Source organism: Streptopelia decaocto (genome assembly GCF_964273445.1).
Source record: "Streptopelia decaocto genome assembly, chromosome: 2".
NCBI lineage: Eukaryota > Metazoa > Chordata > Aves > Columbiformes > Columbidae > Streptopelia > Streptopelia decaocto.
Window position 1 is genome coordinate 89,323,560 of NC_138655.1, and position 72,089 is coordinate 89,395,648.

The 72,089-nt window shown below is 42.9% G+C and overlaps 1 protein-coding gene across 1 annotated transcript; it reads right to left on the reverse strand.

Moving 5' to 3' along the window:
• Positions 1-19,063: 19,063 nt before the first annotated feature.
• PXDC1 (PX domain containing 1) lies at positions 19,064-45,516 on the reverse strand. Its single transcript, XM_082043924.1, has 5 exons — positions 44,866-45,516; positions 31,651-31,742; positions 31,249-31,366; positions 27,687-27,798; positions 19,064-20,723 (listed from the first exon to the last, which is right to left on the reverse strand). Exons 1-5 carry the CDS (start codon positions 45,119-45,121, stop codon positions 20,606-20,608), a joined length of 696 nt encoding a protein of 231 aa, XP_081900050.1. The 5' UTR covers positions 45,122-45,516; the 3' UTR covers positions 19,064-20,605.
• Between the last annotated feature and the right edge of the window lie 26,573 nt (positions 45,517-72,089).

The following is a 72,089-nucleotide window of genomic DNA, read 5'->3' on the forward strand; positions in this document are numbered from 1 at the left end:
ATCTTTTTTTAGTCCCATTCAGTTTTGGCACCACATAAGTGTGCATTTGAAATAATTAAGAGCTAAGCAGAGAAGTAAAGGACAGAGCTATCAGAAACCACTAAGGTCATCAAAACCAGCCCCTGCAATCACAAGCTCTCAGGACACAGATACTGAACTTAAAACATCACCCCCACTTGCTTCCTGTGTGCCACAGTCCACAGACCTTCCTCTCGAGTCCTAGAACCTCACCCCATGTGAAAACAGAGTTTTTCTTTTTAAACTGTATTCTCCATCTTCCTCTCCCAGCTAGAAGTATTTGCTATGCCCAAAGCGCATCTAAACAACCTTGGAGAAGGTGAAGAAAGTCTTTTTGGGAATGGTCCTAAACCAGACAGTTTTCTTTTACACAAAAACTGAAGGGACACAGGAGGACTCAAGTCTTGTACTGCCTTACTAACACAAATGTGGTGGCCCACCACATCTTACTTGCAGGCGGTGATCCATTTGTATACTTGACCATGTGCTTCTGCCAGGATGAGGAGCTTTGGGGCAGGCAAGGGTGTGGGACTGTTATTAGCACTACAGCAGGAAAAGGCAGGACTCAAGTAAGAGCCCTGGCTATTCTCACAGCGTGGGCACAGAAACAAAGCTGGGGATTGGCCCAGGTTGCCCAGAGAGATGGTAGATGTCTCATCCCTGGACACATTGAGGCTACACATGAGGAAGAAATTTTTTACATTGAGGGTGGTAAAACACTGGTACAGATTGCCCGGAGAGGCGGTAGATCCCCCATCCCTGGACACATTCCAGGCCAGGCTGGACGGGGCTCTGAGCAACCTGATCTAATTAAAGATGTCCCTGCTCATGGCAGGAGGTTGGACCAGATGACCTTTGAATGTCCCTTCCAACCCAAACTACTCTATGATTCTATGCCAAGCTGAGATGGGAAATACAGCCACAGAATAAGTGGATATTCACAGCAAGGAAACAATGGCAGCATTTATTCTATATTTATTTAGTTAGCTACTGTCCTGAAAAGCAATGTGTCGTATTTTGGAAGTTGTTTCAGAAATCAGGTTTGGAATTTCTCACTCTCACAAGTGACCAAAGAGTGACCATTTATAAAAGCAGCTTTGTATTTTTTCCTCCCAGGCAGTCACAGTAGGCTCAAAGTCCTCCAGTCTAAGAAACAGAGGTTGTAATATAGTTATTTAGTAGGTTTTAATAAAAGGCTCTGTCTAGCATGAATGTGGAAGGCATTAATATTTATGCCCAACTGAAAGAGGGCTTCTTGTCAGTTAGTGACATTCATCTACTGAAGACCAAAACCTAATCTCTCTAGTCACTACTGCTCATCTTTCTTTTCTTTAAATTTAACTGCCTTTCTTGCTGTGACCTATTTTCTAGAGACCATATACTCAGCTAATGCTGGTAGATCAAATCAGAACTGTAGCTATGCTTCCTTTGAACAGAGATACATCCTTTGCATTCAAAATAAGACACTTTTTATTGTGTGTTTTTTTTTTTTTTTACTTACATTTATTTCTAAATGGAAACACTAGATATGATGGGATGCCTAGCTTAATCTGAGAATCAGTCATCATTATTACCACAAGTATTTCTATATTACAGCAACAAAAGCTCATTATTTTCTCAAAACAGGCTGTGATACCTTTACAAGTAACTCAGTTGTTATCTCTTGTCCACAATACCCAATAAAAAGCAGACAAGGACAGCTCTGCTGATCTGATTTTTTAATGTATTTGATCCCTGCTCTGCCTCTGTGGGTTTGCTTGTTGCTTCTGAAGCCTGCTAGACACTCATCAAATATACTGACTTAAATTATAAACCTGAACCCAGTGGGAGGAAATACCCTTGTGATTCTTCCTACAATTAGTAGTAGCTCAGCACAAGACACGCTCAGCTCTGCTTCAGCACCTGATTGCAGCTCAAAATCTTTATATCCTTTAAGGTATTGTAGAAGAGTATTTACCTTCATCGCCCAACAGCTGCCTGTGGGCTGTGCAATATATATTCCTCTCTCAGTACATACCCTGGGATGATCAGGAGTTCGTTTCACCAGGCAACCACAGCAGAGCACTTTGAGGTGAGGACCATATGCTGGGCTCCCCCTCACTGCAGGACAGCAGCTAAACTCTTACGTGGGAACTGCAGGAGCTCAGCAGATGCCAAACCATCCTGCACAGGGACAAGGTGCTACCTACCAGAGCAGTGACTTACAGAGGAGGCAGCCTGATCTGCAGAAACTGCAGGAACCTGAAAGCCCCTTGCACCTGGGTAAAGCAAGAGGATATCCACTTGCAGTGGTCCAGCAGGAGCTAAGAGGTCTAGTCCCACAGAAGCTAGCTTCTCCTGAGCAACATGATCTTGACTCTCAGGTATGACTTAGACCCTTTAGCTTGGAGCCAGTGAAATGAAAATGAGCTCTAAGCAACACTGTGTTGACATCTCTTACCTTGCAGAACACATGCATTCTTCCCAGCTTGAGCCATGACACAGAGGCTGTGCATTGAAAAGGGAGATACAGGACAGGTTCTTGCAGGTGAACAGGGACAAGTTTTGTTCTGGCAAAGTCAAACCTTCATACCTCTGGCAGTTGAGCTGCATTATTAGCCATATCCTACATCATTGAGAGCACTGATCCTTAATGGCTTTAACAGAACAGGTTTTCTCATTATTTAAGAGCTGCTCCTTGAGCCCGTGTCTGACCTGTGCCTTTACAAGGCTCATCTCCACTATCTCTCTCTGAAGACTGCACTTTACCGACTTCTGCACACAGAACTCTCAATCCCTAAATATTTGTAGTTATTTTAAAAATTCCTCTTTCCCCTTCTGGCCCAAAATAGCACTGTTGATAGTCTGTGAACCGCATACAGTAGAAGACAGAGTCGTTATATAGACAAAGAAGTCAGAGCAAAACTAGCTACTTCAAAAAGTTCCATTAAAATCACATCTAAAACCTCTTCCCACATTTATGGGCATCTTCCCACTTGCTTCACTAAGAGCAGGATCAAGACCTTGGCTTTCATCCAAGAACCCCGACACCGAAAACTACTCAGAACTTTTTATCTGCTGCAACTGGAAAAAGGCTGAATCAACCCTGCAAAGATTTGCAGCCAAGTTTCGGGGGAGAAAGGCGAGCACATTGATGGAAAAAGAACAGTCAAGCATTCATGTTCTCATTCTAGCGGTTCTTTATTTTTAAGTTCTACGATTTATTTTATACACCTAGATCCTTTTTCATATTTGTTTTTGGAACTGTGTTTTTTGAAGTCTTTCAATTAGGAAAAAAAGAAACCGTGGGCTTTGAGTCTTGATTGGGATAAATTTCACCTTCCATACATATATATATAAATTTGAAAAAGTAAATCTGTAAAATGGAAATGTAAATAATTTTTTGAAATTAACTTTGTTTCTCTGCAGAGGAAAAAATAAGATCTTTTGTACTAGGACAGCTTGAAAAGACGTAGTTCCTTCTTCTTTGTACAAATCAGGATTCATATGTTCTAATGCAACATTATGGTCCAAATCACAACTGCACGTGTTCTAGTACTAATTTTCCATGGATTTCCTGCTACTCAATATTGGATGCATCTTTTTTCCATAAAACAAAAATGGGGAGCTTTTTCCTCTTTCCACATAATTTCCAGTGCAGAGCAGATCACAGTTTGACAGCCTTGAAGAATTCGATGCAATAGGTTTACCACAGTGCTGCAGACATCCATTGCATTCTTGATCTTCTAATTCTTCAGTGACCATCTTTCAAACAAACTATAAGGATTCTCGTATTCAAGAAGTAGTGGCACAGAGGACTAAGGTTGAGAGGGAATGACAAATTAAGAAATTTAAAAAAAAAAAAAAACAAGTCTATCCTTACAATGTTCTTCAGTTTTGCCTTTAGACAACCAGAAGACCTTCTAAAAATGCAGTCCTGTGCCACAGGGAATCTGGAGTTTCTGAATGAGAAACTCAAGTACTGCAGGTTAATTTGGGTGGATGCTCCTGAAAGGAGAGAGATTTGATTCCAGAATAGTGACTCAATTTTCAAGTGCCATACTTCTCCAGAATAGACTCATCTGTGTTTTGGGAAAGGCAACAAGCCAGAAGAAAGGAGTGAGATGAAAGAAACACCATCATGTTACCCCAGTGATAACCAAATTCACTATAGCAGAGTAACATGCTTAAACTCATCAACAACTGCAGTGCAGCCAGGCCTGTGTCCCAGTTTACAAAAGTAGCCACTGCTACTGCTGTTTCTGTGACATTTCAGTCTGATGGAATGCTTCCGTCTCTAAGCTGCTTTTGGAAAAGCAGACGTGAGCTCCTCAGTCACTAAGGTGTTACTGAAAATTCTACCCTGCTAGTATTAATTAAGAGGAGAATAACACTCATCAGAGATCCCAATTAGCAGAAGATTGGGCCAAGAGTTGTGTATCATAAATGTGTGATCTTTAATGAGTACGTGACAGCTGTTAGTCTTCTAATTTAACAAGCAAATGGCAGAGGTTCCTCTCACAACAGAGTAGGGTGGTAAAGAGGAACCAACCACAAATACTGCTTGGACCTAAACTGTCCTTTGGAGAAGCATTTCCAGATCACTAGCTGACCTGCTTCCTACCCACCCCATCACAAATTCCTAGAGATACACCTTGATTTTTGCGGGGCTAGCACACTCCCACATCTTTCCAGTGCTGCTATATGTCTCTTAAAAACAAAAGCAATCTGTAAGAAGTTATTTTCTTGAAGTAAAAGGGATAAAACCCCACAGAGTGAGCCAAATGCTAGTTGACAGGGGCACACATAAAATTACTACTGCATATCACAGAGCAGTCCCAATTCTCTGCAAATTTGGTTTGACCAGAGCTGTGCACTGTGGCTGCCAGCAGTGTAAGAAGTGACCACTGTAGACATCTCTGTCAGTTTACTAAGAACACCAATATATATCTGTCAAAAATTCTCTCCATCAAAGGACCACTGCCTTGTCAGGAGAGCCTCACGGCTGGCAGGTGGCTGTTGTGGTGGCCAAGCAGCAGCAGTGAGCTGTGTCTGGTCACATACACTGCCGAAAACTATCCCTCACAGCAAGTAGTTCCTTAACTCTTCAGCACTGGCAGCATTACAGAAGCAATCTGTTAAATATGAATATCCTATGGTATTAAACTACCACCTGCTATAAATAGCAAGGCATTCATTTAAATAATTCTATCGAAATATGGAAGCCTGATAATATTTTGCTTTGGGATTTGAATATTTACTGCCATTTGCAATATTCCACTGTTCAGTAAGCTCCCCTAAATGGTTAGCCACTTCTTCCATCAAAAACTCATTTTATTTTTCTGGAGTACTGAACAGCTGTACTGTAGAAGTTGCAAACAAAAAGACATCTGCAACTTGGGCTTTATAGGAAAAGCATGTTTTGAAAATGGGTTGGCTTTTTGGATGTTTTTATCCAAAAGGCTAATTTTTAACTGTAGTAAAAAGAAGGATTTATATCAATCAATGAAAAGAAAACAAATTAACATAAATCCTTTGATAGTCTTGCCTGGAACATCAGTTAGTCCCCTGAGTGCTTTTATATCTCTAAAGTGGAGAGATAGGAGTTTGATGGGTGGACTGTTCAGTGGATGAGGGATTAGCTGGATGGTCTCACCTGGATGGGTAGTGGTCAAAGGCTCAATGTCTGGACTGACACTGGTAACAAGTGGTGTCCCTCAGGGGTCTGTACTGGGACCAGTACTGTTTAATATCTTCGTCAATGACACCGACAGTGGGATCGAGTGCACCCTCAGCAAGTTTGCAGATGATATCAAGCTGACAGTGCAGTTGACACACCTGAGGGACAGGATGCCATCCAGAGGGACCTGGACAAGCTCAAGAAGTGGGCCCATGCAAACCTCCTGAGGTTCAACAAGGCCAAGTGCAAGGTCCTGCACCTGGGTCAGGGCAGCCCTCGGTATCAAGAGAGGCCAGGGGATGAAGGGATTGAGAGCAGCCCTACCAAGAAGGACTTCAGGGATTGGTGGATGAGAGACTCGATGCAAGCCAGCAATGTGTGCTTGTAGCCCAGAAGGTCAATCATTTCTTGGGTGGCATCAAAAGGAGCTTGGCCAGCTGCCCCTCTACTCCACCCTGGTGAGACCCCACTTGAAGTACTGAGTTCAGCTCTGGAGCCCTCAGTACAGGAAAGACATCGACCTGCTGGAGAGGGGACAGAGAAGGCTACCAAGATGATCAGAGGGCTGGAACACCTCTCCTATGAGGACAGGCTGAGAGAGTTGGGGTTGTTCAGCCTGGAGAAGAGAAGACTTCAGGGAGACCTTACTGAAGACTTTCAGCACTTAAAAGGGGCCAGTAAGAAAGATGAGGACAGACTTTTTAACAGGGCCTGTTGCAACAGGACAAGAGGTAATGGTTTTAAACTAAAGGAGGGGAGATTGAGGCTAGACATGAGAAAGAATTTTTTTTTACAATGAGGGTGATAAAACACTGGCCCAGGTTGCCCAGAGAGGTGGTAGATGCCCTATCCCTGGAGACATTCCAGACCAGGCTGGACGGGGCTCTGAGCAACCTGATCTAGTTGAAGATGTCCCTGCTCATTTCAGGGGGGTTGGACTAGATGACCTTTGAAGGTCCCTTCCAACACAAACTATTCTATAATTAGCATCCACAATATGCGGCTATACTCACCTTGGGAATTTTATTGATGCTTGCTCAAATAAACAGTTCTGCATTGAAGTTGTAAAGAACTACAGTTAAAACTGTGGAGAAGGAACATAAGTCACCAAGTTTAATTTCCACTGTAGGATTTGCCTTCATTTATTTTTCTTTCCCCTTTCTCTTCACTATAGTCAGGACTTGCAAGGGAGTGTTAAACGAAGTTACCTGATTAGCAATTAACACTCCAGTTTAAAAGCTTTTTGTGAAGGGTGGCTTAGTTATCACCTAGGTCATCACTCCAGGTTACGGAAGTGTGCAGAGGTTTTAATGCTAGCCTTTTCAGAAAGATCTGCTGATTCACCCTCTGCTTCTGTAGTGAAGGTTCCCTCAAATTCTATAGCAAAAGCAATGAGTTCTTGAGCGACAATCATGGGACCAAGGCTTGCTTCAGATTTACAGCAGCCACTTATCGTGTGAAAACACAGTTTCTTCATAAGATTTTTGTGCATAGTAACAAGCGCATTTAAAACATGCCCTGTATTCCTGAACATGTCACTTGTTCTCTTCCTGGATTCAACAAACCACATGCTGTACAAAGCTGGTCAGACAGCGTCAAGTACTGGCTAGCACTACCATGCAGCGTAAAAGCAAAGAGAAAACCACTACATCCCTCCCAGAACCCTGGACTTTAAACCTCTGTTTCGCTCTTTCCTCCAAATTAAATGAAGGAACAACCTTGAATAAGAGGGGAAAATACACTTTTCTTTCTTACACAACAGAATTGCACAACTTGGTTTAGTAGCATATTTTGCAACATAGCCTGTTTCCTGCCCTTTAATACTCAAGAGACTACAGAAATCAGAGTGCTTTCAGCAATCTACAAAGACCTAATGGTAAAGAAGATCACTACATTTCAGAGCAAGACATCAGGGTTAAGAATAACATCCATTTTTCCAATTTCACATTGGCTTTCACCTAGGGTAGAATGGCCATTATGGATACAAAGCACATTTCTCCTGTCCTGGATGCACTGCTTTGTGTATTTGCTCACTGCAGATTTCTCACTCTAAGAGCAGCTGTATCCTCGTAACCATGGAAACTGCTCCTGGCAAATTCCCTCAAAACACAAAAGCAAAACGATGGAAAGGAACAGACATTTCAATAAGCTCACACACAGAAAGACAGCATCTTATCTTTATCAAACCATTCCCAATGGCTTCACAAATATGCAGGACAGGGGAAACCCAGTTTCTTGATGCTGGAGGGTCAGTTGTCGGGCTGCTGCCCACCTTCCTCACTGGACAATAAAACAGAGGACTTTGTCTAAGGCTGTTCTTTAGCATCACAGTTGTACTCTGTGAAGACCTGCACGCACGCAGTGTCAAAGCTTTTCTGAACATTTGGTGGATCAAAGGACTCAACGCTAAATTTTCGTGGCAGTCTATGACAACTCTGCATCATGCCTAGGACAAACGTACTTTGAACTAATAAACAAAAAGGTAACTTATATTTTTGTCTTCAAAAGTAAAAAATAAAGGTATACTCCTGGGTAAAATAATAACAACAAAGGAAGAGTCATATCTGAGCAGACCTTTGTTCACCTCATTCAGTTTTCTGCCTCTAATAGTGTCTGTAAATGAAGAAGAGTAAGTACCACTTGGGAGGCCCTTTCACCCTAGTACTCTCCCCACCTCCAACTCTCCTCAGCTTCAGGGGACCCCCTGAGCCTGTTGTGATTTGTCTAGATAGGAAACCTCAAAGAAGCTCTACTCCAAACACTTTTCCAGGCTCCTTTCCAAAACATATCAGCCTCTTGCATCTACACCATCCTTTGGCAGGCAGTATCACAGGCCTCATTGACTCCACACGAACCACCACCTCCTATTTGCATTAGGGCCACTTCCTTCCTGAGTCACTTGATGCCCCCTTGTTCTCGTGCCAGAAAAAATAACAAACAATCAGTCTCTATTCACCTCTTCCATGTCACTCATGATTTTGTTGATCTCTATTTTATCATCTATCATTTTCAAAGAACAGAAAGTTCAGCCTGCTTAACTGTTCCTTGAACAGACCGCCTCATACCTTTGCTTGCACACATTGCCTTTGTTCAGACTTTCTTCTGCTTTAATACATCTTGAGATGAGAGGACCAGAACTGCGTGGAGAGGGTGAATGCCTTTGAGTCATACAGTGGCTTTTTTATCTCTATTCTCTTCCCAGAAAGTAATAACATTTGATCATTTTTCCATCTGCTTCTGAGCTCTAAGCTGTTGGTTTCATGCAGCTATCTAGTATAAACCCACAGTCTCACTCTTAAATGACAGTAATGAAGTCAGAGATCATCCTATTATATGTGAGGCCAGTATTACTTTTATCGAGGAGTTACATTTACCTGCACTGAATTTCATCTGCTATCTTACCATCCATCTCTCAAATTCAGCAGATCCTTCTTCAGTTTAACCTTGAGCTCCTTCAGAACATTTGGCTGATTAGCACCAGCCCTGGCAATCAGTTAGTTTTAATTTTATTTCATTTTATTTATCTGTACCTCAACCTGTTCCATAATTACCTCAAATTTTAGGCTGATCGCTCCTAAAAAGAATGGCATAGGGAATCCCCCCAGCTTCTTCTATAGCAAGCATTACATTCTCTGTGGTAGTCTCATTCATATAGCCCCACCAACTATGTGGTGAACTTTTTGTTCCTTGTGTTAGGTCCTGCAGCTTCTCCTCCCCCTCCCAGGGCCTTGACAGCCACTGCTCAATGCCAGCTCTGATACAGTGCAGCTGTGTGACCTTGGACATTACTGCTGGGAACAGCGCTGGGAGAAGTCTTGCTGGGGGTCTCTGCTCTTTCCACGGCACTTAAGCTCAAGCCCTTGGCCTTGGTCCCTGCCTGAGCTATGCTGTAGGTGGCCCTGTGCCCACCCTTGCCCCTCACCAACCCAGACCCTGACTTAATGACTTGGCTTCCCAGCCTTGGATCTGCTCGTCACTACAGACTTGTTTGGCAAGCAGGACTCATGGCTGCCCCAGGTCACCATCACTCAACCCTCTCTGCTCTCTCTGCCTGGGCACTGTGGGATGGGATCCAATGTGAGGACACTGTCCTGCCTACTTTGCTTCACCTTCACTCCCAGCTGCCCTTCCCCTGTGGAGCAGCCTCGCTGCTGCCTGGCAGACAGGCTGGGAGGAGGAGCGGCTCTTTACTTCACCAGTCCTCAGGTTTGGATTCATATTGCATTATCATAATATACTTCAGACTCTTGAAGACTAACCCTGAGGAACAGCTTTGAAGAGAAAGATGTGGAGAGAAGGAGAAACGGGGTCTCAAGTTTATCCTGCCGTTAGCAGAGGAGGCTTTGCAGCTGCATACTTCATTGACATGCCCTGTGCACAACCTTGATCTGGTTGCTTAACTGCTCTGTGTTAACTTCTCTTGCTCTAAAAAGGGATTAAACTTTCTCCTGAGAACAAAAGGACACTCCTTCCTCCCTCCCTGTAACAAATGTCAACAACAGCAGCTCTGACTGGAGCTGGAAAGACTTGGAACTTTGCCACTAACTTGAGGAAGTTCAACAAGAGGCTTCATTTGCAGAGCAGGGACAAGAAGAACTGCAGAGAAGACCTTGGTCCTCCTCTATGTGCAGCATAGCACACAAAGCTGGGCATCAGATATCATTCCTAAGCCTTGTTAAAATACAATTAGAAACTCACGGAGAACAGCTTTTCATACTGAAGCACCAGGAATAATCTTTATTAGAGAGTATCCTGCATTAAATGGCTTGTGTCAATGTAGCAGCCTCAGCTAGCAGGCTTTCCTTTTCAAAATCTGTATTTTTGCAAGAACTTCACTATGTCAAGCTACAAAGGAGATGACCCATAGTCTTCCTCCCACTGCATTTTAGAAAAAACACTCCTGCAATAGTAGTTATAAATATGATCTTCAAAAGGACTGCTAATGCAGTTTTGATAACTCTGTGCTGAGGTACACAGAAAGTTAGAAAGAAAACTGAGCTTAGGTTGTACAGTCATATTTCAGCAAGCTGTAAATATGAACTTCTGCAAGGGGAGGCAGAAGCACAGGGAGGACCTCAGAAGGGCAGGAGGTCAGAACACCGGGTTTTATTGGCACCAAACCCACCTGTGATTTTAAAGCACCCACATTTTTTCATGATCATATCTAAGAAAACTAAGGTAGTTTTACAAAGTTCTACATTTTAATTAATACGTTTTTTCCCTTCTCCCTTTCTCTTTTCTTATACCTTTTGTAGTCGTAAAGTGAGAAGAAAAAAAAAAAAGGAGAAAGAAGAAAAACAGGGATACAAATATGGGTGGGCAAAATGAAAAATTGGAATATGTCTTATAATAAAATTGTTCAGGGTGAAAATTGCTTAAAAAAGCCTTGCCATAATGATATAGAAATACATAAAAAAACAGGCCTAGAGGTTAAATCAATATTTGTTGGTTGGTTTTTTGTTTGCTTATTTTGTTTTAAACCAATAGATATAGCTGGTAAAGTTTTTAGGAACACAGTAAAGATTCTGAAGGAAGTGTGTACTGAAACACTTTACCTTCCCCACCCCCCATTCATATCAGTTGCTCTGAATAAAACATAACTCCCTAAAAATTTTGCTTCTCAAAAGAAGTTTCCATACCTAAACTCTTATCTATTTATGCTTCGCTCATCTGCCCAAAACGTTTATCTTAAATCAGATTCCAGCATCATCTGCAAGATTAAGCAACACTAGCATTAACATGGTAAAATGAAAACAAGCATAGGAATTCCCTCACTTTCAATGTTTAACATTAGTCACGCATTTGAGTATTCCTACTGGGCTTATGAACAGGGAATTCCATCCAGCATCTACCTCAAAAAGGTTATTGATATTATAATTGCAATGGATCACGAGACACTCCTCAGCTCTGCAGATCAGATGATATAAGGACTTGGAATCCTGGTCCAAAATGCTCCCAGAAAGGGCTTGATATTTACTACATGAAGTCAGGCAACAGATCACAGTCAAAGGAAAGAGCCCTAAAGAATGAGTACTGCACATTGCATGTCACATCCTTTCTCCCAGGCCATTACCATTCAAAAGGTTTAAATTGTTGCACTGAACCTAAACAGAGAGAACAACAGGCCTCACCTTAAATATGCAAGGTGGCGCATCTACACTGGGTGACTGAGGAGCAAATACTGCTACAAGCCTTGCACTGACTCTAATTTAGAGGTGGCTTATCTGGGAATAGCTTGGTTATCTGAATACCATACAGGAGTGTGCAGAACAGAGACATCCAAGTCCTGATCTAAGCAGAAATTCAATTTTGCCACTTTTTGGAGTGTGTTAACAGCCAGGTGAGAAGTTGTCTGCTCCCACCTGGGAAAATTATTCTCATGCTCTAGAGAGCTCATTGTAGGTTTTAATTGTTCAGAGCAACACTTCTTCCAAATGTGTGCCCCATACGTCTTCCTTAACCAAGAATTCAACATTCATAGATGCTATGGGTGTCTGTGTTTCCAGGCTGTAACCGTAGCCTCTGTGGCAGTTGTAAGCAGTATGGAGCTATTTTTAGCCCAGCAGCCTGAGGTCCCATTTGATGTGTTTTATATTGGAGGCTGCTTCACCAACTGGAATGATAACAGTCGCATACACAGGGAGCATATTTTCCCTCTTCAGGCTAATTAAATGTGTCAGGGGAGGTTCGCCAGTGAGAGCATTTAACTATAAAATACAAAAGATATCCATCTTCCTTCACAGCTGTTAATGAATCACCATTTAGGTGCCTAATAAACCTGCACGTAAATTCTAATTGCATTCTGATTCCCTTATTAACCTGAAGCACTCCACTGGTGACAAACCTATTCTTCTAGGAGGCACTGCAGCGCCTGACACTCCCTGGTTAGGCTAAAACCCTGAATCTGGATCTGCAATCTCAAAGCTGCCTAAAGAGGTAATTCCATCTTTTCTATTTGTTATTGGCCCCGCAACTGCTCTGCAAATCTCTCCTGACTCTCTGAGCTTTATAGCTCTCTGTCCTGTTGCTTACTTCGTAAAAATCCTGTCTGACACTGTAGCTCTATGGAAATAATGTCTGTTTCCTATGTAAATGCTTCAGACAGCTTAAACCAAAGCCCAGTAAGTTCATTATATATTGCTGTAGTACCTGTTACTACACTCCTCAACTGGCATTCTTGCTCCTGTTTAGCTAACATCTGCTGACACCCATTAGCAGACAGCTTTTGCTCCCCTCAGTCATGTATCTAATTAGCCATCCCCCCCAGCTGGCTTGCCTCCTTCATCATTTCTCAGGTTGTTAAGCACAAAGGAGACAAATTTAATCTTCTTGCAGCCTAGAAACTCCAATTGTGTGCATTTCAGTACAGATTGGTTAAATATCCCTATTGTCTCCTTGACTTGAGGAGTGGGACTCCCAGCCTCCTTAACCCGTTCACAACCAAACCCCAGGGCATTTTGATATTTTCCCATGTGCACTTCAGAAGTGATTAAACAGAAAGGAGATCAAAATTCTTCTTTCTGAAAAGTGTATTGCTTGCACATTCAACATGACCAGCACCAACAGTGATTGTGCAGACTGCATAATGATGTCCCACCTATCAAAGCCCTGACATTTACGGACCACTTCCCATGGGACACATCCACTCTTCCTCCTCCAACAATCGCATTTGCCACCTAGGGTCATGGGCTATATAACCAACATGGATTCAAATTTGTGATTACTATAATGCCAGCTTGTTTGCTGGATTAGGTATTTTCTCACTCTACAGAGAACAGGTGCCAATAAGCCATTTCAGCTGAACTGCTGATTGATCAAGTTTCTACCAATACCAGCTGGAATCAGAAGAGAAGCTTCCAATCATCAAAGCCTGTAAATTGATTATTTTTAGAAGTTACACTTAAACACATTTTGTCATTTTATTCTAGAACCTACAGCATCATTAATTCATCATAAATATCAATGGCACCTCAGTGTTTTGCAGCAACTGAGCCATCAATCACTTGTGTTCTCCAGAACAAGCCAACAACTATACTATTAATTTATGCATTGCACAAAGAACATATTCCCAAACATGTAGTCTATTTAGATATCTCTGGGAAGCACTTCCCCATAACAGCATAGTTCATGGTTCTGCCAGGCAAGTCATGTAAAGATGAGGTTTATAAGGAGCAAAATGGGGGAACTCACTGTGAGTGAAGCAGGGTGGTGACAGCAACATCTCCCATCAGTTATTCAGCAAGCATCAGGCAATGTATACACCAGGTCAGAGGGCCCAGGAAATCCCCACAACAACTCAGGAGCAAAACTAAGGGCAGCCACTCTTGTAGCCCATCTTAGCAAAGGACTAAAGCCCCCCAGGCTGAACTGAAGTACAGACCCAGGATGTGGGTGAGGTCCCAGGTGAGGGTGGTCAGGGCAATCAAAGCTTGTTAGTGCCCTCATACCCACAGCCACGTGTATTTTTAGTCCTAAATACAGAAATGAAGCATGCAGTGTAAGATGCATGGGTGAGTAATTGAAATAGAAGTCAAATTGTTAAGCCCTTTACATGAGCTGTGCAGTCCTTTAAAGGAATAATCCCAGTAAGTTTTGTTGCTGCAAAATGTCTGTTTACAGAAAGATCACGACACTTTTTGCAAGGGCTCCAAATCAGACACAGACATCCTCTCCTTTCAACAAAACAACCAGGGCTCATATCGTTCCTTGCAGGATAATGGGTGATGCACACCATGATTCAGCACCCAGATACCACCAGTACAAGAGCACACAAGGGCACCCTCACTGTGACAAAGATGACTTATTGCAGCTTCAAGACTGAAACTTTCTGTCCCTGGAGATCTCCTCTGTTTGCACTACAATCCTTCCCTTATTTCTCCATCCCTTTCCTTCTAAGCCATCCCTGTGCCTCCTGCCCCCCCATTCCACACACACCCACTACTTGTTTTTCTATCTGAAGGTCACTTCAAGGCAGCTGAATGCAGCATGTGACAATCACTGCACTCAACCACTGAAGCCAGCTCCCATGAGACAAAAGGAAAGTTGGCAATATTTGAGAAGTTTCTGTTTTGAAAAGAATGTATATTCATTCAGAAATCATGGATTTTGTTCAACTTAAGTTTAATAGCTACAAGGGAAAATAATGGACAATGGTTGTTTTGCTGGTGGTGGTGCTGATGGTCATTTTTCATCTTACATAACAAAGTTGGCTTCTGGTACATGTAATTATTTCTACCTCTAGCCTGCCCAGTACAAGGCGATATGGCTAAACGAGAGGTTGTGATTACTTGCAGATGGTTTCCAAATTAAACCACAGTGCTAAAATGAAGCTAACATACTTATGGAAATTACTAAAGCTGCTTGGGACTCCCCAGAATGCTGGAGGCATTTTAACGTTATGACACAGAGCTTTGTGGAGAAGACCAGTGCCTCTGAGGAGCTGAGAGCCCCCCTTGATATTCCAGCGGAGCCAAAGGAGGCTCAGTGGCTCAGAGACCTTATAAACACACATATTTAACTGTGGCCAAGTACTGATTTTTGCCAGGTTGTGTCAGAAATAGCTGTACCAAAGGGACATGCAAGGTCTTACATGGAGCTCCAACACATACTATAAAAGATTTTAGAGAAGAATCCTCTATTTTCTGAAGTTCATGTGAAAAAAACACACACAGAGCTGATGTTGGGATGCTTTTAATCAAGATTCAGTGTTCACATTTGAGTGTTTTCCTTGCCAGTATATCAGCTGTCATTTCTACCTAAAAGTTTCTGAAGAGTGTTTAGTAGAATTTGAGGACTAGAAGATGGGTATTGAAGGCATCTCCACAGCCTGGGTGGGAGCTGGGGTCTAATCTAGTCCTATCTTGCAGTGGTGGGCCCTTGTGCAGCTGAAAGCTGATCTGGAACTAGTCAGTTCTTCAGTTCAGATATGCAGGTGGCCTCATCATCCAGAAGAAAATGAATTTTACTGCTACACAAGGCTTGACAAGGCATCTTTAGAGAACAAGGAGCTTTCCTCTAAATCCTTACCTGAGCAGGTTCTCTTAATAGCAGCCTTTCAAGTGAAGAACGACAATCAAAACCTCTGTAGCAACTTCAATCCTACGGTGCAAGACATCTCCCTGATAGATGTCCTCCTAGGACAAAACCTAAGCACTGCAAAATCTTGTCTCAGCCATCTCTTGGTGCCTCATCTCCCCTTGTGTGATGTGAAAGTTCAAGCTGTTCACTCTCTCACCAGATCCTGGTGGAGTTATACATATTGATTTTAAGAAACTAAGACATAATAAGAGGGATTTGAAAACCCCAAGAAAGTCTGAATTCATACAATTCAACTGTAAATCCAACCAAGCAATTTCCACATCTTCATTGCTGTTACGGACCTTTGAGTGAATGCAAATTCTCCGCTTATTAAATCTAGATATATTATGTATAATATTACTTTGTTATTTTTCCCTTACCTAAATCCCCCAATGTATGTATTACTGACAATGTTAATTATAATGAGAATGGCTTTAGAGCAAGAAGAAATTACTTGACAACACTGAAAATGGGAATGCTCTGTGTGCTATAAAACTTGGGAACTGCACTTCAGGGTGTGAATATTTCCATAAGAAAGCAATTACATTGATGAAAGCTGACTGGTAAAATAGCCTGAATAGTTTTTGTATGTGTGGGGAAGGGAGTTCAGAGATGGCTGACTGGAACAGGGATGGACATGATTATAGGAAGCAATTACAAAACATCCATGTATTTTTTTAGAGACTTTGATGTTGAGCTACAGATTATTGCTGCTATAAAGAATGGCCTTAGAATCCAAGGCTCTGCTTTTTGAAAGTATTCACTATAACAAAAAAATAACAAAAAGACTGCTGGACAAGACATAGCATAGCATGGTATCCTTCCTCTTCCCTCTTTCAATATGCTGGCAATGTTATAATGCCAGCATACTTCATGACTTGACAAATACAAACCTAATTATTTTGCCATCATGATTCCTCTCAAGAGACACATACCTACTGCTCCCGCACTAGATACCAGTGTACTTCAATTCTATTCTGCTCATGCAGCTAATAGAAAGGACTGGCACACACACTCCCCATGCAACGAGCTAAAGGGAGAAGCCAAAGTTACAGAGAAAATAAAGGCCAGCTTTATAACTACTCCACTTACATAAGAAGTGGCTTTGCATTGCAGAGAGGGGTTTGGGGGTAAAATCCTGTGCCACTCATTTCTGTTAGAATCATCAGTAGGTTAGCTAATGAATAATGCTGAAAATTACGTGTTCATTGTTAGGATGAGATATGGATGGCAGCACTTCACATCCCCTGAGATACACAGAACAGAAAAGTGCATTTTTGCTCCACAGTGGTCCTGTGTCCTCTGGCATTGTGGGCAAACCGTGTGCCAGTCCAGCCTCACAGAGTAATTCAGAGTTTTACAAAATGTGAGCTGGAGAATCGCTGGCCCAGAAGAGAGACAATACCAGGGCATGCCTGGTATTTTTCATTTCAGCTGAAGCCTTCCTTTTCTCAGCAGAATGAGAAATGCTCATACTAGCTCTCTGCTCCCCAAAAATTTTCCAAGAGGGCCAGTTCCACTGTCTCATCACTAACACATAAGCTTAGGGGTATTTTATCTTGAATGAGTAATAGGTTACATCTTAGCACGCTATTCATAACTCATGCGTTTGTAGCTGTGCATATGTTAGCCTTTTGATTGAGGAATATCTCTACTCTTCAGCACTGGCCTAACCAATGACATTTTTAACAATAAGTTTTACACCACTGCCTTATTCTGCCTTGACAGCAAAACATTCTTTTCTGACAGCAGATTTTTCAAAACTACCTATCTTTAAACTGCTACACGACAGGCCTATCCTCTGGATTCAACAACCATTCCACACCTAAAGTGTTCGGAATTACTATATTAACCCATGTGTTGTTGTAAGCATTGGTGTCTTTATAACATTGCTACAACATGCTACCAAACAGAATGGAAACTGAAGCACAGTTGGAAAAGTTGAGCATTCTGCTACATCAAAAGGTGAAACTTAACAGAATGATATCTGGATGATGAGTTTAGACTATCTTCTTGCAAGATGTCATTAGTCTATAATTAAAGCTGTTTCAAAAGAAAAAAAAAAATCTCTGTGTTCCTTTTCAGTCATGTTAAAACTAAGATTTTTTTTTTTGATCAACAGTAAGGTATCTGTACATATGAGTCGGCCATATGCATAATTCATATTCTGAATCTTTTCCATTTGTAGGGACCTGATCCACATGAGAAAGTTGCAGTGATTTAACCAAATAAGTTTTTTTTTTTTTTAATTGGGACTATAAACAAAGGAATATACATGATCATTTGCATTACTTTGGTTCATCAAATAAACATATTTCAGCTAAGAGAAATAAATCACCTGACATCATCCCTGGAAAATACTTGATCAAAATGGCTTTTGAAAAATCCAAGTGAAATGAGTGTAACTTCGGTTTGCAGATCAGTTCCTTTGGATTATACCCTCATTCCCTGAAGACTTTGCTGTGTATGCAGCTTAGCTGGTTTTCATATGAGGCATATGGTTATACATTTTAAAAATTAACAATACTTCTCTGTTGTTTGTTTTTGTTTGTTTGTTTGTTTGTTTTTAATACAGATATTTTAAAGTGCTTTAAAAAAGATAAGTAGTTATCATGTGGTTAAAAATTCATAGGAAAATTCAAATGAAACAGGGCACAATATTGCATCAAAAGCCAATGACTCTTGATGCTTTTCAAAGTATTACTCAAGAAAAACTCAGGGATAGGGAGATGAAGTGGAATTACTCAAAGCAACATGGTAGACTGACAGAAGGGCCAGGAATTGAAATCAAACATTCCAACTTCTAATCCAATACACATACTTACTAGATATTATTTCTACCCCATAATGGTAAACTGAAAGCACTGACAGAAGAGTTAGAACTAATGAGAGTAAAACAAATAAACAAAAATCCCTCCCAGTTGTAATTCAAGAGGCTTCTCAGAAAGCCTTTGCATGAGTGAGAACATATCCCTTTCTGTTCCAGAAATTTAACATATAAGAATCTGCTTTATCTTCAAAAAGAATAACTGCCATGGGACCATTGATTTCACTTATGGTCCTGAAAATGCAGAATTCCTCCAATAAACTCAGTGGTATTAACCCACATAGATCTAGACACAAGATCAGAAGTTAGGTGATGAGGTTTCACATGGGTAGACACCATAGCTACAGTATGGGCAATGCATGGAGCACAGAAAGAATTTCCAAAACTCATCATGTTTCCAAAACTACTAGAAAAAGAAAGAGGAAAGTGCCCTCAAAATTAAAAAAAAAAGGAAAAGGAAGCCACTGTTTTAAGCTGCAGAATTATACTGAAGTTGAGTTATATTTTATTTCATTAAAATATATTTTAAAAACATACCGTGTAAAAGAATCAGGATTCTCAATAATTTATTATTTACATTAGCAAATTCTGTTTGACCGTTATTCTATAGTTATAAATCAAAAGTCTGCAGAAGGGGATTGTGTCAGCTTCTTCGGGACCAAGCAAGCCCTTTTACCAAGAAACCAGTCCGAAATGCATTCCTTCCCTTTTTGATCCCTTCAAACCCATGTCTGCAATCAGATCGCAAAAACCTCAACAAAAGTTCGTGTTGTTGAGTGTTGAGCCCTCCCAGTGAGAGCCGGGATTTCAGAACGCTCCACATGAGAGAGACCCCGAGGAGATTTTCACGTGTCACTCCTCAGTAGTCAGGAGGCTGCAGGGTCCAACCCCGCTCTTGCTCCCACTGTCCTACCTCTGCTGAAATCCATGGCATTACAGGACAAGAAAGCCTGTACCCGGCCCCGCATTCAGATCTTGGAAAGCCAGACAGACTCCTTGAGCCAGGCTGGCAGGGGAGAGAGCTTTTTTCCTGCCACTGTAGACACACTGTAGCTTATCGTTCTTTTTCCAGTCCAAACACAGTGACGTAAATCTCATTGTCTTCCTCCCCATCCTCTGGGGAGAAATATGCATAGGGAATTATTTCTCTGATGTAAACAACTGTAAGCACCATTCACATTGGCTGGTCCACATGAAAAAAAAAACATATCCAAGTGCCTGTCATAACCTTGATCGTTCTTAGCAGGGGGCCTCTCAGCTTTCCCATCAGCTTTCCAGATCTCTGAAATCACACGGGTACCCAAACATCATGCAGAGTCCACTGCAATGCCAGCTGCTGTCTGCTTTACTCTTCCAGGAAAGAGTAGTTGCCTCTTCCGTGAATATATAAAACCCCATGATTAAAAGAAGAAAAGCAGTCAGCTCATGTGCTCTGTTTCCTGGAGGCACTCAATGGTGTTTCTGACATCTCGTGTAAGGCACCAGTCGTCTGGTAGCTGCGCAAAAAGTGACCCACGAGACCTCCATTAAGCAACCACGGAGGGAACTGACAAAATTCAGCTGGTTTGCTTGCCTTGTCGCTTATGTAGCATAAAAAGTGTGGTCACGCCATCTGGGGAAGTTTCTGGTGGTATTCTAAAAGAGGAAGCCTCAACTTTTTCTGCAAGCCAAGGAGCATGGGTGAGAGCACAGTACAGCACAAGTTTCCCATGGCTGTGTCAAAGTGGCAGCTCCCACAGACGTCGCAGAGATTTCCTTGAGCCCCAAGAGGCCTCTGCTGCCTTGCTTTCACAGAAAATGAGTTTGTTGTCAACAGCGAAGCAGTTATCTCCTTACAAGATGTCTCCACAACACACAACGGGAGGGCCAGACTACAAAACCAGCTTTGTGGCGTACTTGCTGCAACTTCTCTGCTGTTGGTCTTGCCTGCACAGCCTTATTCACAGAGATGCAACGCCAGAGATAGCAGAGCCTGTGGATGAAGAGATCGGCTGGATAATGGCTGACTGAGTCACCGAGCAGCCTCAGTCCAGAATATCAGTCTCAAATGGGACCAGGTGGTAGTATGTCAAATTGGTGACATAAGCTGTTGGATCATCACTGTCTTCTAGCTCTGAAGTAAAGTCACTAACACTTTCAAACCTAAGGAGAAAAAACAAACAAAACCAAACAAAAAGAATAACAACAACAAAAGGCATTAAGTCAGTCATGTTCTTTTAGAAAATCAAAGTCGAAGGAATTGAAAGTACTGAGGGAGAGGGAAAAGGCTAGGATATCTGAAGACTGACACCTGAAAATTTTGAGAAAAGACATTTGTGAGGGGACTACTTGGAAAAAGGGCTTCAGGTAAGAATGCTTCTGCTGGCACTGCAAGTTAAATTTCTGAGTAAATGTAACTTGTGGACTTGCTTCACACTAGAGCAGTGTTGCAGAAGAAGTATTTCTAATGCTGGGTTGCAGCTTCAGGTTTGTGAAGCTTGGTTTGAAAGACAAAGATCTAGAGTTCCAATGCTTTCTTCCAAAGCTTGAGTATCTCACCCCCTCTCCTGGTAGCCTGAAACTTGAATTAATACTAGAAGTTGTCAAGGAAGGTCCATGCAGATCAACTATGAATCATGAAGCTATAGCTTCTCTGGCATCAGTCTACGTGTCATTATGCTAGTGTAATCTACTGGAGGCATCAGCAATGGCATCTACTGTCACTTTCGTAAAACAAGATTCAACACTTCCTAGAGAGAGATGAGTAGTAAATGGAAACCACTGCTCTCCATGTCCTTAAATAAATAGAAAGCCTGCTTCTTTATAACCTATGGAAATGAATGGACCAAAGAATTTGCTCTCAGTAAAACAGGATGGCTATCGCCCCTTAAAACTCTACTAGCACACAGCTGTGCAGCAGACAAGGAGAGCAAGCTCTCATCACTCTAGATAGTCTTCAGTAAAAGGGATTTCTATGACTTCTCTCTAGTATGACTCTGACTCTTCACAGCACTTGTCATTGTAATACCTGAACGCCATATCCCACAACACCTGGCTATCACATTGTATTTAAGGTGAGATGGGTCAAAAACGTTAATTTGTTTTCATGTCCCAGGGCTCCCCTCCTGTGAAGGAATGAACAATGTCCTGGGACATATAATTTCTTGTCAGGCAATTCTGGATACATCTATGATGTGATTTTTATGATTCTAGAAGAGCTTTCATTGTGGTGTGGAAAAATTTTCACAAAAGTACTCAGACCTGATCCCATGTACACCCCCGCCTTCCCACACCCATGTGTATTTGAATAAACCATAGGTCAATAAGAACCATGGTGCATGCAAGCAAATCATCTTGTCACCCCTGACTTTCAAAGCTACTAGTGAGGAAGGAAGGAAGCAGCAAGTCAGCTCTGGAAGAGTGAATCATGTAGCTGAGATCCACATCCTTCCATTTTGTTCTCACAGCATGTGGCAGAGACAGAAAATGCCTCAGTTCCCACACAAGAATGGAAAGGAAACTGCCTTTGTTTCCCATCTGAACTTGGACTCTCACCCTTCCACTTCACAAGTACCTTCTCTGGGTTTGGTTTTTATACGAGGCCAAATCTCTAACACAAATAGGAAACAATGACTACAGTGTCCTTCCTCCAGATGCCTGCTGTCCTCCCCATGGCACGAGACTTAGGCTTTGACAAGAAGAGAACATCCAAGTATACAGAGATTCCCAAATTTAGTTTCACTGATTTTGGTATTTTCCTTTCCACTTCTTGACTCCTGTGTTAAAACCTGAACTTCTGCAAGGATTACCCACTGTCTCACACCTGCTCCCAGAGTCAGAAGGCATCAACTCATTAAAACCCACACTTTACTCAGTTACACATGTTCCCATTCCAAGGAGGCTTGAATTTATGCAGTAAGAAAACATTTTGCTTCTTCCAGACAACCTAGAAGTTAAAGGCAGTCACTGCAGGCCAAGGATTAAATCTCATCTCTGTTTAAGCAAAGGACTTGCAGAACTGTCAGGTTTCTTTTTCTCATACACTGTCTTTAATATTTTGAAAGAACTTGCATTCATTCTGATAGAGTGAGAAAAAAAAAGAAATAGAAACTGAAAAATTGCACAAGATGGAAAAAGAAATCCTAACCTAGTTCTGACTACAGGACAAATCTCTAACACCTTTTCAGGCTGGCATACTTCAGCTCTCTGAATAGCAGATAAACAGCTGAAGTTTTGGGTTAAAACTGCATCTCACCTACACATGAACCAGTTGGACTAATGAGGCTACTGCAGACATCACTCTAACCTCACCCTAGAGAGCCCTAAGAATCAGGCATTTCACAGGACCTAAAGAAGAGTGGGAGGGTAAACAAGCAGATAAATCTCCCACTCCCATCGCTCCCCAAAACTTCCTCTAGAAGCACCACAGGTTATTGGATAGCATGGTCTATACATCGTGCAATGCATGGACACTGTTCTGTCTTTTCCACGCTCCTACGTGGTCCTTCTCACCTCTTCATCAATGATGAGGACCACAATTCTTTTGAACAGAAGCTCATGGATTTTCTCCTGCAGTGCTGTTGCTATGCTCTTTACTTAGAATGAAACTGAGACTGAACTTTGAATGTTTATTACCCTCATTCCCCTACTCCCTCTGGGCTATTTTCTTGTCTGTATGTGTGGGAACATGTGCAGAAGGGAGTTGACTTGGTATCTTGTGAACACTTTGCAGATCACGTTGTGCTGTCTTACGGACTGTTAGTGATCCAGAAACAACAGATTATGAAATACCAGTGGGGCAGACAGAATGAACAAAGCAGAAGAGGAATCAAAGAGGTTATCCAGATTCTGCTCTCCTTCTCTTGTCAATTGTATTAAACTAGATTACTACGAGTGGAAGGCCCCCCAGATGTTGTGGTTCTTCACCCTCACTAATAGGGTACTACAAGCAGCATGTGACTATTGGGATTCATATGCTGTGGTTATGCAGAAAGCTTTCCTGGCCACCAAAAAGGAAGTGTGGGCACAGGTTTGCAAAGCATGGCTCTAGAATGCTCATATGAAACCAAACCAAATAAACCAGGACTGTTTAACTACAGCTAGCAGCTGTATAGGACACCCAACAGCTAAAATGCTCTTGTGCTGTTACCAACAGGCCTTTTTCCCCAAATAAACTCTTCAAGCTACTATGGACATGCAGACGCCTAAACGCCCAAACTGCTGCCCTTCCTATTTTTTCCCCAAAGTACATTGACAGACACATGGCTCTTCACAAAGTCCTACTTCTTGTGCTGTAAGACAACCTTCTTGACCATTTTAGCCTCAGTTAATTCATTAGAGTTGCTGCTAACATTCTCCAGGAAGAAAAAGAAACAAGGTACATAGAAGTTAATGGCTTGGATGGGTGTACTCTTCACTAGGTAAAAAAAATGGCTGGATTGCTGGGCCCAGAGGGTTGTGGTCAATGGAGTTAAATCCATCTGGCAGCCAGTCAGAAGTGGTGTTCCCCAGGGCTCAGTATTGGGGCGAGTTCTGTTTAATCTCTTTATCAATGATCTGCATGAGAGGATTGAGTGCACCTGCAACAAATTTGCAGACGACACCAAGTTGGACAGGAGTCTTGATCTGCTGGAGGGTAGGAAGTCTTTGCAGAGGGATCTGGACCAGCTGGATTGATGGCCTGAGGCCAATGGTATGAGGTTCAACAAGGCCATATGCCAGGTCCTGCACTTGGGTCACAACAACCCCAGGCACTGCTACAGGCTCAGGGAAGAGTGGCTGGAAAGCTGCCTGGTGGAAGAGGACCTGGGGGTGTTGGTTGACAGCCAACTGAACATGAGCCAGCAGTGTGCCCAGGTGGCCAAAAAGACCAACAGCATCCTGGCTTGTATCAGCAATAGTGTGGCCAGCAGGACTAGGGAAGTGATCGTTCCCCTGTACTCGGCGCTGGTGAGGCCACACCTTGAATCCTGTGTTCGGTTTTGGGCCCCTCAAGACAAGAAAGACATTGAGGTGCTGAAGAGAGTTCAGAGAAGGGCAACAAAGCTGGTGAGGGGTCTGGAGTACAAGTCTGATGAGAAGCGGCTGAGGGAACTGGGGCTGTTTAGCCTGGAGAAAAGGAGGTTGAGGGGAGACCCAATTGCTGTCTACAACTACCTGAAAGGAGGTTGTAGCATGGAGGGTGTTGGTCTGTTCTCTCAAGTATGATAGGATAAGAGGAAATGGCCTCAGGTTGTCCCAGGGGAGGTTTAGATTGGATATTAGGAAAAATTTTTTAATGGAAAGGGTTGTGAGGCATTGGAACAGGCTGCCCAGGGAAGTGGTTGAGTCACCAACCCCGGAGGTGATTAAAAGATGTGTAGACGTGGCTCTTAGTGACATGGTTTAGTGGTAGACTTAGCAGCATTAGGTTTACTTGATGTTAGGTTGGACTCAATGATCTTAAGGGTCTTTTCCAACCTTAATGATTCTATGAGTCTATGATGCTTCTCATTAACTCACAGGAGTAACCTCAATGTAAACATGGTGTGAGACAACAGTCTAGCTCCTCTCATCACCTTATGTACAAACAGTAGCTGAACAGATCTCTGACTATCTAAGAGTAAAAAGCATAGGGGAAGTATTTGTTTTTCCTGTCAAGAGTAGGATTTCATTTTCTTAGAAAAATTCTGTATCTAATTTCTGTATCTAATGCTGCTTTTGCATCACCACACATGAAAGTCTGTTCGATTGGCTGCAAGATGCTTCTGACAGTAGTAGCACCATCTTGAAAAATGCACATCTAGTACTGGAGTGAATGTGCCAAAAGGGCAGCATATCCAATGCCTAGACTCTGCTGCTGGCCTAAAATACAGAAGTGCAGAAAGTCCTGGCAGGGACAAGCCCTTCCGTAACAAAAAGAAAGTATAATTTTGAGTGCATTTATTGACAACCTCTCCTTTCAAAAGGACTGCAGAGTATTCCAAGATCCATGCATAAAAGGACTATGCCACATGGATGCTCGGCACACCGGCTTCATCACATTTTGCAAAAGTATGGTGTACTGCCAAATAAAATTACAGAGAAAACGAAGGAAGAAGCAAGCAACTACTTCAGAACAACAGAGTAAGCAAGTCCAACTCGAAAAAATGCTGTAGTTTCTTCTGAAACAAGAGTGCGACATTTCAGCTGGTGGATCGCTGGGTAGGTAACACTGCTGGCTGTAACAGCTAACCAGTGCAGCAGGACCTCAGGGAATGAATGTTACCTGCTGAAGCTTCAAGTGCTTCTCTCCAAAAAGTACACATTTGCTTTGCAAAATGTCTGATTCAAGTACATCAGCAGCCAAAACACAGAAGTCATATAGACTTTAATGTCGCTGAAAGAAAAAACTTCCAATCCGAAAATATACAAGTCCACAAGGAATTAATTCTGATTTCAGAACAGAAAACACAAATCCCAAAACACAAGTCCAATTTTACAGAGACCAAAAAGGAACTGCAAAGGTTTTTGAAAGATTTGAAACCTTCCCTTCTGGGCTACTAACCTGCATTTGAAGCAACAGTATAGAAAACTTCTGCTTTTAAAAAAAGTTCAATTCTTACAAAACAGCTGTGCTACACAAGTGCTATTATCACATAACTATTACTTCTCAGCTATAGAATACAGCTACAGGATGGGCAAATTTAGGGCACCATGTAAAACAGGCATTTAAAATGTATTAACTTTTTGACTCTTGATTTAACTTCTTCCAGGGAAGTTAAAACACAAATGCACCAAGCCAGGCTGTTATCCTGGATTTGTTTATTCCACAACAGTTCCTGGGAAATTATGCATACCGTACAGTTTTTATTATATTTGTATTTTCAGGTCTTAATAGTCTCCAACTTCAATGGGATGACAAATGATGACAGTTTCTGATCCCAGACCAGCAAGTTTTGCTTGGGCTGCAGAAGATTTTTAAAATCAAAACTATATATATTTTTTTAAATCAACATTTTTTTAAAATCATCAAAATAAGGCAGGAAAAGGCTTTCTTTGGTTATTTGCTCCTATTATTTGTCACTCCTGCTACTAAAGAGTGATATGACTACGATCACCGTAATTTCCAGACATTTGCCTTACAGAATTACCTCCAGTGTGTCTCTTTACTCTCATTAATACAACCTTACAAGCCTAAATGCTGTTAGCAAGGTCAAGGTTCAAAACACTAAGTGATAAGTGAATAGAAAGACGTCAAGAAATCAGATGAGAGCCAGAGATACACTCCAGCACCTGACAAAAGTCTTGTCAACCTCTAAACCATTCCACTGACTGGCAATGATCACATTTCAGATGTGGCAAGACAGCGCTGCATTCAAACATAAAGCCTCCATAAGGCTTTTTGTATTCTGTTTCCATCATTTTAATTGTTTTAATGAAAAAGTAGGTCAATGTATCTCATTAAAAATATTTAAATGCTTCACTACCTGAAGCTCATTGAGAAATCAATCACCTGCTATGACATAAATCTGTAGGAACAGATTTCCGTCAACACCCATCTATCAATACAGTTACTGGCCTAAGACCTGCATGAAAGCTCTTCTGGTTACAGGTCTCTGACCCCAGAATCTTACATGCATTAGGAGGTAGAATTTATAAATAACACTAGTCTAACTTCCTTCTCCCCTAATGAAATCCATGTGCTTCACCAAGTCCCAGCATGCTGCAGCACCAGAGGGATGTGTTCCTCTCCTCTGGGGATGGTGTTTTGCTTCTCAAATAAAGCATACCCTTCCTAGCAGGATATTCCATTTGTAAGGATGTTTGGGTTTCCAAGTTTGGGCTCAAATCAGCTCTCATCACTGTCATGAGAGAAAGAAAACTCCTCTATTCTCACCTGGCAGGACCCCATGACAACTACAGCTTTTTTTCATACACAGGGGGCTAAGCTCCTTGGGGTCAATCATTCTCACTGACAGCCATTTGATCCATTTTAATAGAAAGAGCTGTGAAGCGTTTGCAATCACACTCCGTAATCTTTAACCAGTCAGAATGACAACTGTACCAGCCTTGCTCCTAGACAGAGGATAACATTTTGGTAAGGGGAAAAAAAAGCTACAGTTTATCCAAAGCTGACAGCATTACTCCTGCACAAAGTGCACTTACAAGTGTTCTGCTGAATCTACATCCAGGTGCTTCTCTTTTCCATTGGGTATACTGTGGTCAATGACTATTGTTTCGGTGTTGGCTAAACAAAACCCATTTGATCGCATGATTTCTGTCAGGAAAAGAAAGAAAAACAAGATGAAAACACACACACACAAAAAATCTGGAAAACAACTGCATATCATATGGAATTGACATGGTTACGAACTGGGATGTGTGTGTGACATTGAAAATCTGTCCAAGAAAGAAGGAATGAAGAATTGGTTTCGCAGCTTCTTACCTCTGCAAACCGCCAGTGGTTAAGCAATTTTATTCACATAATCTGTTCATGATATGCAGTGTGTGAAGCAAGGCCCAATTTCAGCCCTGTTATTACCAGTGGTAAAATCCTTGTCACCGTTAAGCAGAATGGCAGCACAGATAGCTGTTGCAACCTACCACTACCAAAACATAACTGTATTTTGCCTAGATAATCCCAGTCTTAAGCAAGTTAAGCAAAACCCAAAAAGACAAGAAAAAGGAAATTAAAAGAGACCTTCCAAGTTGATTCAACTAACATCTTTAAGGAAAGTAAAACAATACCATCTTCTGCGCTGCCCTCAGCTCTCCAGAGACAGGAGAAAGAAGAGAGAGAATTTTATGATGTGTACATTTACATGTTCCTACATTAAGGAAAAGCCAAACCTCAGATATTTTTTATTGAAAAAGTAATCTTTGACTTTTTTACTGTAACAGACCTTAGCAGAATTTGTTTAGGGGTGGTAAAAACACTGAATCCCTGCAGAATCACACTTCACTCATGACTCACCTTGAACCAACATTGTACTGCAGAATAAGATTTACACCATAAATTCAAATTTGATTTTCATGTAAGAGGGCAGCCCTTTGTTTCTTCCCTATCACCTACCCCTCTGGACAGGACCACATGGGGGATAGTTTGGTTTTTTTCAGAGAATACAAACCACTTTTGCCTGCTTTTGTAAGTCTGCAAGCCATGTAAAAACCTGCATTATGACTGACCTGAGTGCTGCAGCGTTTCCCCAGTGTCCTTGACACGACCAAAGAGTTATAGCATCTCACTGCTGTGTGAACTGCTTTAAATGTTAGCCTTTACTGCCATCTACTGACAATACTGCCAGACACTGAAACCACTTCCAGTGTGCAACATTCTGATGAGGCAAATATCAATTATAATCAAATCTCCACCTATGTTCTTAGACTCTTCGCAGCAATCAATTAAATGATAAATCTAATTACCACAAGATGTTTTCTAATAGCTGCACAGGTAGGAAAAACCTTTTTTCAATTAATTAAGTATTACTCATCTCTACCACAATTAATTTAGAATTAAAACCAAACTTTATTCAGCTAACATGGTTTCCACAGCTCCTTTACAGAGAGGCTGGCAGGAGGGTTCCCTTTGCTGCTGGCCTCTGTCCATCAGCCAGGCATTCCCGCTCTGAATTTAGATTCATCCTGATCATCTTCTTCTCTCTGTTGTACCCACCATGTGACACACTGAGTCACGCACACACAGAGTAAGTTTGTCCTAAGGGGGTACACACCCTCATAAAAATTATATGAAACCTTTCCAAACAGCAAAAAGCCCCAACCTAAAGCAATGCTACGGTTTCTAACCAATGCAATTCCAAATGCATTTAGTCTTGATATTTGCCTTTTTGCAAAAAGAACAAGCTATCACTGACAGCAGCCACCCTTTGAAACATTTTCACAGCACATACTTTGGGCATCCTTCACTTCATAATGAGCAGGTGCTAGGACCCATTTCGCAGCTTGGTCCCACGGAGTAGCAACATATTTCAGAAAAAAACAGGGAATATGTTCTCAAAGGTCAATGCTGAGAATACATCTTAGTGTTCAGGAGCAAAGCCAGTAACCACATTCAGTCTTTGAAAGATGACTAATGTTGGGAACATAAACATGAGGAATTTCACCTGAGGCCTCCACGTTGACTCAAGACGTCATCCAAACCTTCCTGGCCACAGAGGGGGCATAACACACACATGTTGGCTCCTGTCTCTGGCTCCCAGAAAGCCAGATCTGTGTTACCCCACTTTGCAGCATGACCCTGGGGACTCTTCTTTGCAGTCCCCATGCCACACTGCAGCCTGGGCTGGGGGCTCCACAAGGCACCAACCCAGACAGGCTGGCAAGACCATGCTTCTCACTGAGGTTCTGTATGATGCTGTACCTGTCTAAAGAGTTATTGGTGGACTCGTAGACCATTTACCACTTAATTAATAGAATGTTTATTTAACAGAGGACTAGTTCACTTAGAATCAATTACAAAAGGTCTACCTTGTGTATAAGATCAGTCCTTAAGACACACTGTTTACACTTTTAGCATGTTGACATGCTGACTGGCCATTAACTGATATACCGCTAGTACCTAAGAAAACCGATACCAGTTTAATGCTAAACACTTCGTGTAACTTGATGGACTATGTAGTATTTTACTTTATTTCACTATCTGAAATAAACTCTTCTGGTAGCACAAAAGCAGCAGTTGCCATTAGGCTCAAACAAAATGTTTCAGTATGGATATATAAAACCAGGCATATCAAAAGTTCACAAACTTTTTAACAATGGTCAGTAGCAGATGAAGAGGGGAAAGGCTGAAAGAATAGACAAGGATAGAGTGATATGCTCTCCACTTTACACACCAGCATCTGTGCTTTAGAAGCTTCCTATGTCCCCACCTGTGATAGGTCTCAATGCTTTTCCTCCCCTTGCTTGTCTAATTCCTTTTTGAAGTCATTTATACTTTCAGTTCTACCATATTCTATGACAATAAATTCCACTGCATAACTGTTCTCCGTATGGCAACAAAACAATATCATAATCTTTCTTTTGTTTGTTTAAAGCCTGTTTTCTGTTAACATTACTGGAAAACCTATAGTTCTCATTTCAATAGAAATACAGGGTAATTGACCTCCTTCTATTCACAGCTTTGTAGACTTCCACCATAACGCCACTCTGTCATCTGTTCTCAAAGTTGAAGTGTCCTTCTTTATTCAACCTTTTTCTTAGAGAAGCTATTCAACAATTTGAATCCTTGTCCTTTATTTGTATGGTTATGTCCTTTCTAAGATAGAGAGACCAGAATTGCACACACTGTATTCAAGATAGGATTGTGCTCCTTTCTTCTGTTCTCCTCTCCTTTCCTAATAATATTTAATATTCTCAACGCTGGTTTTGCTCACCACTTGGCACTGAGCTTACAGTTTCACAAAACTGTATAAATAGCCTCAAAAACTCCTTCCTAAGTGGTAACAGCACTATCATATGTGATGATAGCGATGACTGCATTTTCCTCACATCCACTTCTTTGCATTTATCAGCTTTCAGTTTCACCTGTCACTTTATTGCCTGCATGCATATTGCACAGTATGTCGAGGCTAATTATATGTCTTTATTATAAAGCGGACGATGGAGAACTATCTTTTGAATTGCTGAGGGAGAAAGAATAAGGGGAACAGCAAATAATGTCATTTTCATTCTGTAATTCCTGTGTCAACTGTAGGAAGCTAACCACTCTTACCTGATATTTTAACTGGACTTTGAAAGCTTGGCTGAATTTTATGGACATTGTCATTTTTTAGAACTTGGTCCAAAGGAGATCTCTCAAAGAATGTGAGGACAACTTCAGATCTTGAATACTTAAAAAGAGAAGAAGAAACAGACATCTGTTTTTTACCAGTAGTTTGCTTTGTCCCTTTCCCCTTTCCACCCCTTCATAGTACAACAGAAAGACTTATTACAAGGAGCAGCTTGGAGATATCATTACACAGTTATGGCACTCAGCACTTCTCCAAGATACCAAAAAAACTTGCTGTTTCTTTGAGAGTTTGGCAAAGCCCATCGCTTTCTAATCTGCATGAGAGTGCATGTCACCATGAAGGAGGAGTCAAGATGGGCTAAATGTGAAATTTGGCTTACTTACTTTCCAGGGCATGTTTATAATAGTCTTCAGGAGCTTTTCCACTTCATTAAGTCTGGCTTCTATATCATGGGCTTCTTTTATTGTGATGAGCCCTAGAAACAAAGTAAACAGATCGTGAGCATAGACAAAAGCACGCCTTCATGTGTACATATGCTTCAGTAGCCAAAAGCAGCTGCTCCAGAAGATGAGGAACAACCTTAAACATCATGCCTCCCAGAAATGTCTTCTAAGCCACACTGATCATAAAACTGAGGTGGGTGTAGTTACCAGCAGAGTTACAAGTCTGACACAAAATCAGCTGTTTATGATCATATTTAGGAGTTGCAAGACAAGCAGAAGCAGAACCACCTACTCCTTCACCCACAGTTTCACTACACAGCATTCCCAGCAGTGATAATCAGCCTGTTTTCTGCTTCCAAGAACCATGATTCATCCTTTTTTTTTGACAATAAAAAGCAAAAGAAAACTCACGAAAACAAAACCCACAACCCACAGATAAGAGGAAAAAACTAAACACAAGCTAAACAAAAGGCTTTGAGGTCAGTCTTGTATTTCTCTGAATGTAAGCTCCTGTGAGCAGTCCCAGGAAGATTTCTCAGTATCATGTTCTTCAAGTGTAAGACAAATTTTTGATTTTTTTTTTTTAATAATCACTGAATTATCACAGTTCTGCAGAAGGGATTAAAATGGAAATTTTGCTGTCCAGTGTCCAGAATGATGCATTACAATGCTTCTAATTTTGAATTGCTCAGTATGGGGATCTTCAACTGTAACACCATATTTCATATATATAACATGCAAGGCATGTGTAAATACCCCCTCCTCTAGCAGACTTAGGGAAATATAGCACAGGTTATATGCATGTACAGGGAATATGAGAAGTAAACCCTAAAATCTTGCATCCCTCTAGCAGTCCTTTTATTTCTGATCTTTGTAACATACTTTTTCTAACCCAATCATTGTTTTGGCCCTATAGATATGTGTTTTTTCAAAGGAGCACTATATACACATGAACATGAAATAACTAAGAGATAATTAAATTTAACAAGCTCTGCTGATAAAAACAAACAAACAAAAAAGCCACAAAGCTGGAGCAGAAAAAGACCCAATAAATAAAAACTATCAAAACTAAAACTCTGTAAAGCAGTCTGTGAGAAAACACTTCAATATATTAAAATTGTGATAAATTAAGCACATCTCCATCTCATTTTTCAAAATGTAGAAAAAATGGCCATCAAACATGAACAGCACGGGGACAACATCCACAGTTTCAATCTGCATCAGAGCTTGTTATTTGTTACCAATGAGATCTGATCCCATACAAACTTTCCAGACAAAAGTATGACTTTGAAGCTGTCAGCTCTCCTCCAATTACAGTTCTAAATAAAGCAGAGATTGTCTCTGGTGCAACCAGGTTTACTAGAAGGTTGTCCCACAAAAGCAACCTGGTTGCATAAGCCTTTCTATTGCTCGACTGTCCCTCATCTTGCCTGTTTTGTCTGCATCGCTACCACCTCACCCCAGAGCAGAGCACACCAGGCATAGAAGTCAGCAGCATATCCTGCTTTGACTGACATATGCTACAGTCGGGTGGCTTTGCATGGAATTTCGCTAAAAGGCTATAAAGGTGAATTAACTCATCTGCATGGGTCCGCAGACTACGTGTTAGCTGGGTTGTGCTTGACGTTACAGACCTGAATGGCAGACGAGCACCCTTCATCTTGCTAACTACTGGGTGTGAGCAGGCCTGGGTGGATCTGCTTTGCCCCTCCACAAATATGTTCCCATCCCACATCTGAACCAAGCTCAAACCTTTCAAAATAAAGGGTTTTCATCTTCCCTAAAAAAAACGCTGCCAATGGCCCCACAGCTCAGACACCCCAATTTGTGATGTTAGAAACATGCTGTTGCCCTGCTGTAGCCCACATCAGAGAAAACCAAGGTAGCCACCATGGTGCTGGCTACCATGAGGTGCCTCCACTTCTCCTGCTGGTCTTGTTCCTGTCTACGTAAATACTGACACATTCAGAGCAGAGATGGCCGGACTGCAGCTCCCACCTCGTAGGCAAACACCTCATCGCTGAACCACTGGATGTGGCATTCAGCTGCTCGCTCTCAAATCCGCCACCAACCTCAGACCCTTTCCCAAGTAAGCATTCACTGTCAAAATTAGTATTTTCCCAGGAAAAGGGATACTTTCAAATAAAGACATTCAGGCCAGAGGAAAAACAAACAAACCAAAAAATACCACCTCATCAGCAACACTGAGCATTTGTTCTGTGAGGAAAATCAGTCGAATAGTTAGGATTTTCCCTCATTAGTAATCAGAGAAAGCATCTGCAATCCTACACGGCCTTTTTATGCTTCAGCAAGAGAAGTCAGATACAGCCATCAGCCTGTCACACTGTCACAGATCACCCAGTGGGAGGTTTTACAGCTTCTTGCATCTACCAGGAATTTCCAGCCCGGGTATATTCGTCCTTCCAGCTCTTGGAAAGGCACCAGCCACGCAAACCCATGCTCCAACTTGGAAACTGGCACAGACGACTTGTAACATCTGACATTATAAAAGCTGTTCCTTAGTGAAGCTTTTAGTAATATTAAAACCAAAAGGCAGACAGTGTAGGAAGGAAAGTAAGTGACACATCTGCCTGGACAGCTTCCTATATATGTGCTTAATGGTTACAGATGCACAGCTTTGGGGTGTAAAGCTGCTGACCTTACTTGAATCCTCCACACAGGAAATAAAGTTTGGCTGGGCTAAAGCCTTCCTTTCCATATGCCTACTGCCCAAATACATAGAAATTACTTGACTGGCTATATATATTGAACCCTGCAATTTCTTCTGCAATAGCCACAAAGTTTGTAAGGCCCTCATTTACCTTAACTCTACGAGTCTGTTTTTAGGAGTTACCAGATGCCCTCATGGTTTTCTTGTTCATCACAGCCTCTGATCCCAAAACCCGAGGGACTGCTTACAACCCCACAGCCATGCTACATGGAGCGAGGCACTGACTGCCAAGCAGCCGGGAGGAGTGGGGGCCCCACTGCCTCCTTTGCTCCCTTTCAGCACTTGCTGACTGGCTGCTGTCATCAACTACAGCACATCCGTGCATGAGAAACGCTGCGGTTTCATGAGGTGAAGCCTCCGCTGGTGGCAACGCTGGTTTAAGGTGCTTTCACTCTCCCCTGTAACTCATTTCCTCTCCCACGCCGCCATACAGGGCTGCCTCTGCTTTGCCAGCACAATTAGGTGAGCGGCAGGGAACACCTTGCTCTTGTCAAAGGCTTCACCTCAGGAAACCCCAGCCTTCACAGAAGAAGCAAGAGGCCGCAGGCTGGGATGCCACATGCAAGCTCCTTTCTCACCCAGACACTATACTGAGTTTTAGCAGGAATCGGGACTTGTAGAAAGAAGGGTCACAGAACTGCACCCAAGTTTTCCACCTCTATTTTTCATTTTGTGGGTGTTTCTCACCCATTTGTCTTTTTTTTTTTTTTTCCCTTTTGTTCAGAAGCTTTGGTGAGGCAAATAAAAAAAATGTTAAAAAAATAAAAAAATAAAAAAAAAAAAGGTAAAAGGACAGACTGGTGTAGAATCTCCAGATGCTGGAAACGCCTGAACAAACAGAGAGACACACATGCCAGCTGACTCTGCAGACAGAGCCCAGCACTTACACCATTCATTAACCCTGACACAAATGCACCACCAGCTGGATGCAGCTGAAGTGCACGGGACTCGCTGGCCACGTATGCAGCATCCATACTGCAGCTACAGCCTGCCCTGAGGCTGTTGTCTCTCTGCCCACAGACCATAAATACATGCCCGTCTTTCCATCTGGGACTTCTAGACCCCAAGAATCCTTATTCAGACAGTTTGCTATAAAATAAAAATAAGACACCAGTAAAGCAACCAGTAGCCTGGAAACAGTTGTGTCTTCTTTCACTTGTTCAGTCATGCAACAGAGAGGAGCTCAGAGCTGGGAAATCTCTTAGTGAGGTCATGGTGAAAGGCTGTTCTCATGCCTTTTCCTCTGCGCTGGCCCCTGCCTGACTGCTAATGGAAAACATGTGCAAACTCTTCACAGGAAAACTTTGCTCTCTGTCTTGTTACCCGAACTGTGCTTAGACAATTAACTATCATTTCAAGTGATTTAAATGCTATGAACACCTATGTTTACAGGGCTGGAGGTAAACTGGAACTCCACTGGCTCCTTGTTTACCACAAACCCTGTTGCCAAATACCACAAACCTCTAAGGTTTCTTCACCCTGCACACAGGGGAGCTCACATGCTGGGTGACAGGAGGGACGATACAGGCACACCTCCTAACCCAGGGTGGCACTCACCTGTACCTGGGATATGTGCTTTTAGCAGGGTTTTTCTGTGTGCACAACCCCCGTGGGCAGCGATCTCCTTTTAAGAAAGGAGGAGGCAACCCCTTTGACATCTTTTCTGCCCCTTCCCAGACCAAAAGCCCCAAGCAGACTCCTTAAGACTGGATAAAAAGGATTTGCCTGCAGTTTGAGACCACGGGTACGTAGCAACTTTACGCATAGCAACACACCTTTGGAAAGAAACACAGCCCAAACAGCACCTGGGGTCTGCAGCATCCTGCCTGCCCTGGGACCCCGGTGCCGGAGCAGCTGAAGGAGGTTGAATGAGCAGGCCAGCAGCTTTGTACCCGGCACGCTGGCTCATGGCATGGGAGGGGGCCCAGGGCTGCAAAGCAGCAGGAAACGAGCTCAGCGGAGGAGGAGAAGGAGCAGGAAGCCAATTCCTGATGTCAACACGCAAGCCTTGGTAGGCCTGTCCTATTACTGCCACATGAGCCAACAAATCTGAGACTAACAATATTTTGACAACCGCAGATAACACGCTGCATGATTCTACCAAACAAAGTGGGACAGGAATTGCAGCATGTGCTCCAGAGGTCATAATGGAATCACTATGTAGTCCTGACTATTGGTGTCCACATTGTCTCACCAATTCTCCACTGCCTTTCAAGGAAGAGTGAGTTCATGCCTAAGTCAAGTGTGTCTCATTCCATCTCTCAGTGATGGCACAGAGAAGTCTGTTTTTCTGGAGATGTGTTGCTATGTACAAGTCACTGTGTGTACCTGATCTCAAACTGTGGGCAAGCCCTGTTTCTTCAATTTTAAGGACTCCACTTCAGGTTTGTGGTCAGGAGAGGAACAAAGAATGTCCAAGAGATCTCCTGCTTTCTCAAAATCAGTTTCATATGTAAAGGAGGTTGAGCAGGAGCAGAAGCCAAAGTGTACTTTCTGACAACGTGTGCAAGACGGAATGGTGATACTCCTAAATGCTGTGTATTTTAGTAGGTACATGAAGATTAAAATATTGCATTGAGCCCTCCTCACCTAATCTTCTCTCCATCCCCTATAGGAAGACTGCAGAGTAGATATCAATGTGAAAAAAAGAAGCAGCAAATAAATCCAAGGAGAAATCTTACTGTGTTCTGTTAACCCACACTACAGGAAAGATTTAAGGCCTATAGATTCAGATCTTGAGCCCATCCTTATCTCTTTGGACAAGCCCATGAGCAGCAGCTAGGGATTTCAGATATTTAGCGAAGACACATGAGCTGTCTTGTACAGAAGACTGCTACTCTGCTCTCTCTCCCGACCAGTCTGTATGGCTTCAACAGTTACAGTATTAATTAACATGTAGTGCTCAATCTTTTTTATCTTTTACCCTCATTCTTCCTTCTTTCCCTCGGATATGTTCTAACCCATGAGAACACATACAACTCAGGATGCAGATGGGGCAATAGTAGGAGGGCCACAGTCACAAGAGGAGGTGTACAAAAGCACAGAATAATATCCAGTGGAAGAGATTTCAGGCAGTCATTTGGTTCATCCAAAGAAAGACCAAGTCCAAAGTCAGACCACACTGCTAATCTGTCATGTCACCATGTCAAGGTGACTTCTGAATATCCCTGAGGACTGATATTCAACAGAATCATGCAGGAACTGAAGCTACTCAGCTGTGATGTGGACCAGGGCTGAGAGGTGGCAACTCAGCCCAATGATTTCTGCTGTTTTCCTCCTTTGCACTGCTTCCCATTTTCTCTCTCTGGTGGACTCAGTACCACTTAAGCTGGCATCTTTCCATGCTTCACAGTCATGTTGCCTCTTCCCCATCAGCAGCTGCCCTGGTAACATTCCTCCTCCTTGCAGACACACATTCCCTGAGCCTCACTGCCTGGGAACCATGGCATTATCCATCTTAGACTGGACTTTGAGGAGGCCAAACGAGCTCCCACTTACAGCTGTCTCCTCTCTGATAGAGGAGAATAGAATATAAGGTTGTTAGAAGGACAAAGGAATACTTAGTGGTATGTAAGGGCAGGAATTTTTTTTTTAAAAATGCAGATGGGAAAGCTTGTTAAACACAATATTTCTTCAATAACTCTGTAGAAATAACACCACAGGAATGCTTTAAGTCCAAAGACTTGATAAGATCCAGAGAAGGGGAGATAATTACAGGCAGTTAGGGATATCATATCTCCAATTATTAGAGACCAGGACTGTCACTTTTCTGTTCTCTGCCAGTTATTTATGCTGTCTTCTGCAGCATCTGGTTCTCATCACTAGGGACAGAATCCCAGAGCTGGCTACAGCACTGGTCTGGCTTAGGCTGGCAGCTCTGGCAACCCATCTTTGATGCCTCTTGCCTAACTCTACAACACCCCTCTCTTGGGGCAGACACGCTTACCCCTTCCCCTCATGGGGAAATTCATCCATCTCAGATTATAAGAGTCACTACAGTATTTAAAGCCTGTATTATTATTTATGCAATATCACTGATGTGATCCATCTTGGTGTTATTACTCAGGGAGCAGCTAAAAGGATATGATGGAGTTGAAAAGAGGAGTGCAGGGGGTGGATTTTTAAAATGTGTTACATGTTATGCTGCCCTTATTAAACCTGACATTGAGGAACAAAATAGGGACAGGTTTTTTAAGGGGTGTGAGTACACAAAGGGCATGTAACTCACTCCGTACTTTTAGAAGTCCCACCAGGTAGCAAAGAGCATATTGAAAATACAGATACAGAAAGACAGAAAGCTTCCAAAACCCTGCCTGCACTGCACACACCTAGCTCTGACACAGGCTATTTCTTCTTTTGCAGCTCATATGCAGATGTAAAAATGTGGTCAAAGTTCTATCCAAACAACTATCCAAATGAACTCCCCCAGAGCAGGGCTTGTGACTGTGACCACCTGAGGACCCTGGCACACTCAAATAGCCACGCAAAGCAAGGAGGCAAGTTAGAAGCTGAGAAGTCCAGATCCTCCAGCTGATGGATTTTCCACACATGTATTATTAGTTATGGGATCTCCCAGGACCTCTGAAGGGAAGACGGCACGTCCTGGTGACAGAACTCAGCAGACCAGCTTTCCCCCAGAGCTCCCTGTCTTGATGCCTGATGAGCCACACGAAACAAAAAGATGTCAAAGAAGCACGAGATAAAAGCGAGCAAACCAGTCAAAGTGTGATGAAAAATGCAAGCTGCTACAACCATTTTTAGCACTGGTTTCTTATCAGGTGAGAACTGTCATGAAAAAACAACCTCATTTCCATTCCATGCCACCAAAAGCCTCTCAGACACATTGCCTCCATCCATCACAAAATAAGCAACTTGTGCCTAGCTTTATAATGACACAGCAAGCTTCCGTTATCTCCATCATTACCGATGAACCATGAAATTCAGCTAATAGAAAACAAACCCAGAAGCCCCAAACTTAATTTTGGTTATACAGAGCTGCTAGAGCCTGATAACTAAGAGCTGCATCCTTTGTCTGCAAGACAGAAGCTCTGAGAAAGCTTCACTAATGAAGTGTTGACAATGTCAACAATGAAAAGAGCACAATAGATGCAGTGTATTTATCTGCATTGTCAAAGCACTGAAACAGCTGCTGTCTGTGGAAACCACTATGCTGCTTCTGTAGAACTCCCTCTTCCCGTAAATCACACTCCCAGATGGTCTCGTAAACAACAACACCACTATCATGCAGTATATAGAAAATGGTAAGTTGCGAATGCAACATTTGCAAGCAAACATGATGTTCCTGGGCCAGCTCTTCAGGAATTGCTTTCTGCTTTGTGCAAGTCCTTCCAAGGGCAGCCCTGGAGGAGCTTCCCATGTGTTTCCTGGTGCACAGACACTTGGACATGGAAAACAGCCCATCACCTGCATCCTGCATGAGGCAGCCATGCCAGGGGTGAGCACAAGCCTCAGAGCTAGACCTCAGCGTTAGTCATTTGGGAGGGACTGCTCAGGCTCTGCTGCAGGTGAAGTGACTACCTCTACGCTACAAGGCAAGCTACAGATGCAAAGTTTCTACAGGAAATCTCCACCACTACTGGAGAACTTGTGCGGATGGACAGAGGCTGAGTACCAGAAAGGCAGAAGGGAAAAGTTCTGGAGAGCCACAGATAACCACGGATGGCAGCAAGCTGGTGAGGGAAATCTGGGGGCAATGAAAACGAACAGAAAGCAGCTCAGGGGAAGCAACTCAAAGAAGCAGAGAGAAAATAACAGTAAAAAAAAAAAAAAAAAAAAAAACCAACAACAACAACAAAAAAAAAAAAAAAAAAAAAAAAAAAACCAAAAAAACCAAAACAACAAAACTGTAAGACTGAATAGAGTTTCTGACTTGACAGCTCATTGTGACAGAGCAGGACCAGGCACGACACATAGGTGTGATACAGTGACATGAGAAGAGCATCTGAGCCCCTGTTCTGATGACAAAGGTGACAAAACAGAGGCAGAGAAGGATTGCCAGAAACCACCCTGCCACTGCAAGGGCAAAACAAATCCCAGCTTTGAAAGGCTGCTAACACGTTCTTCTGGCACCCTGGTCCAGCACTTCAGGGGCCGATCCTGCCCACACTGAAGTCAGAGGCAGGTGTCTGACTGCTGACTGCACTGAAGATGGATTGAGTTCTGGGACGAATCTTAGATTAAAACCTCTCAGAAGTAATACTTAGAGAAAAGCGGGGCGGGGGGGGGGGGAAGAGAAGAGTACTTTTCCAGGTTTATACTTCACTTCCAGTGTCTATTGGGTCTCTTGCAGCTATTTCTAAATCATCAGTTTTAAGTCAGTTTCTAAGTCCATAGTGCAGTCTTTCTCATGAAGACTGATTTAAATACAAAAGCTGTTTAGTTTGCATATAGAAACAGACAGTTTAGTGACATTAGGCCATTTTCTGGCTCTCTTATGTGTGGACTAGCCCATGTTTTTCTGTGATCCTCTTTTGTGCACTTGCCTAGAGCAAGGGATGGGCACATCTCAGACACAAATAAAATACTAGCAAGTTACTGGTAACATCACAGTGAATCATATTTAGTCACCCTGCAGGTATGCACATATCTAACCCTGTTTACCAGCTTACCAGTAAGATGCCTTTTGTTGTTGAATGTCCTTGGCCCTTAACATCATAGCACACTCCAGATGCAGAGAATGCACTTTGCCACATGTGCATATTAGTTATCAAAGACAAGGCCAGATTGTGTGAATGCCATACTCCCCCCTGGGACCTCCCCTCTTCTCATATCGAATAAAGGGTGAGATGAACAACCATGGTGGAAAACCATACCTCACATCCTCTCCTCTGTCATCTCAAAGCACTCAGCAGCTCCAACACATACAGAGAGGGAAAGCATTGTGGAAGTCAGTCCAAGGGGATGAGGGGCGAAGAAAGGAAGAGAGAGGATGGTTTGCTGTTGCTGAGCAAGAAAAGGGGCACACTCCTCCTCAGCATGAGCTGTTTGCTGAAATCAGCAATAATGGTAACAACCAACTCTTTCTAATATTGCTGATGTTTAAAAAAAAAAATAAATCTTCTTTTAAAAAGTTAATAACATCAAATAGCTCGAGCTCAACTATATCCCTTAAAAGTAACGTTCTGCAGCTTGACTGAGCTGTAGGATAATGTTAGTCCTTTTAATGCTACTTAGGCAAATCTGTAGGGACTTTGGAGTCCTTCAATGAAACGCAGATTTGGTCTGCAACACTTTACCACTTCCTCCAGATAAAAGGCACAGCTACTATTCACCTTATTTCAGAAAGGCTAAGATAAACACACACACATATACAGACTCACATACATATGCACGCACATTTGTTTGTATATAAAAATACTCACACACAAATGTATACGACTAGCATACACAAAAGTGTGCTTTTTTCAGGTGTTTTTGTTGGGTTTAATATGTTGAGCTTCACTGGAGGCAGCAGTGCCTACAGTGCCTACAGTGCCTTTAAACAGGACATTAAGAAACCATGCTCACCCCCAGAGTTTTATAAAGACCAGACATGTCCCATGCAATCTGTTCTTACATCCAAAGCTTTGCATCAGTGTCACTTAGTTAAGAGAGATTTTTATCTTTCAGTTTTGTGAAGTTACACAAGCTTGTGGGCAGTCACTTTAAAATGCTGGTATGATGAAGTGTTCTCTATGCAGAGAAGCATGCTCTGCAAAGTAATTTTCTTTAGAGCAGGAGCAGCATAATTTTAAACAGAGTATTACTGAAATTGTGAAGTGCACTGTGATTGCTTAGAAACTATTCCTCATTTTTATTCTGTCTCTGTTGCAAAGTAAACCCCCACTCACTCACCAAGCTGAAAAGATCATGGTCTGCTTATATTGGGTTTCGATTTTTTAAATCCTGGCCTGATGCTTTGCTCATTCCCAATTCTACTGCAGTCAGTATGCCTTTTCCTGAGATAAGGGTAAGTGAAGGTTGCTGGCTCCAGGTCTTAGGCAGGAATTGAGTGTTGCAGGCTGAGGATGCTTACTCTTTCTCAGCTGTTCATGCACTAACGGTGTATGTTACCTGGGACTGTCAAGTAAAGCCAGTGCATGGGACTATAATCCCATCTGGCTCCAAGTGCACAAGTGATGCTTCAGAGAGATGTGAAAACAGTTTAATATTTTGCAAAAGCTCTGGCAGGTCTTCAGACAGAAGAGGAACCACCCTCACTTGAGAGAGGCATTGAGGAATGAGAATGGCTTTAGAACATGCAGGAGATCCTGTCCCTGAAGTGAGGGAGGGAGGACACTGTGATGGGCAAAAGGCCAGGGCCAGCATGGATCGAGTCTGTCTGTGGCCAGGGCCAGCACACATCCCAGTCCAGCTCACAAGAACTCTTCAGAGCACCACGCAGCCAACAAGTACAAGGACTACCAGCACCCTGGGAAGTCAAATTTTAGTCACAGTGACTCTGGGAGGCGCTGTGCCCTACAGGCCACAGGCAGGCTTGCTACCTGGCATCCTCAAAAGCTGGGGCCCAGGTGCCATATACACTTACAGGCCGTGTTACTTAGAATTTACTGCCGCTCAGCACTACTAAAAATCACCCGCAATGGATAAGACATGTTCACAACATTTTAGATCCTTGATCAGCAACCTAATAATGTGAGACACCGTATAAGCACACTGTGTCAGGCACACAGCAGGGCTGAAAGGTGGGGGTGTAGCGATCTGCAGCAACAGCCAGAGGACTCCCCCGTTCCCAGCCCGCACCCAAGCTGGGGGGACAGCCGCCCTCGGGCACCCAGCTCCCGCAAGCATCTCCCAGCCCGCAGCCCGGGGCGGACAGCAAGGGGCTGCCGGGGCTGCCGGGCTGCGCCCATCCCCGCCGTCTGCAGAGGGCACTCGGGGCCTGCGAGTGGCGGCGGAGCTGCCCCGGCGCCGGCGGGACCGAGCGGCCACCTCCCGGCAGCGGGAAGGGGAAGAGCCCGGAGCCAGGGGACATTGGCCGGGGAGCGGGCTCTGGTTCCCGCTGCCGAGGGGGAAAGAAGAAGAGGGAAAGATATAAGCACTTTTAAAGGAGGCACAACCCCCCCACCAGAGGTTAGGGATCAGGCAGGGCAGTAGAAAAACCCGTGTCTCACTTTAAACACCCGTCAGAAAACATCCTTGGTGAGTCAGCCCGGGAAGGACCTGCTGTCGCTGCCTCCCCTCCATGGGAAGAGAGCCCGCTGTCACACAGGTAGGGCGGAGAAATAAATGCGGTGGATTTACACTGGTATGCAGGGTGGAGAAACAGCCCCCACAATGGCAAAACGTAGACCCTCTGCAAGGGGGGGTCACACTAGCAAGGTGTGAGGCAAAGCAAGAGCAGGGGAGAGCTTCATTGAATCATTTCAGTTGAAAGAGACCCTCAGGATCGTCGAGTCCTTCCCTATCCTCTCACAGAGGAAAACATACACAAAATATTGGCTTCTTCCCATTTCTGTTCAATCAAATAATCTAACAACTGAGGAGACTGGAAGTTCTCCAGACACGTCCATTTTCAGATGAGCAGACTGGCCTGCACAACTCTGCACACTTGAAATATTTTCGAGTAAACACATAACTGTATCTAAAAAATACCCCAAAAGTTAAACAAATTAAAACCAACTCCCAAGAGAGCTTAACACGTACATGCGGCTTCTGTACAGAGAGGCCTGAGCATGGGTAACATCTCTCAAGTTGGGCTAATCCGCTTCAGAAACGAAAAGAGAAAACCCAGCTCTAACCACTGATGCAATTCCCCTGTTTTGCAGAAGTTATGCAAGGAATTATGCCAGCTCCCAGACTCGCTCGGTCCACTGGCAAGTGCTGCAGCCTCTTATTTTTTTCCGCTCTCCTTGTGGCAAACAACATACCAACATGCGGAGATTTCTCAGCTACAGCCCTTCTCCTGCCAACAACCCTCCCATCCCTCCCTCGGGAAGCCTCAGGGAGGCCGGAGGCAGCGGTGAAGGGCAGCGTGAACAGGGACCCCTTTGCCGCCCAGACCAGATCAGCCCGGAGCCCCTCTCCCCGCGGAGCTGCGGACAGCGGCGGGGCTGGGACCTCCCTCCTGCAGGAGCCCAGAGTCCGCGGCTCTCGCCCCAGCTCGGGCTGCGGGACAGCCCTTCACCCCCACCGTGTATTTACAAAAAAAAAACCAAACAAAAACCAAAACCGACAGAAATCAACAGCCCGGGCGGAGTTTCCGACCGCAAAACGCCCCCGCAGCTTCCCAGCCCCACCGCCCCGTCCGGTCGCATAGCGGCTCGGGCTCCTCACCCCTTCCCTCCGCCCGGGGGAACCGCCCGCCCCGCCACCGCCACCGCCATCCCGGGGGAAGCGGCAGCGGCTGAACGCCTGCCCGCCTGCCGCCCAGGGAGCGCCGCGCCCGCGGAGGCTGCTCAGACCTTGGAGCAAGGGGGAGCGGGACAGTTCGGGCCGGTCCTCAGGGAAGGAGTCAAGGAGCCGCTTGAAGAGGCGGCCGAGGTCGGAGTAGCTGCGGTGCAGGTAGAGGATGTTGCGGTCCGACCACTCGGTGCGAATCTCGTAAAACTCCTCTTCGTCGCCCCGCCGGCTGATGATGAGCCGACGGATCCCGTTCACCCAGCAGCCCCGCACGTACATGTTCACCAGCGAGGTGCCCTCAAACACGGCCGAGGCCATCCCGCCACCGCATCCCCCGCCGCCGGCGGAGGGCGAAGCGCAGCGCTCCGCGCCGCCGCGGCCAAGTTATGAGGAGGAGGAAGAGGAGGAGGAAGAAGAGAGAAGGGGGGTGCCACCCGCCTCACGGCCCCCCCTCTGGTCCGGCCCTGCCTTGCCCTGCCCGCCGGGGCTGAGCCGCCTCCCGGCGCTGGAGGGAGGGCTCGCCGGCGCCTCATAGACGGTGGCCCGCAGCGAGAGGACGGCCCAGGCACCCCAGTCTCTGCTCCGCTGAGCCCCCGGCACCGAGCAGGGCGGCTCTCACCCCCTCCCGGGGCGGGGAGCGGGGTGGCTCGGCCCCTTCTTCGCCGGCGCTGCAGGAAGGCAGAGCCCCTCCCGTCCACGGCGGGAGGGAGTGGGGCTGCCCGCGGCTGCTGTGACGCCCCCGGTCCCGCAGCCAGCGCCAACTCCCTCCCCCAAACACCCGCGGTCCCCACGGCGGGATCCTCCTCTTCCTTCTCGGGACGATTTCGCAGACGCCACAGATATTACGAGGAAATTTCTTCCCCTCCCAGTGACCCCAGAAGTTTTTTGGTGTGGGGGGGTTGTTTTGTGTGGTGTTTTTTTTTTTTTTTTAAAACAAAACAAAACAAAACAAAACAAAAACTTCCAGCCCAGCCAGCTGAGGGAGGAATAGGGAGAATTGCTTACACCGTCTCCAGCTGCGGCATGCGAGGCTGCCAGCCACTAGCAGCACACACGGTGGAAAAGCGACCGTCTGTGCCCTGGGCAGCCTAAAGGGAGACCCCGGCAGCCGTGCCGGCATCTCCAGGGAGACGGAGGTCGATTACTGAGAGGACAAGCAGGAGAAAGGGTGTTGACAGCTGGTGTCTGGGAGTCCTTCGGCCTTTTCTTAATAGTCTGGTGGGATGCCACCCCTGAGAGAGCCTCCAGCAGCATCTCTCACAGGAGGGAGATGGGGACACCTGTGCTTGCAAATACAGCCTCTCCTTCCTATCAGGGACCTCAAGCACTGTCTTGAGGCACAAGAGAGCAGGGGGCACTGGGAGAGCTGGCGGGGGCTGGAACAGTCGGATACAGTCATCTGTCAAAACTAGAGATGCACTGTAAAGCAAGGAAGTGTGTGGGAGACACCTGGATGTCTGAAAATGCCTAGAAGATGCAGGGTTAAGATATACATGCTGAAGGTGAAGCGAATGACAGCACGGTGACGCGGGATTCATCATATGGGATGGTCCTCTGCTTGAAGGCAGTGGCCTCTGGCACCGGCTTTCTGCTGCTGAGGGAGGCATTGGGTGAATTCCCGGGGTCATGCCATGGCCTGGGGCAGGAGAGACCCTTCCTGTTTGTATAATTTGGGGAGGTTGGAGGTCGTTGCACTCACACTATGAATTATCAAATATAAGCCAGTTTCTGCTAGTGTGATATCTGCAGTTCAGGAGGTCAGGAATTCACACAGTAATGATCCTTGTGCTGATCAACTGCTCAGAAAAATCAGCAAAACCCAGAGACAAGATCACTGCTACGGGTATCAGCCAAAAAGTGGTGCTAGGAGAACATTGCAGCTGGATCAGCTTGGGGCAGTGCAAATAAGAATAGTGGTGGGGGGTGGGCAGGAGGGGCACAGAGGTGAAAGATGATTAATAGTTTTTTGTTAAGTGCATAATTAAGTAACTAAATCACACTCTTTGATAGATAACATGTTGCTAGTAACTGCCAAAATCATTCTGGTGCCACATGCCTTTACAGTAAACCAACTCCAAACTGACAAAAGCAATGACATCCCAATCTCCCTATTCAAATATCTAATTGTATATTTTCTTGGTTTAACCTTTACATAACAAAACTGGTTCTAGTTCACTCCAAAGCACAGTTATATCTAACTAACGCAAATGACTGAGCCCCATTTCTCCAAACAGAAAAGCTCGTGCTTGTTTACTGCAGTCTCGCGCCACAGCACCTGCAGACATTTCTTTAGAGAAATCTGTGTTTTTCAAAACAGGACGAGTGATGCTAAAGATCTTGGAGTGGATCCTGAGATGCTCAGCACTGATTCCTACCAAACTGACTTTATTGAGAACAGCGCTGGGCCCATATCTGTGATCCAAAACCGAACAAAGCAAACAACCTGAAGGCACACACTTTCTGAGGAGAGCTGTGTACCCCTGCCTGGAACAAAGCGTGCGGCACAGGCCCACTTGCTTCACCTTGGATCACCATGAAAAACATTTTCACATCACTGTCAGGCTAGACATCTCTCCTGAGTGCCCCATATTAGCTGTTCAGAGTATTCAGTGTGGCTTCACAGGAAAGGAATTGTTGTGAACCTTTGTACTGTAGGAAGACCTCCACACAGCTCCTTTTGTTCAGGGCAGGCTTTTGTAATCCCTCCTCTTGTTCCAGTACATGGTGGTCTTCCCAGTTCTTCCGTGTAAGAACAAAACAAGAAAATAAAATGCCTTCTCTTCTGACAGTTGCTGTGGTAACCCAAAAGAACCACATATCCTAAGGAAGCGAAACTTCTAGGAAGAGAACTGTGAGAGTAACCCCCCCCTTTTTTTTTAAAGATGTCAGCCTTGTGTTGCTTCTAACTATTTAGGCAGGGGAAGTGCTTGACATTTTCTGATTCCTGCTGGTATTTTCTGCCTTTGCAATAGAATTATGTTGGCCATTGTCAACCTGCCCACAAACTGCATGTCACTCAATAGACCTCTAAGGCTCTCAGCACCTTGTCAGAGCCCTGGCTTCAGCTGGATTCTGCAAGGTCTTGGTTGGGAGTCCTCAGCTTCTGCTGGGCTAAGGCTGGCATGCACCATCCTGTAGGCTTGGGTATTAAATGTTTGGTTCTATTTTGCTCTTTCAGTCTGGCTGGTGCCACACTTCCAACTTAATTAAAATATTCAAAGCACACAAAACCCTATGTGCCTGTTACTGCCTGCTCATGGAAAATGAGCCTATGCTGAAAACTCTACATCTAAAGGGCTTGAAGCTGACATTCTGATGCCAGATCCTGCAGTTTAGGAGTACTCCTATGCCTAATGCTGCACATGCAGGATCAGTTCATTATTGCCCCATGAGTATGAGCCTGTTACAGAAAAAGCAATCTTAATCCAGTAAGTACAGAAGTACAACATCCCCTTTTTGGAGTGAAAAGTAAAAATGTGGCACAGCTTAAAATCCTGCCACTGAGCACTTCTGGTATGGCCACTCATTGCCTGTGGGCGAATCAGTAGCCCACCTGTCCTGGTTTTGTTAAAAACAAGTTTCTCTTTTAGTGATTTTGCCTGTCAGCTAAAACCTTCATATTAGCTGCATTTTCCTGGAGAACCAGACACATGTTTTGGTAAACATAGCAATGGAATGCAAACTTATTGATAAGCATGGATGGACATCTCGCGAGAGGGACGATGAGAAACAAGTGACCAAGAAACTGACCAACTGTGTATAACATTCCATTCACGTGAATACTTCATATAAAAGTGGGAGATCCCGAGGATCTCGTCCCTTTCCCTTTTCCCTTCTGCTTATGGCCGACATTAGGAGAGGACCTTGTGAGTCGTCCCTGTGAACTGAGGCCTAGTGAGAGACTGAATCCAGCTCCGGTTGGCTGCAGAGTCTAATCCAGGACTCCAGGTGCCAGCTCTGCAGTTGCTGAGACTTTCAAGATTGGTTTTGTATATTTCGTATTATTTTCTCTATTCTTATTAGTAGCATTAGTAAAACATCTTTAATTTTTCCAACTCTCTTCTCTTTGTCCTTCCTTTCCTCCCAATCACCTGTCCTGAGTGGGAAGGGGGGAGAGGGAGGGCCAAAAGGGGGAAGTGGTGGGGAGAGGAGGTTAACAATACATCTGCCAGGGTTTGATTGTCACCCCGCAATCTAAACCCTCGACACCACCGCAATTTAATCTTGTTCTCAGCCTAGGTTGCAGGATGTGTGTATATGTGCCCTCTCACCACCCGGGTATGCTCCTGAGCATCCCTATTACAGTAGGGTAATGCCAGCCAGCCATTAAATTTGGGCACAACTGCTGTTCATGGAAGTTAGGTTAGTAATAGTCATCTGTTACTGTGTGGCTCCAGAAAGGTTTTGCCAGATAATGCTCGTGCACAGATAGTAAATGTTTGCATTAGCTAGTGGTGTGCCAAGGAGGATGGCAGGACTTGCAAGATTATGTGCAGCATGGAACGTAAAATGGATGTGCAGGAAGGACAGATAGTCCCAAAGGACACAGACATCTTCCAGATGGAAGTATCTTTTATTATCTGCACCTTTTATTGTTGGTCTACAAATTGTATCTGTCATGCACTTTTAAAAGTACATAGAAAGGGGGGTATCTGCATTCGACAAGTTTTTCATGTGTACGCAGCATAGGCAGAGGCACTACACAGCAACTGCTCTTCAGCAGAGAATGGGAAACATTTATTTGCCTTCCTTTAAAGAAAGGCTTTTACTGAAACACTTTTTATTCCTCCTTGTGTGACATGTAGGGTTACTATTTTCTGCATTTAAGTTTTGAGACAAAAGTAACTATTGGCAATTGCACCTTAGAGAATAAAGATGTTGGCTGGGTATGTATTTTATCCCCTTGCATTTTTGTGATCTTACTGTCTCATTGGAGTCATAAAATACTCCAGGAATGCATGCATTTTCTTGGCCACCTATTAGTTTTATTTCTACCTAACCATTTTCCAGTCTTGCATTTTACTTTCATAAACTGGTAATCAATTTAATTAATTTAAAATACATGCAGAGTAACTATCACATAGTGTTAATCAGCTTGCTGAAAGGACCTCAGCCTTGTGATGGCTACTCTGGCCGAAAATTCACTCTCAAATCTTCAACTGAAGGAAATGCAACCAGAGTGATGCAGCAAAATTTCCTGAATTTGACAATAGGCCAGAGCCAAATCACAGAGTTTAAGAAGCCCAAGGGCAGGTGACTCTGGCCTCTCACTCTTGCACTGTGAACCATGGCTAGAAACACGAATGAAGATGAATGAGTCTGTGTTTCTAACCTTGTGCTGCATCATGACACCTGTCTGGCCTGTTATTTCTGGTTTCTTCATTTGTGTAGTAGAAATGACAGGGATACTTATCTCCTGTCATGTACCAGCAGGCTATGAAGACTTTTGAAAACTATTTCCATACTATCTACATTTTCTCTATGTGTCCTACACTCTCCAGTCCACTGCAGCAGCTTCTCTTTTCCATGCCAGTCATAGTCCCTAATAATTATAATCTCCCAGACTGCATCTGCATTTGGGAGGAACTTCTAAACAGCTGTGGAGATCTCTCACTGTTATTGTTTGAAAGTCACTTTAGGGCTCTCTTTTGCCATTTTGCCTTCAACTCCCTTAGCAGAGAGGCACAATGACTCACCCTTTTTCTGCTCACATCCATGTACTATATGCTTTGCAGGACAGGGAAGAGGCTTCTGTACTATATTCATAGTTAAAGTCCCCATTTTTGGCAGTAGGCTTTAGAGTAAATAATAAGGAGTATCTGCTACGGCAAATAAGGGATACAGAAAATAGTTTTCATCTTAAGGAAAAAATACATTGTATCTTTTTGAGTGTGACCAGTGAAACTGGCAGGTTTCACTACTTCAGTTTAGATCATTAACCTCTGTAAAGGAAATGGATTATTGAAATAGAAACAGCCAGTAACCAACCAACATGCATCCCCAGCTGAAACAGAGGTGAGAGGTGTTGCGGAGCCTCTCTGGGGCAGGCACATGTAAAGGTGATGGTTCTGATGGAAGAGCCAAGTTGGAGCTGGAGGACAGAGGCAGGATGTGATCTGAAGGAGGTCGGGTTTTCTGCACCACCGTGACTGCCACTGTACAGGAGCTGCCAGGTGTTCTGGGCAAAAAACACAGTATTCTGGCATAAAGCAGGAAGAACCAGACAGGTGTAGCAAGAAAAGGTATTTCCTTTAGCTGATACTGCCACAAAACTCAAGTGTTGGAAAACGCTGATCTGAGGAAGGAGCCTGAATAGCTTTGGTGCATCACTCTGGAAAGGGTCTGAGAGGGGCAGGAGGGGGATAAATGCCTGTCCTGAGGGAAGAGGCTCTCCGCTTGTTCAAGTTTCTTTTGCTCAAGGAATCTGACTTTCTATATTCTTGTATATAAGCAAAAATTGCATCCATTAATAATTTCTGAACTGGAACAAGTGTTAGAGATTCAAAGACTGCAGCAAGCCACTTAACAAGTCAAAAAGCAGTCACAGCTCCCAAGCCTGGTGTCACCAAAGACCTCTTGCCAGGTGACTGCAGTGAAAACAGGGACTACCAGCACTCCACACTGAAGGACAGATTCACGTTTCCAGCCTCAGCTAGCAGATTTGTCAAATGTGGGCCCAGAGTCTTTGCAAAGACACTCAGCTCATTCTTCGCTGTTGCCAGTGTGGTGCTGGAATAAACAAAATGCTCACCTATTGCTCAACAGTACCAAAAGTAATTTGGAAAGCAAGAGGGATTGAAGCTTTATTCACTTACACAAACAGTGAAAGGAAGATAGATAACAACTTTTAAAAAGCAGCCCACACCTCTGTGATACCTGCAAACAACGTGGAGTGGGTACTTTTTCTGTTTTTCCATGACGTGCACCCTTCTGTTAAAAGGGTTTTTTTGAATGTGCAATCCAAAGGCAAAGCAGCTCCCTGTGTTTTAGTCTTTAGTTCATATGACAAGATCATCCCTTCTGAACACCTCTGGTGAGAGGGAGCCCTTGATTAGATGAGCCACTGACTGAAAAACATTCTTTCATGCTCCTGTGGGGCGGTTTGACTGCAAAAGGTTTGCATGCACAGCCAGAGCACTGCTGGGACTATGTATTACCACTTTGTTCTCCTCCTCTCTCCCCCAGGCTGATTCTGTGATGTACTGAGCCCTCCTGGAGCCAGTGCGAGTTCAAAAAGTGTTCTATATCCTTCCAGCTTTGGCTACCTCATATTATAGCCATTAATGTATGCACAGCCTATTTTTAGAATCTGTAATGTGTTTTGGGGGTAAAAAAACTGCTTGAAAGACCCCTTCTACTCCCTTAGAGTTGACATTGAATTTGATTTAATAGAAGAGCCTGAAATTCTTTCCATTAAAAAGTGTGTTATGAATGCTCAAAGAGCTGTAACTGCAGTTGAAAGCTAGGTATATTCCTGCCAAAGGGTAAACTAGCTTCATCTAATAGGAGAATATTTCTAGTGGAACAATTTACCCTTTATAAGCCTTTTTCCTAGAGACAACATAGAAAGTTCACCTTCACTATGTTTCCAGCAGATCAAAATAAATTAATTATACCTGTAGGTTACTAAAATAATTTTTTTTAAAAGGCATAAAAATAGGCAAGACAAAATTTATTTGCATTTTCAGACTCTTAGCCTAACCAACCAGTTGGGCAACAAAAGGTCCACAGTACTGGCCTTCAGTATGGTTTGTAATGATCCCTTGTATGGTTTAAAACTGCAAATTTGCACTGTACATTGAAAGAGAAAGCCCTGAAGTATTCAAATACAAGCATTATTATTCTGAGTCTGCAGAAGGGGAGTCAGAGCCACAGAGTAGAGAAAGCAGCTTGCCTAGGATTGCAGAAAGAGGTTGTCCTAAAGGTTGAAATATTTGTGGCACCTGGCACAAGGACTTGTATACAACCATTAGAGAACACACTGTTTTGGAGAAGAAAAAAAAATCACATTGCATATGTCCACTAGATCCATATATGCACAACAGAACCATCTGCACATGCTAAGAAATCTTTTTCCTTCCTTTCCTTTCCTTTCCTTTCCTTTCCTTTCCTTTCCTTTCCTTTCCTTTCCTTTCCTTTCCTTTCCTTTCCTTTCCTTTCCTTTCCTTTCCTTTCCTTTCCTTTCCTTTCCTTTCCTTTCCTTTCCTTTCCTTTCCTTTCCTTTCCTTTCCTCTCCTCTCCTCTCCTCTCCTCTCCTCTCCTCTCCTCTCCTCTCCTCTCCTCTCCTCTCCTCTCCTCTCCTCTCCTCTCCTCTCCTCTCCTCTCCTCTCCTCTCCTCTCCTCTCCTCTCCTCTCCTCTCCTCTCCTCTCCTCTCCTCTCCTCTCCTCTCCTCTCCTCTCCTCTCCTCTCCTCTCCTCTCCTCTCCTCTCCTCTCCTCTCCTCTCCTCTCCTCTCCTTTTGATGAAGCTTCTTTAACTTTTTTTTTTTTTTCTTATTATTGTGAAGAAAAATCACCCAGTTCAAAAATGGTAGGCTGAGGATAATAACTTCAAGTTGGTAATCTTTTTCGCTACTGTTGCTAGTAATTGGAACTAATTTTTCCTTTGCTCTCCCTGCAGTACCCCATGATAAGCAGCTGGCCTTGTTTTAGATGCTGAAAACTCTGGCTGTATCCTCATCAGTGGTAACCCTCCCTTAAAACATACAAGCAGTCCAGCTGGCCTACAGTAGACTACTCTTGCACTTAAAATTAAGGGCACACCAAGTGCTTAGCTTTGTGAAAGGCTCCTTTCAACATCTGCTCAAGGCAAGGAGAAGTGCTCAGTGAAAGAAACACATCAGGAAGTCACAGCAACAGGAATGCCGAATATGAAAGACATGCAGGATTGGACCCTGAGCCTGATGAACAAGTATTACTGAATAGCATTCATTCGCGTAGCAGCACCCATAAGATACAGCTCATCAGTGTTTGTTGCTTCAAATACTTCAAGTCAAAACAAGCATGAGTGATTTGATGTGTCTACACGGCATAATTAGAGATGTAAACAATGACTGCCATTGCAGAAACTAGAGCAGTATGCTAACTAATTACCTGAGATATTTCAGTCTGGCTACATTCTGCATCATTAGTATAATTATGGGAATTAAATTCAAGCCCATCATACCTTCGGTAGTTCAGTTTGTGCACAACCACCTCATCGTCAATTTTTATGACGTTTCCTTGATCGCCAGGGTGGCCCATGCTCTTCCCCATTTTTTGTTATCTGAGCCACAAAGGAAAGACCCATTAACGAAAACAAGGTTAATTATTCTTTCATCAGAATGGCTTCAGAAGGGATTCCTTCTGAGAAACAGCAGAGTGGGGAGTCCATTCGTTCTGTTCCCTTCCTTCTTAAAGCATAAAGTAAAACCACACAATGAATGTCTCTATTTACATTTCAGAGTTCTTTTCATGCTTAATATGCCTGTGTGAATGTACCAAATACGAGTGAAGCATGAATAATATGTGACTATGTTTCTTTTTTTTTTCTATATTGCCCAGCACTCTATTTTTCTACCTCTTCCTAAGAGAAAGAAAGAAACCATTTCCCTGCCCCCTTCCTCTTTGTTTCTTTTTCTTCTTATTCAGGACAGGGCCTGTAGTGAATCTGTTAGGATTATTGTGCTATATTCATCAGTTCTACTTGGTGCAGCTCATGTGTGAATTGAGGCTCTTTTCTCTATGAGAAAAGATATTTCTCTTTATAATGTTCTAAGTCTATTACTGTGTTTGCCTTACATATTTTTTCCCTTCTAGTCAGACATATGACAAGCATTTTCCCTAAAGCCCTTTTTATTATTTGTCATATTATAAGGACCAGAGTACCTTATATATAAATATGGTTTGGTTCATGTATACTTAGCACGCACTGAAAAAGGTCATGAAAGGTAACATAGAACCTTCTCCTTATAAATAAAGGACGAGATCTGATGGACAACACTTATCACTCTCAATATGAGTGGGTTAACAAAGAATCTCCAAAATGTTTTTGTTTGCATAGGACAAATAAGGTCAGTTACCTCAACCAACAGTTGACTGTCAACTCAACATACTGTGAAGCCTCAGAGGAACATGAACAATGAAGAAAAAGACCTACAGTGGTTTTAGCACAGATTGCTGGAAAAGCAGCCTCTACCCATGTTAAAAACCTTTGGGCTTGATTGCAAAGATGCTCCAAGCACAAAAATCCATTGGGTTTCAGCATTAATGATATTTTTTTTGCTTTATTTGGGAGAAAATGGGATGCAAAGCCATGTTAATGTTATGAGAAAGCAACTGAAATGCAAAGAAAATAGATCTTCACAAGACCATTACCATATATATATATATATATATATATATATATATATAATTTTTTGCTTTCTCATAGCATTTGTGATCAAAAACCCATGCTGCTGCTTGTGCAGTGAACCTTCTGAACAAAAAGATCTGGAATTAAAAGCACAGTTAACATTATAAGGATACTGTTTGCTCACAGGGTCCCAAATGCAAAGCAAGAGATTTCTAATAATTCATCTTGCAGGACTGGATGGGAATAGAGGGGGAAGAGTCTTTGTGAGGGCTGAAGACAATGGGAGATGTCTTGTCCCTCAGCCCGAAAGATATTCCCCATAAGAACTGGAAGTTTTTCTGTGTCTGAACATTTTGGAGTGATGCAACTACACAAACATATCTTAATCAGTGCAAATCACTAGGAGCTCTGAGTGCTCCCATGTACAACTATGTGTCACCACAATTAAACACAGATGACAATTAAGCCCATGTAGAATTAAGCACAGAATTGGAGCTGCATATCAAATGTTTCAATGGGACCAGGATTTCAGTTTTCTTTTCTAGAGAAGACAGGGGCAGCTGCATGGATGAAAAAGAGGTGGGGAATCTTGAGAAGACCTACAGGGAATAAGAAAACCAACAGCATAAAACTTCAAAAACACAGCAGCTTTCTTGTCTTTTTAACTGCACAGAAAAATCAATGTTAGGGCCCTATGTCCTCCTGTCCTGAAAGGAAATAAGAAACACAAAGGCAAAAGAGCATAAATATCAGCCATCTGCTGGGGGGGGAGCTGCCAGTTGCATGGTTTCCAAGAGGTGATGGACAGATGCAAACCTGTCCTTCTGGCAGGTGGGGCAGCAACAAGCTTTTGTTCCTGACTTGTCTCAGCTCACAAATGCCACTTTCTTTTGAGCAAGGTGTTGAGCAACTTCTCTCTTCAGAGTGGTTTGATTCCACCACATGCCAGAAAAAAACCTCTGTCTCCAAAGTAGTTAAGAATATAACTACTTTTTATATAGTCAGCCTCTTGTGCAGCAGATGAGTAGAACGAGGGAAACTCTACTTCCTCTTCTCCACAGTTTTCATTTTTAAAAAGCGTGTATGGGGCGAAGGAGAGAGATTCAACTGCCCCCTCGTTGTTCCCCAGCCTCCCATCAAAAAGCTCTGGACCTAAATCCCAGGAAGCTTCTCACTCCTCTCTGAGGCAGGGAGAGAAAAGCTGCCTGCAATCAATGCTGCTGCAGCAGAGACTTATTAAAATCCATGTTTGCATTGCTGTCTTCTCCTGAGAAGTGCCAGTACATAATAGCAGCACATAACCATGACAGCAGAAAAGTATCAGTAATCCTAAGTGCTGAAAATCACCAACAAATTTATCTTTTAGTTTCTCTGATGACTGCTAGCAAGAATTATCTCCCTTTAAAAAGAAAACCAAATGAATGGAATAAAAAGGTCTACAAAGAAATTTAGTACAGTACAACCCAAAACCATGGCACAGTGTGGTTTAAAACAGAAGAGCTCATTTTTCCTCAATGCCATAATTTTTCATCTTGATTTCAGTTCCAAGGATTGGTGATGCTGTAACACCTGAGCTCATGAAACAGGGTGGCCCTAGAGTCATTATTTTTCATATCTTCATATCCTTCTCAATGCTATATCACAACCTTCAAATCTGATATGCAATTTCTTACAGTAGAAGCCCAAAAGATATTTATATCATAGAAGTTTTCCAGAGCCATATTTGTTACTCAGATGAGTTGGCCTAATTTTCCCAGAAAAAGCAACTCTTTTTTTCCTGCTAGAGCAATGACAGAGTTAGTCTGAATGGAAGACATCCTAAGGAGCTAGCCCTTCACGTGGTTGCCACTACCAGACAAGAAACCCCAGCACATGACTGAGGGAAATAAATATCAAAATAAATAACAGGCCACGTCCTTCTATAGAGTTGCTATTGTCTCCAGCCTATTTCCCACCATTGTCAGAGTAAAACTATTGAAAATACATAATGCTTTTCAGGTTGCTTCAATACCCATGATAAGATCTCTCCTATAAATGTCTTCCTCTTCAAATCCTGCTCCAATTTCCTCTGATAGCAGAAGACATAAAAAAAAAAGAAAAGTAGTAGATTTGAGGCTGACTTGTTTGAGAAGGTGAAGTGTCATCTTTTATTTTTCTGTCACATTACTGACACTCAGCTGAGTCTCCCATTCAGCACTGGAAACATTCAAGGTATCAGCTGTTCCCACTGATTCAGAAACTTGAAAAATCAGTTCTGAAAACAGAGAACGGGACAGGAGCCCCAAATCCCATTTGTCTGGCTTTAAGGCATAACTGCACATTCAATCAGTCCTTTTTTCTGCTAGAAAGCAAGAAGCATAGATGTGGTTGTGTAACCATCAGCATGTTACTCGGGGAGATCCAGTCAGACCACAGTGCATCAGATAAATTAAGAAGCCAAGCAGAGCACAACGTCCTCTGTGCTGTTGAGAACTGGGAGGTTTGATGATCAAACTCTCTCAAAACCAGACTGCTTACTAGAGGCATCTCTGCATATGAATGTCTGGTGCCTACCCACAGGCAGTCAAGCTTGACCAAGTCACACAGCCTAAAAATGTCAAGATCACCAAGGAAATTCTGTGAAAAAAAGGAATAAAACCCTCATTGTCCTATCATTACAAGGCTTGCTTTCTTCCTTTGTTAAAGTAATTCATTTTGTACAGATTTAACAAGCTAAATCTTAAAGTCCTTCCTAAAACAGATTTGGACCCAAGCTGACCTGCATAGTGGCTGGCATAACTGAGGTCGGTATTCAGACTTTCATTCTTCTTTATTCCCCTACAGGAAGCCTCCCCCCCACTTCAAATGAAAGTGTAGATGCCATTTACAGAATTGAGTTTATCTGTATGTCAGTTAATACAAGGGGTCTTTTTCCAGTATTTTTTGCCTTATAAATAGCAACATGGTATTTCTGAAAAGAAACAGTTGCTGTGACAGCTAATGACCATAGAAGCAACAGTTTGCTTTGCTTTCTCTAATAGGATTCAAGAAGCACAGTGTGCAATAGAAACCCCTGTTGTGCATCTCAGTTTCACACAGTGATCATTACTTGCTCACACATGTTCAACTGAAGTGTCATCACCACCTTTCTGTTTCCAAGGAGAGGAAAGACTGCTGCAAGGAATTCATCACAGTTATTAGGCCACAGGTTTCTTGTGCTCAGAAAAGGTCACAGAGCTCTTAACTCCTTAAAGAAATGGTCTTCAGAAAGCTCAAGGGCTTGTTTCTGTGCCAGGGAGGGATACTCTGATACTCTCAGCAGCAGCGCTGCTGAGAACGACCTGGGGGTGGTGGTGAGCAGTAACCTGGGCACCAACCACAGCCTGCCTGGCAGTCAGGAAGGCCACCCGTATCCCAGGCTGTGCCAACAGTGTCATGGGCAGCAGATTGAGGGCACTCAAGATTTGGCACTCTTGAGACTTCGCCTAGAATGCAGCATCCACTTCTGGCCCCCAGGGCGAGAACAAGAACTGTCATGTAGGACAAGTCCAGGGGAGGTCCAGGGGCTGGTGCACAGGTCTGTGAGGAGAGGCTGAGGGACCAAGGCTTCTTCAGCCTCAAGAAGAGATGACCGCAGGGACCTGACAGCAGACATCCAGCTGCTTTGAGAAGAGATAAGGAGGGAGGTACACAGTGGAGAGACAATGGCCACAAATTGAAACAGAGATAGAAGAGGGACAGTCAGGCAGTAGCTCAGGTTACCCAGAGACATTGTGCAACCTCCATCCTTGGAGGATTTCAGGACCGGACTGGATAAAGCCCTGAGCAACATGGTCTGATCTCCTCACTAATCCTACTCTGGGCAGGAGGTTGGGCTTGAGTCCCTCTGAGATTCCTTCTAACCTAAATGGTTTTATAAAAAATGACAAAGCAATAAAAGTTGCAAGATATCTATGCAAAAAAAAAAAAAAAAAAAGGAAAAAAAATCACCCCTTGTCCCAGTAGAACTGCAAAATTTTAGAAAACAGGATTTTTCAGATGCAATGTACAAAACCAAAACCAAACACCTCCCCACTTCCTCAACAACATGTAATATTGAGCCATTATACTGAAATTTACTCCACATAACATTATCTGACACTTAGACTTTGTTCTGACTGGTCAATTCAGAGATGAATGCATTTGGGATTTGGATAAAAGAAATCCTTTCTTCTGGCAGGTATTTATAGCAAAGCAAAGAAGGGAGTGTATTATTAAAGCTTAGCTGCTGTTGAAGCTTTTGAAATAGGACTTTTGCCTGTTTCTTCCAAGAAAATCCCTGTTCCCCTGCTCTAAAACATAAAACCAGACTAAATCCACTGGTGTCATCCAGGGAGATTTTTATCCTGTTTACACTGGCCTGAGTCTGAACCACTCCCCAAGAAAGAAATCCCTCCTGATCTACAGCATGGGGACTGAGAAATGCACACTCCGCTGAATCTCAGCATTTATGATTGTACAGAGGAAAAATCAATCAAGCTAGGTATTGCTTAAGAAGAATGAAAAGGCACCAAAAGAAAGCAGTTGGTACAAATCTTTCTCTGTTTGCACAGGTAGGAAGCTGCATAACACTCCCAGCTCCTACATTTACATGCCACCTAAGCTGGCCAAAGGGGCCTGCAGGACCTGAGCAGGAAAGGCTGCCCCCCACCATCTGCACCAGGACTTCTAAAGTCCTCTCAGCTCTACAGGGATAGGCATAAAATATCCAGAGTTGTTATTGTACACCCCACTAAAGGGCCAGACAGAGTACCACCTTCTCACAGAAATGAAAGGAGCTGGAAACCACTTGCAGCTCATACTGCTGCATTAGTTCTTTTAACGTTGAAAACCGTGGGCCTGGCTTAATTCTTCATAATGACGTAGATTGGCGATGACCAACTTGAGAAAGATGTACAGGATCAGTTTCCACATGAAGAAGAATTATTAACTAGATCCTAGGTGTATTATAGGTTTTTGATCTGGAAAGACCACCTATATGGCAACTTAAAGGGTGAAGAGTAAGCTCTATGTTGAAAATATACCTCATTCTATGCCTCGAAATGCTACATTCTGTTTTCAAATTAACTCCCATTCCTGCTTGGGTAATACAAATTTAAATACTCCTTCATATACATCTGTTTTTTAATAAGCATTCTAGATTGAACTCCCTCCACCCTGCAAGAAAAACACTTTTGGGAATTTATAGGAGGACTAGAGCTTTAACAACAACATGCAAAATAAAATATTAAAATCATATAATGCCTTTTCAGAAACCAGCTTTTCAAAAAGTGGCATTTTCTTTGGAAGTTCTGTGGTAGAAAGCCCTGCCCATGAATCTTCTCTGCTTTGAAGTTCTAGCACTTTTGCAAAATAGGAAAAAATGGATCTGGAGCATAGGGACTGTAATTATACCCCATCATTCAAAATAAGGGGGAATAAAAAGCACATGCTTCTTTGAGTCTTAAAGCTGTAATGGTCATGACCATGAAGGAGACAGTAAAGCCTCAGGAAAAAAATTCCACTTTTGCTGAAGTTGACAAGGGCTCTACCATAAGATTTCACCCTTAGGTTTTCACTCCAAGAGCCTGCACCTGGTCTTGTGCTAGTGTAGGTCTTGTTTTAAAGGTGGACTGCAATGAAGCACAACTCCTATATTTCAAAGGGAAAAACCCTGGGTACAAAATTCTTCTTTTCCTCTGCCTCACACACACAAAAATTTCCACTCTAGGTAATATATTTAGAAGCCTGTAATTACAAGTATATTCTTGCAAAACACAAGGGATAATTGAACTTTCTTCTTCAAAGCAAATATGATATAATTCACTATAACCAAAATAACAAATTTTCTTATGACTGCATTTTTTGTCAGGAGGAAGCTGCGTGTTTCTGACATACCCCTCTACTCAGGGAAAGATGTCCCAGAAACCAATCAAGTGTTTATTAGATGAGGAAGAAGACAAATGGTCACAAAACAACATGCAAAACAAATATTAAAAATAGTATTTTTACATGGCACACACATGCTAGCAAATATAAGAAGGAACCGTTAGCACTCAGGGAGTTTAATTCTTCCATTTCTTGTGATTATTCCAGTGTGAATTTTTGGTGTTCCTGCTAACAATCAGTGTCAGCAAGAAAAATAAAGAGCAACTTTTTTAAAAGGGAAATCCCATTGCTTGGTTTTGCTTGTCTGCAAGAAATGTATTGCATGCAAAGGAAGACAAAGGAAGTCGAGAGAGAAGGCAACAGTTTCTCTTGTGGTGGGAAGCAGAAGGAAACCTTTGGTGTGTTTGCTGGCAAGCCCTTGCACACTGTCCCGAAGCATGATAATGGCAGCTCTTAGCTGCATTTAGGAGCAGTTTCACCATCACTACACTGATTCATGGTGGGGGAAAGCTTTGATAAACAGTGTCTCATTACAACATACTGTCATGTCTGTGCAGCATGTGTCATGCTGTACGGGCAAGCATAGTGATACACTAAAGATCAATGATCCAGGTCAGACATGGTAAATATTTACCTCTTGGTTCAAAAGGAAGTGCATTTTAACAGCTATCTAGTCTTATCACATATATTTTATTAAGCATTCATACCTTGCTTGCAAATTATGTTTTGCATCATGCCCATGACCCTGTAAATCTGGTTGGATCAGATCATCTGCCACAGATTGTTACCAAAACCTGCCCAGAAGCCACACAGTTTTGTGAAAGCTGTTTTAGAAGTCTCTTAGGTCATTCCTTCTTATGTCTCACTACTTCTGGCATAGGACTACAGCTAGAACCCAAGAACACTTATTGGCAAATGCTGTATTGTTAATACAGTACGTTGCAGTTGGCATGTAGCTTACCCACCGTTTTGCAACAGGAAATATTACGTTGTTGTTATATTCTATTGTGCCTTGAGTACATCTCAGCAAGATACAACAAATGTTTCAATTTTAGATTTATTCCCCAAGACGTTCTCCTTGGATAGTTCTCAAGCCCCATAATTTACCTTCATTTTAATCTGCTTTCAAGGATTAAGCCTCCAATGTCCTTGATGTACCCAAAGAAAATTAAATGTACAGGAAATGCTAACGCCTGTAATATCATCATCTTCTCTTCTGCATGTTTATGGTCATTCCCCGTCCTGTGATACATGGTGGAGTCATTCCCCTGAAAGCCACGCTGGGACAGTATAGAAGGAAACATGTTCTGTTGAACTACTGCCATGCTTTAAATGATGCATAACTCTCATGGTCATTGACTGTGAGTAACAAAGTAGTCATTAAAGTGGCAGTAAGTCCTATTTATAGACTATGTTAACTCTTCTGGGGTCATTTGGACTAATAAATGAAGTAAGATCTTTCCCTGACATCTATTCTCTTAAAAAAAAAAATAATAATAATTAAAAAAAAAAAGATAAAATTATTTTAGAGAAGCACACTATAATATTATTACAGCATGTTGCACTGGATCACCTAATTCTTCCAGACTCATGCTGATCTGTCCTGTTGCTGTTCCAGTCTCCTTAGAAGGGACCAAAAAGCTTAGATGCATGATATTCCACTATGTAGAATGTATCCACATAGTCTTAAATCTCATATTGGACAAAGTGTCAGAATTCAAAAACATCGATAATCTATTGTAGTTCAAAATTAAATTGTCCTTATACCATGTGGCAGCAGAAAAATGTGGTCCAAAAAAAGGTAGGGAAGAACAGTATCTAGTGCATGCTCCATGTTTTCATTTTTATTAAGATCATGAGGATTTATTATTTGTCTTACTGTATGTTTAGAGATTCTAGGAAAAAAAAATAGTAATAAAAACATCAGGGCCTAAAGTAAAAAAGAAAAAAAAAGTTGTGATTTGGTGTCTGCGAGTTCTCCCTGACAGGTGTCCCTATTTAAAAATAAATAATCGAAACCCCTGCTTACACATAGTCTTTCCTCATCGTTTTGACATCCCTGGACTTTGGCTTATGTGCTTTTAAAATCCTGCTTGAAGAAAACACTTTCCTAATTGGGGACTAAATAACTCAGAAGGCAAAACTGAGGGCTAAAGCACAACAACAGGATTATCGGCATTTTGTAGTTAAGGAAACAAGAGCAAAGGAGAGGAGAGCAGCAAGGTTGAAGGTGCTCTGGAGCCCCAAAAACCTCTTGGTGTCACTTTGGACCTTCACTGTGGTGTGCCCCCTGCAAATACAACTAGGAACACTGTTTTTAGATCATGGGAATAGCAGAGCTTTTCTTTACCCCAAGTATTGACTCTAGTCAGCTTATTTGTTCTTCCTAACTGAGTCATAAATGCTGGCATGGAAGATGACATCTGATTCACTTCCACAGTAGCTGATGGTGATTTCATAAAAGCATTGTTACGTTATTGATTCGGACAGAAGGAAATTGAAACAGATAAATAATAGTTAATAATTACACATATACCAATGATAATCATGCTATATACTTGTAAAACCATTCAAGGAATTAGAAGACATAAGTTTAAATACGATGGAAGATACACGGGAAGCATATGTAATAATGTAGTTTAGCAGTGGTAAGTGTTCCTACCCACTAAGTAGTTCAAGTATAACACAGACACTCCAAAAGTTTAATTCAGATTAAAACACTGAACTAGGATCAAGGAGATCCACCTCCAATTCTCCCGAGCAACAGAAGTTTCTCCTGAAGATTTTAAATAGTCTCTTCTAATAAGCATTATCTGTGAAATTATTGTCTCTAGTCTAAGGAACTCCAGAATTTCAGTAATTTTCCATGTTTTTTTGTCAGTGCCATAGGCTCTTCACTCATTAGAGGTCAAACCTGAATGCCTTGATACAGATCAAGAATTTGAATGTGATCTTCTAAACTTCGGGACATTTTGGGGGGGTGTAAATGACCAGGTTAGCTACAGGACTTGGCCTTTGCCAGTGCTCTTCCTTAGTCAAAATTCTCATCCCAATAACAGATTTCCACTTCTAACATTTCAGAAGCATGGATAGTCAGAAATCACTCTTCAGTTCAATTTCTCCAGCCAGATGCAGGCAACATTTCTCTTGATGCCTTCACAATCCACAACACTATGAAGTATGCATTCAGCTTTGCTAAGGCAAAACACTCCAGATAACAGCATATTCAGGACACCACGAATACAGGTCCCTTCAGCTGCCTGCAGAGCAGAGCCCAGTCTCATACACTATGGTCCTGTCTTGCTCCCACGCAGCAGTTCATTAACCTATAGGTCATCCTGATGAAACTCCTTGTGAGACCAATCCAGACTGCAGACTGGACCAGATAAAAGAAGAAAGCCTTAGATTTGTAAAAGAAAAGGTGGTTTCACCTTTCTGGTTGCATAGCATGGCTCCATGAGCAATTGCTCTGGCTCCTGTTTGGAAGAGGACAGCAGCAGAAACTAACCACACTCTAATTTAGCTAGTCCTGTATTCTAGTTTCATTTTAGTCAGCAGCAAATCTCACATTTACTTTATCAGATCTTCAGTTTATATATGTTTGCTTCTATTTGTCACTTCAAAAGCTCAGTTTGTCATAACTGGTTCCTGCTCTGAGTTTCCCCTTAAGCACTTCAAATGCTCTCTGTCTAGACACTACTTGTATATATCAGGTCAAAATTATTTTCTCAGTTGTGTTCAGCTCTGGATAATAACTCCCTTCTGTGTGGTAAATGCTACAAAGACCTTCCCCTTCAAAAACTGAAAGGCGGATAAAAGTGGGTATTTTCCCCACATAGAAGTAGCCCTCCCTTTGCTTTGTAGACCCAAAGGAAAATGTTGAAAAATGAGTTTTCACTGAAACTCTTCCCACTTTCATTTGCCTACATTTTCATTTTGAAATGTGTCGAAGAAAAAAAAAAAAAGCAGAAAAACAAGTTTCTCTATTTGGTTGGTTGTTTTGAAATCCATCGAGATTTTGCTCCTCAATGTCATATCCAAAATGTTTTCCAGGAAAAAGATCACAAAAAGTAATAGAAAGCAATACCAGCTTCTCTTCTCTTCATCAGGAATTAAAAAAAAAAAAAAAAGAAGAATAAATTTATGATCTCTTTATACACTGATTCTTTTATCTTCTCCTTTAGAAATTTAGGACATTTAAGAGCATTTTATTGCCCTATTCACTTCTCTTCAAGATTTTATTCACACTTGCAGAAAATGAAGTCTATCTTCAGTCAGCACTCCGTAAGACCATGACCATTTTAAGAGTTCCTTCAGCAGAACACCTTATCAGAAGTTGCTCCCGTGCAGGGGAGTCAGACACAGCATTCCCAGGCACAGTGTGACTCCGCTCTGTAGGCAGCTCCATAATGAAAGAGAGAATCAACTTTGCCCATTGCTTCTTTCTTCAGTAAAATTAACTGAAGGGTTGAAATTTCCAGGGTTGGTATGTGTTCAGCCATGACTGGTGGGTGACTTCTGTCTTCAGCAGCAAAGAGGTATCTCCACCCTCGCCAAGTGTGATAGTTGCTGACATCAGAAAGGAGCCTGGGACACCTTCAAAGGTGCAGCCTTTAACTCATGGATGCAAATCCAAAGGAATGCCATTTATCCCTGGAATCACATTAACATCCCATGCTGGATGACAGGATTCAGTCCGCATACATCAATAAAACTATTCCCAGGTTGAATCTTGGTTACTGCGGACAAGAGAGGTATTTGGGTACATCAGGAATCTGGTACGGAACCAGCCTGGGTGCAATGAGACATCATGAATGCCTCTGTGAGGGGGAGAGCAAAAGGAAATTCTTCACACATATACAAACAAGATTTTTATCATTTGAAAAGGGTTCTTCTAAGGACACTCCACAAGGACAGGTTTGGGAGGTTTTTTTTGATAGCTGCTATGTCACTTCCTTCTTGTCTAGTAAAAGATGAATTGATGCTTTTTGACAAACTCATACTCACAACTGGGATAATTCCTATCCAGCCATCACATACCATACAATTTAAAACAGCATAAAAATAAAATAAGTTTGGAGTTTTTAAGAACAACCTTTTACAATTTCAGCTCAAACTTGCTGCCACCAAAGACAGTTGGTGCTCTGGGGCTTGCAACAGTGGCAGACTTAGCTTTCAGCTCTGGACACTTGATTCAAAAAGAGCTTATTTTCAGGTCAGTTCTTCTGAAAGTCTGACTCTAATGGTAGAGGACACTACTGCTATACCATCATGTAAAGACCATTTGTAGTTATAATCTTTAGCTTTATTTTAATAGGAAATACTGCACAATCCTGTGCACTGGGGTTGCTGGTGTGTACATTTGGGAACCAGAACAAGGAAGATAGATAAGAAAGATCTTTTTATACTGCTGGATATTGGCCTACTGCTTTTGGGCAGCTCTGCAAGCCACAGGACTGCAAATTCCACCAATTGCAAACCTGGCCTTGGTGAACTTAATAAAGCAAAGCAGCATCAGAGCTTACAACGTAGGAAAGAGAAGACTCCTAGAATACAAGACACAGAAGGTTATAGCAAGCCAATGAAAAGGCATTTTTGGTACTTGAACACTGACCTACACTTTTGTTGCAAGCATAAATGGGACAGTTTAGTTGCAGGATACAAGAGGAAGACCACAGAAATGCCTTCCCTGAAAACTTTACTAACAGCAAAACATTTATTCGAATACATTCAGCATGTCCTTTTGAGATCTATGACCCATATGCATTGCATTCTTATTGCTGCTTTAAAACCAAAAGGGTCTCTGTGAAGGCCCTGGATACCTTAAATAATAGAGACTAAGCGATACTGACGCAGAAGGGTCCACAGAAACAATCTTCTCATGTTCAAGCTGATGTCGTTGGGCACTCTGTAACTTCCTTCACTGATGAATGTGATCAGCCCAAACACTGTAAGGAAAGCTGGAGACATCTGTGAGCAGAAACCTATCAGTTTGAGTTGGAATGGGTTTAAGGTCCCTTCCCAACATGATGGTCAGATGAAGAATGGCTAGTTCCTTGTTGGCAGCCTGAGCCACAACTGCAGTTCTGCAGGTCACGCAGTGGCAAGCACTAACACTCCAGTTTGCCACGGCTCCCACCCTTACCTTAGCTCTGCTTGTCTCCCAGCATGTTTTAAAAGGTGACACCCTGCAAGACCAGATGGCATGGGGAGAATTGGGAAGTTTGGCGGCCATCAGAAAACCCTGGCAGGATGGAGCAGGGAAGGGGGGAAAGGAACAGTGAGAGACACAAACATTCGCCTCCATGACAGCAGAGAGGAGGCTGCTGTACAGCAAAGGGCAGCACTCACAGCCCCTGCCAGGCAGCTGCAGGACACACACACAGAGAAGGAGGATGGTAAGATACACAGAAACTTTGTAGTCTACAATGCAAAAATCCTCCCAAGTGCCATGAAATACAGCCTAGGGGAGCCACAAAATGTGTAACCTTGTAGTTCAAATACAAAACCAAGTTATGCCAGTTCTTAGTAGGCAACCTCTTAGATGTACATACGCATGCATAACAAGATGAGACAGTTGTGTGGAAAGGAAGAACCAGCACCAGTGATCAGATATAAAATGACAAGTCTTTTTGAAATAAGGCGTTTGTTTCAGATAAGGTTTAGATTAACAAGCTTTTAGGGTGCAGTCCACCTAATCTTATAAAGGCCACAGAGCTGTAGAGCTGGAAACCAAGGATTAAACCTGAATGTGGTTCTAGATCAGTTTTGACAAAAACTTCCAGAAAACTCTTCTGAGGTGGCAATACCACAACAGCCACTGTGCAAAGACTTCTAGGGCTGTGTCAAGGCTCCTCTCAGGTCAGATGCCAGCTCAAAGAGAAAGTGGACCATCTTCACAGAGTTTCAGATCCTACCTAGAAACACCATCTGCACCTGGGGACTGACATCTGGAAAATACATGCATATATGCAACAGGGGAGAAGCATGATGTGCAACTTCAATTTCTCTCCAGGGGAAAAGAAAATAACAGGTGTCAAGAAAAATAAAGAGATGTAATGAGCAAAATTCGATGCATAACAGAAAAAGTCAGAGAGGTTAATTGCCAAGAAGGAAAACACCAGATGTGAAGCACCAGCTCACAAAATCATGTGAGTTTTGCCACTGATTTCAGTGCAGTCAAGCCTTTGCTGCAGGTTTCTTTATGGCAAGATATGGTAATTTCCTTGAGCTGCAAAGGAAAATGTTGAATTTCCTCTCTTTCCCTCCCTTGAGACATTTCCAAGTTTACTGAATAAAACACAATGGGGACTTTGCATATGCCAGGGTAAATCACAGGTTTTATGTAACTTCCCCTGCACCTGCTGGAACAGTATTCACACCAGGGTTAACTTTGGCCTAATAACCTCAGTGGATGTCTCGCTTGTGTTGGCAGTCCCTCATGGAGTTTGTTCCTGCTGCAGTGTATTACCTGGAAACCTCAGTCTCTGTTAAAGATTGATTTCCAAACACCTCTTATGTCAAATTCTCTATGCTGCACTGGAGTCTGGGACAGAAGACAAAGACAGCACATTTCATTAGAACAATTAAATGTTACAGAATACAGCACAGGTACTAATATCAAGGACAGCTGCTCTCCCAAACCCATGCCAAATCTACATTTACACGATGTGGAAACCCTCAAAACGGAACCAAATAGATGCTACAAAAATAACTGTGTTAATTTCAAGCCTCAACTCTATGCAACTAGAATATGCAGCTCTCTTTCTGTGACTGCAAACTAAAGGAACCTTGTAGGAAAGGAAGCAAGATCCATTGGTATAGTCCCACTGCCCCCCTGAAACCCTCTTTGGCACCATGCCTCTTCACCCACATGCTTACTGTCTTTTGACAAAGCCACTATTTTCTGTCTTCATTTCTCTAAGCCAAAAGGTCTGCCTTTCAAGACAACCTGCAAAGTTCACAAGAAGCCTTCCCTCTGTCTCTGGGCTCAATTCCACTTGGGTCCTTCATGGTCTAAAATAGCCTTTCAGCCTTCCTCAGGCAACATCATCTCTTTAATAAGCCTCCATCAGAAAAAAAAACATTTATTGCATAGCTCCCCTGGAGCTTTCCTGCACTGAGACAGAAAAGGAAAGAGAAGCTTCCAGGTTTCACTTGAGATCCTAGTTTGGAGCCTCTGAAATAGCACTGGTGCCTGCAACAGCATTTGTCTTTGTTGTAATAGCTTTTCCTCTTTGCAGGTTTTACATCGCCGCAGGTTTCTTTCCCTTCTCCTCCTCCTCTGGCCTGCAGCCAGCTCACTTTGGTAATTTCACTATTATCATCCCTTGGGTCTGAAGCCTCAACATGTCTCTCCAGCAAGTTCCAGAGAGAAAGCCAAGAGAAATATGCATTGCAGTGTCTTGCAACCAGCAGCCTTTGGCATTTGTCCTCTATCATAAGCCTCTGATCAGGCAGTCAAGATTATACCATTCTCAAATTCTTTGCTTTGGGCTTGCTGAGGTAGTTCCTGTCTTGTGGACTCCCCACAAGGCCAGATACCAGCCTGTTGACATCCTTATGATTCATTCATAAGCACATTCAAATCAATACAGTTAACATTCAGGTAGTATGAGCTCGTGTAAAAAAGTTTACAGAATATTCAGATTTGTGATAAAACAAAATTGAGAAACAGATACCTGAGAAGTAAACTCTGGAGAAACCTCAATTTTATTATTTGTTCCTCTCCTGAGTTCTTCTCTGCTTTCTCTCCTGTTCTGCATAGTTTCAGAATTCTTATTTCATGGAAATATTTTCACCCTTGACTCCTGCCCTCCAGCCTCATGGGTTGTCCTGTTTTGAAGTGCCAGCATGGGCCAGGGGAGGTAGGCACTGCCTCTGGCTGCCAAGGGACCAATGTATTTTCAGTAGTGACTTAGCCCAAAGTGAACCCCACAGGGTAGGGCTGGCAGTGGCAGCTTTCGTAGTCATGGTGCTGTACAGCCATGCTGGTTTTGAGCTGTCCTCTCCATAGTGAATGATCTGCATGGGGCAAAAGTGGGGGGTCTCGCAGCCCCCAATTTTTATTGTTTCTCCTCTTTTAACATCTTTAACTTTTGAGGACACTTTCCCTGATACTCCAGATTTAAGCCACAAATCCCATGCCTACTTCACAGGAAAACCAACAACTATTCCTTGGTCTTGAATAGCTTGCAAGAGCCTGAACATTGCTTTTCCAAAACAGATCAATCAATATTTCCACAGAGGAGGAAAATAATGGTCTATATTAACACTTAATACTCAAAGATACCAAGCAACAATTAGCATTCAAATTTTTTCTAGTTAGAAATGAAATCTAAAAGAAATCTCCCATTTTGCCACCCACAGCTTCTTAACCCAGGCACACCAGCAAAGGCACAGAACTAGAAAGAACTACTATGTCCACAATATGAACTGTTATCTCATTTACAAAACCTGTGATCAACTGTACTTTGCATCGTCTCAGAAGACCTGTGAATTGATTGTTTGAAATATAGCAAGGGAGAGTAAGTGTTATGCTTGGGACCATTGGCTTGGTTGAACCTTTAAATGTGCTGATTTTTACTTCTTTAGTTAATTTGTTTGTTCAAAAACTCTAAGCTATAAGGAAAGGAGATTGCTGGCTACCATTATATTATTTAGTGCAGTGTCTACAGAGCATCTTCTAATGTTGGTAAATGTAATGCTAGAATAGTCCAGCAACCCTGTAATTGAAAAAGTCACAAGGGATAACTGTGATAAAAACTGGCAGCACGCATCTCTGGATTAGCTAGGCTGAATTTCTTCAGCTTATAAGGACTTCAGAAAACACTGCAGAAAGAATTTTGAGATGTACTTGGTTTTAATTCCTTTACACTTTGCCCAGAAGTCAACTAAATCACTGCTAAGAGCTGCTGAAAAACCCACATGATGCACAGTCAGGTTGGTTTTTTTTTAACCTGATAACTTCAAACCTCTGTGATTTTGTGGTCCTTGCTGTGTCTCTCATCTGGAGTTTGTAGAAGTCTCAAAGAATCCCAAACCTCACTTGAGGTTTGCAGGTGAATAGAAAATGTCATGACCATGCTGCTCCTCTTAGGAAAAGAGCTGTCAAATGAAGAAAAAAATATCTTCTGTTCTTAAATATTTTTCTTTGCCTGCTGTTTTCAACTGACATCAGTAACTCAGTGTCAAGTAATTAGTCTAGAAGGCTCATCAGGATGCAGCACCCGCAGCATAATTTTTAGGGGAAAAATAATAGAAAAGACTGTCTCCAATGAGTATTACTGCTATGCAGTCAACAACTGGGAGTCAAAGTGTCTGCTTCTTACCTGGGGGCTGAGATAATTGTATCGTGTGATCTTCTTGGCATCTGCCAATTTGATGAAATAATAACCCAGAGCTGCTCCTGCACCCTTCCATGATCTCACGGGTTTAGCTGCCAAGCAAGCACTTGTTTTGACTCATGTGGAAGAGGATTAGTGCCAGTCTCCATCCCCTGCCCCAACTGCAAAGCAAAGGGAAAACAACAAAGTCTGAATGCATCACTCCTTTAAGACTACCAGGGTTTCCTGTCACTTGAAATTGCAATGCTTGGAGTTAATAAGTTTTATTGCTATCATGTCAACATGGGAAGCCTTCGGTCTGTGAAATCTTTCATTCTCCCAGCATTTTTCCTCCTGGATTTATGGCCTTCAGCCAAGCCAAACTCCTGAGTATTTCACAATGCTACAGTTATCACTGACTTTTAGCATCAAAGCAAGCACAGAGTGAGGAAGCCTGTGTAGGTAACCACAGGAATGGCTCAGGAGAGGCAGGAGAGCCAAGTTTGGTGAGCAGTGCTGAGTGACATTACCTCCTGGAGGGGTTCAGCTGCCTTCCCAGCCTGTAGTAAACACATCTTCCCCTCTGGCAGAAAGGAGGAGTCATCAGTAAGTGTCACCTACTCCTGCTGCTATTTGTGAGCCTAATACAAACTTCAAGGTAGCTTCATAATTTACACAGAGAACTTAACTTCCTGTAGGTCCAATCACAGGAGCAAGGGCTGGGATCAAAACAGAGGAGAGCA

What these genes read in the sequence shown, in the direction of transcription:
- PXDC1 (XM_082043924.1), bottom strand. Translation starts at nt 45,121, where the DNA reads ATGGCCTCGGCCGTGTTTGAGGGCACCTCGCTGGTGAACATGTACGTG. An exon ending in AAGTCCAGTTAAAATATCAG is followed by an intron (nt 27,799 to 31,248) that starts GTAAGAGTGGTT and finishes TTTTCCTGACAG; the next exon opens with AAATCATGCGATCAAATGGG. An exon ending in GTAGATTCAGCAGAACACTT is followed by an intron (nt 20,724 to 27,686) that starts GTAAGTGCACTT and finishes TTTTCTCCTTAG; the next exon opens with GTTTGAAAGTGTTAGTGACT.